A 72,089-nucleotide genomic window follows, 5' to 3' on the forward strand; every position below is an offset into this window, starting at 1 on the left:
AAAATATAAAAAAAATAGAGAAAAATTGGGCATTAGAAATATCTAATATGGGGTTGAGTGGGGCTAAATATAAAAAATAGAGAATAATGAGTAACAATTAAACAATAAAAGAGTACTGAAATAAAGAACCCCAATCTAGGTCCTCATATATACGTTCAATGAAAAATGGCGCATTTCGTCCGGGTATTTGGTTTATATTTTAATGTATTATTGTTTTTTCTTCTGTCTCATATTTGTGTTCAACTTTTTAATTTGTTATTTACTGACGTATAACTGACACGGAAGGGGCCAATATGTCTAACGTTGCTGACATCTATGGTTTTTTGTATCTGGAAAAAACTTTTATTACCAATAATACATGTTCCACATATCCTTATTCTCTGAAGAAGAAAAATGTGTTACATGTACCACAGTTAGATACATGTAGGAACTTTAAACTTCTCGCAAAGAGGGGGGAGGGTGTGTTGATCCTTGATTTTTGAATTGGGATAATAAATGAAGTTTAAGAAAAAAATATATAAACTGGCGAGTTAAGCTAGTCGGGGAAAAAATCCAACTTTATTAAAAAAAATACACTTTCCAATCAAAGAAGACAGCACGCCTGAATCCACCACTATTTACAAAAGATATACATAAGAAAACTCTCAAAGTTTTTCGCCACTTTTTCTTATACATTCAATATATTTATGCCCCTACTTCGCAAATTTCAATTGACTGAATCTCTGAAATACGATAGCTAATTATATGTTTTTTCGATTTTAAGATGAATCTCTAGATGTGTTATACAAACTTTCATAAACATCTCAAAATATCGCCTAAAACGGAAACTTGGACTTAAACTTAAATCGACATTTTTCGATGGCATTCATTTTGTCTTACACAATCTACAGTTGAATTGAATTATTATTTACAATACGAATCATATATCATGTCAGCAATTGATACAGTACATGTAGATGACGTTCAACGAGTTCTAGCTACAAATGTATAGATACCTACAAAAGTTTATCAAAATTCGAAATATCGTCCGAACTCGTATACATGTACCTGGTAATTTCTATTTTGTAGATTGCATTCGTCTTACGTATTGATTGACATGATTAAGAGAGCAGATTTCATTTCAAACAATGTAAAGTCAGTTTTACATTGATGATGATATAATTTACAACGAGAACAAATGCTCTTTTAACATAAACGTAAATTTTCATTGGTATTTGTGAACGTTTTGTATTTTATAAGTTGTGCCATACAAAATATTGAACTCTCCACATGCAACCCTTGGGAATTGTTTCTCTTTTTCCATAAGTACTTTAAATTATGATTATATTAACACATCTGTTAAACATTTTTATGCACGATTTTCTGTTCGTATATATACATACGTTTACAATAAATAATTGAATAAATTGTTTGAATTTATATTTTGTGTCTGTATCTTGTATAACATTTAAAAAACTTCATTTAACAAGCATTGAAAAACATATAAAAAGTAACTTATGATTAAAGATTGGATCAACTAATTGAGCAATCGGGTCTCGTTTTTGCAGGCAGATTGGAAGAGTATCTTATTTGTTTACTTCAGTACGTAATAACTATGTTCTTTGGAACCTTAATTACTAAAATTGCATAAAATAAGAGACATTCAAACAAGCATCGCTGTCGGTATATACAAGACAATTGCAAACATAAGCGCTTGGAAGCTTTAATAACGACAAGACAAAAGCACACCAAGCAACATTGAGAAATTGTTTTAAATACATTATACATACGTTTTAGAAAATCAAGTACCAGTAGAAAAAGTGGCAAAAAGTACAACCAAAGGTTGATATTTTGGAATCGGGTTATGAGTTTATGTTCATCTGTATTTTTAAACGCAGTTTACAATATGTCAACTTTGAATTCATGTATTTGACGACTAACACGGGTTTAAAATATTTTCTGTTTATTTGCTAGATTTAATATAACTATTGCAAGTTTGTTTGAACTCAAACGAATCCCACGTTCATTTATCGTCCGCTTACTTTACTAAATCTTTTGTATGTCCTCACTTTAGACATACAGAGACGTGGTACGACAACCAATGATACATTAGACAATGTACTCACCAGAATCCAAACAATAAGGCACTGCCCGTTATACATAACAACAAATACACGAAACGGTAATGAATACAGCAAGTATCTCAGCATTTTAATATTTAACAATGAATCAGTATTAAATGTAGTTGTATACAGCACTTACATTGGTGCAAGCACACCATGCATTATCGAAACATGACTGTGTTTACTGAAAATGAAAAAGTGTATATCATTCAATCTTATATTGTAATATATGCGGCTGCCGTTCAGAGCTGATTTTATATTTTATATTTTTTAAAAGAGACGTCTTATAGATATCTAGACTATTTCAAATTTGGTATATTTGTTAGCCCTCTGTCAGTTTAAAAACAAACAAATATATAAATATATCTAAACATGTCTTTATCATTTAGACATATTTCACAATTATCTTATTTATCCATTTATCTAACCGTGTAATAATTACAAATCTCAGTCATATTTATCAACAATTTATTTGTTTATCATATGATTTATATGTGTGTCTCACGTGATAACAAGTTGAACGAGAAAAGGATGACAAACACAAAATTACAGAAGTTCTGTTTTATTTGAACATTTTAACTGTACCAACACATGACACATTATCAAACATTTAGTATGGAACTCAAACCATCAGAGGTAAGACAAAAATTAATTAGATATAACAAGATGTGGCATAAGTGTCAACGAGACAACTCTCTACAAAGTCACAATTTGTAAAAGTAAACCATTATAGGTCAAACTACTTTCTTCAATACGGAGCCTGAATGACACCGAACAATAAGCTATAAAGGGCACCGGAAATGACTTGTGTGATACCATTCAAATGGAAAGCCAACGGTCTTAGCTGTATAAAAAACGAGAAACACTTATGAACCACATCAACAAACAACAACTACTGAACATCAGATTCCTGCCTTAGGACAGGTGCAAGCAAATAGAGCGAGTTTCAACGTTTATATACATTGTACATGTACATGTAGGTAATATAAAAAAAGAAGATGTGGTATGATTGCCAATGAGACAACTATCCACAAAAGACCAAAATGACACAAACATTAACAACTATAGGTCACCGTACGGCCTTCAACAATGAGCAAAGCCCATACCGCATAGTCAGCTATAAAAGGCCCCGATAAGACAATGTAAAACAATTCAAACGAGAAAACTAACGGCCTTATTTAGGTAAAAAAAATGAACGAAAAACAAATATATAACACATAAACAAACGACAACCACTGAATAACAGGCTCCCGACTTAGGACAGGCACATACATAAATAGTGTGGCGGGGTTAAACATGTTAGCGGGATCCCAACCCTCCCCTAACCTTGGACAGTGGTATAACAGTACAACATAAGAACGAACTATAAAAATCAGTTAAAAAACAACCTTCACCCTTGTCTGATACAGTAGCTTGTGTAACATTACAACATTAAAAGACTTACTAGTTCATTTCAATTTATAACATTCCGAGAAAGAAAAAAAGACAAAGCATGAAAAGGAAGGATTCAACCTTTTCCTTTCATAGATGAAATATCCTTTGAAATACCGAGTTCAGTGAATGAAGATGTGATATGATTGCCAATGAGACAACTTTCCGTAACAGACCAATGATACAGAAAGTATCAACTATATATTTAACAATGAGTAACACCAGTACCGCATAGTCAGCTATACAAGCCACCGAAAGGACAAATGTAAAACAATTCAAACGAGAAAAAAAGATATAAAAATAAAAAAAAATAAAAATATTTACGGCAACAAAAGGCAACCACTGATTTACAAGTTCCTGACTATGGACTGACACTTGTATAAATAACAAATTTCAAAACAGTTGTTATGGTAACGTAAGATCATTGTCTTAAAATAATAACAAAAACATAATCATGTCCAATTGACACGCGTTCAAATAAATGTTTTGGTAAATTATTATATCAGTCATTTGGAATTCCAGGTTTTTAAGGTGTGATTTTATATTGATAAATTCATAGAATCACGAAGGGTCTTTCGAAGCTTTGCCAGAGCCCCAAAGCGTGTATAGAGGATATTTACGTATAATGTATTAAATCGGATTAACCAAAACAGGAGTCGGGGATAAAACTGTAGTTTTTACATTCCCCCCTCCTTTCACTTTAGGCTAACAAATATATATTGAAAGTACAAACGTGAAAATGAAAGACGATATTGGCTTAATACCCCTAGACCTTTAGATGAATTGTTCTGTGTTGCATTATCATTAGCTTGTCCCCCCTTTCTCCATTTTAAATAAGCCTTTCCTGCGGCGCTCAGATTAATTATGATCCATTTTATTCGGTGTTGTCGAGAAAGAGAAGTATTCTAAATTTTATTGAATAAGAACCATGTTTAAATAGAGAGGACAATTTATTTGATTCCTTTTTCAGAGTTATTGTAAACTTTGAGCATATTAAGTGAGCTACATGTACCATTTGGTGTTAGGGGATAGGTGGTTGAGTTCAAAGGGGGTAGGATGAATATTGAAAAGAAAGGCAGGAACAGAGTTTTGAGTATTTGAAAGGCAAAATGAGACACTTAGCAAAAAAAGACAAGACAAGATGACAAATGATTTTAAAAAAAGTCAGGATAAACCAATAAAAAAACGCAAGACAGATATTGTTTGTAAAATAAATTGCTGGACATAATTCTTCATTCTAGTTCCCCCTCTACAACAATCAAATAGAAGCTCCCTAACGTCATAGGGCAACGATAGATTTATACGATTTGTACTTGTTGCTTTTGTTTTAGAACTCAGAGCAGCAGTATTTTAAGACCCGTATTGGGTTGATATGTTCATGCCTTGGTTGTGTTGTCGGAACAGGAAATATATGGAGATTCCCGAGAATTGTTGCAAATAATAGCGACGAAAAAGGTAATATAGCCTAGCAAACTTAAAGGATAATTTCCTTACATCAACATGAATTAGAAGTTTGATCTTATTTATACATTTTTCTTTGTTGGATTTTAATATCAAATCAAAAGGTATGATAATTGTTTTTTTTTTTTTTTAAAGATGACTTTAAAAGATACTTTTTATTTTGCAAATGTTCAATCTAATTAAAATATTGATCTCTGATTACGTTATGTAGTATAACGTAATCAGAGATCAATATTTTAATTAGATTGGCAAATGTTGTATGTACATGTATAATGCCTGGGTAAGATTTCATGTATTTATATATTTGTATGCAATACAGATAAACCCTGCCTTATTCCGGATCAGATTTTCAAAGAGCACACACATTACTTGGATTCAGGACGAGTTTGCGTCCTACTCGGGAAGCAGCAAATATCAATTTAAAAAAATTGTTTTGACCTGTCAGGAACTTAAACTCTTCAACGACACCCCTTATTAGAAATACATAAATGAAAAACGAGGATGTAAAGGAGTAGGTCCGGTATGGGCCGATTTTGACCTCAAATTTCAGATTAATTTGGCGAAAGATTTTGGATACTTTTTAAGTTTTCATTTCAGTTGATTCAATTAGTTTATGTGGAAGATTTGAACTAAATTAAATTTACTCTTTAAAAACGCTTCAATTCTAGCTTGAATATGAAAAATCTATCAAAAATGCCAAAAAATGTCACTGTTCAAATGGTTTTGTCATAAATGAAAGTGTTTGCCGCAATATAGCTTTTTTGTGCTAATGCGGCATAAAGCAACCAACTATCAATCATAATTTAAAGTGTCCGCATCCATGTTCATCCTGAACCTAAATATCTTTTTGTATTATCATAAAATACAAATAACATTTCAATTTTAAGAATGAACAAAAATGCAACCACTTTCATAAAAGACGAAAACCGTGTAAAATGTAACTAAAATGCTAAAATTATGAAGATATCAGTAATTTAGCATGACTTAATGATGCTAGTACCCGATACATGTCATTGTGCCTTGTATTGTCAAAGACAGCCCATATTTGTGTAGCAGAAGCATTCTACTTTCAATGAATAACTAAAAGTTTACATTTTAGCAATTCTTTAAAACTGCTACATTTTGGGGTAAAAAAAGGGGTCTTACTGGACCTACTCCTTTGTGGTGAAAACTTTAAAGAATGGAGAATGATCGGCCAAAAATATAAGTGATATAGAAAAATGGACCCCAAAAAGTAAAGAATGAAAATAAAACAGGGATACAAAAAAACGAACACAGAAATGAAGAACCCTCATTCACATCCAAACAATTTAATATTATTGCTGTTTGTCATAATTGATTGATCAGAAGACTATATAGTTTTTCATTGATGCATATAACCCTAATAATTTTATCAATTTTGTATAGTAATACATGACTGCTGCATATTACTCAAATGTTTCTATCAATTTCACAGGAGGTCTTGTATTTTTGATTGTATGGTCTTTATTCCTGTTACTATGGTCCATACCAATGTTACTGATAGAATATGGTACAGGCCGCTACACAAAGAAAGCTATCATTGGATCATTCCAACAGTTTATGGGGGAGAAAGGATCCTGGTGTGGAGCATGGATCTCAATGGTGACATTTTTCATTTCGTAAGTTTTGCTATACATATATATAATTTTCACATGTGCAGATATATATATATATATATATATATATATTCATAAAATAATTAGTAAAATAAGTAACAAGTTAACAGTTCCAGTTCAACCGATTTCATCCTTCCATTGTGACTCTTCAGGATAACTGATATATATTTATATATATCTGATTTTTAGAGATTACCGGGAAACTATAAGCTAGTCTAATGGAGAAATTTTCCCTCCCTTTTTTCCAAGTCTTCATTTTTAGTATCTTTAAATTATCAGCCCATATCCTGAATTCTTTAATTATTTGCCAATATATTCTTCCTTTCACAATTTTATTTATTCCTTGAAGTTGAATATCTATTGATGTTTACAAAAATATAGGTTTTAAACTTTAAAAATAATGTATTATAATTAATGGCAAGTCACTTTTAATTTGAACGAAATTAGGGGGCCGTTCTCTGATGTACGTAACTTGTTCTTTGTATCCGACTATTTTCAAAGTTTTGTCTATTATTCATTCTTACTTAAACACTATCCAAACCTCCATACTAATACAAGTATTTTTTTCTCAATAGATGTTATTATTCAGTAGTGTTAGGATGGTGTTTCTACTATGTTGTTTACTGTATAGCTAACGAACTTCCAGACAACGTAGAAGACAGTCGTGCGATATTCAGGGACTATGCTGAGGTACAAATAATAGAAATGCAATAGTTGAAAATATTGATACAGTATATATTTCAATCACAAACATAGTGGACTCTACATTGTTCGTTTATCGGCTATTGTAGACCGTCGTTGTCTTCTTGGGAAAACATAGTCATTGTCTTCAAAAATGTCGGTTAAAAGCTCATTAGAGCTTATGTTTGTCTATGTTTTATATACCATGCCGACTCTAAATAAAGCTTATTTATTATTTATTTATTATTAAAATATTAGAAAAAAGTTTGAATTAGAGCAAAAAAATAAAAATAAATCACATCTAATCGGCAAACATCAGAAAATTCCGCAATCCTGCACAATAGATTTACCAAGGTTTGTCCCCTCGAATGCTGTTTCATCAACACACAGCTAGAGTTGCAGGAGGGTCGGAAAGATCTTGAAACAGATTTAGCTTCACAAGCGACTTCTGTTGTGTATCTTGTGACAAAACGAACATTATAAGTGGTATTCTGTGGTAGTTTATAAAAGGAATGTATTTCACAGTGGTTGAGATTGCAACAAATTTGAGATATCCATGTCAAAAAGTTAATTACAGTTATGAGTAGAAGTAGATTAATTGCAAAGATATACATAATCAAAATAATACACATTTTGAATTGTACAATTTCAAACTGAACATTTTGTTCCAGGAAAGTAAATGGCCCTTATTGACGCATGCTATAGCGCTGATGGTAGCAGGACTGTCTGTTATCAAGGGAGTTAAAACAATTGAAAAGGTTAATTTGTTCCTGGTTCCCATCCTACTGGCAATCTTACTGTTTACGTTCATCTGGTCCCTTACACGAGAATATGCTGATTATGGTATCAAGTATCTCTTCACACCAAACTGGGGTAAGTTGAATCTTTTTTTTTTCTGATGTTTTTAACAAAATTGGCCACTAGCTTCTCAAATGTACGTCCTTTTTTGTAAAATTGTGTTTTCAGTGTAATACTGAAATGTTTAAATCAGCTGAATGACAAGTATGGGTGTCTGTCTTTAGTTATTTAAAAAAATCTACTTTAAGTAAAGTTTCCGCAGTAATGTTATAAAACTATTTAATATTAAGAACACAAATTGCATCTAGGTAATTATGTGCTTGTTTTTAAGTGTTCTGCTTTAATTTCTTCGTGTGTCATTTATATTTTGCTTACGTTGGTATATATACACATTATATAATGTACTGATCAGAAGAATAGTTTGTACAACGTTTCTTATTTTACAGAATCCTTTAAGGAGCCCCGACTTTGGGTCGATGCAATCAGCCAAAATGCATTTGATACTGGAGCAGGTATGGGAATTTTTATTCCCTATTCATCATTTATGACTGTGGACAATGCTATTGTCAAATATGGAATCTTTATTCCTTCGTTAAATAACCTTATCAGGTAAGATATGGTGAGCAACAATTACTACGAAACAACGGCAACATCATCTTTGCTTCAAGACGCTGACTTAGGTAATAAAGCGTCTTCTCCCCTCTTTCTGAGTTTGAGCTCGTAGTTTAATCTTCATCTCGTTTTAATTCTTCCAAACATTTGGCAGAAGATAGCAAAATAATTGAACAAATTAACTTACAAATGTTATGTCTGTCCCATTCTCCTATGCTTTTTTAACAATATAATAAAATTACAAAAAGAAAAGTAGGAGTGTTGTTGGCAACACATGGATTAAACTAGAGGATTTCGCGTATATATCTGACAAAAAGTCAAAAACGAAACTAGTAAAAACCCTAATTTTGAGAATGGTATCGGGTTTTCGATATGTGTTTGTACTTGATTGCAAACATATCTCCTTGTCGTCTTTTATACATATAGGAAGATGTGGTGTGAGTGCTAATGAGACAATTCTCCATTCATATAACAATTTCTAAAAGTAAATCATTATATGTCAATGTAAGGCCTTCAACACGGATGCCTTAGCTCACATCAAACAACAAGCTATAAAAGGCCTCAAACTTACTAGTGTAAAACCATTCAAACGGGAAAACCAACGGTCTAATCTATAGACATTTTATACATGTATCTATGTGTAAGATGATGCGTTGCATACACGTACATGTACAACATGAAATTCGATGCAACGGCAACTCAAAAACATACAGTATCCATCTCGTTTCTTTCAGCTTGATTTGCGGAATGATGATATATGCTGCCGTGTTTTCTATCCTGATAGTAAGCCGTGGTGTTCTTGCTAAGGACGAATACTTGACCATCCTCAAAGACAGTGGTCCTGCTAGTACCGGACTTACTTTTATTTGGTAGGTATGTGTCAGGAGGATGGATAATTTTTGAATATTTTTTTTTAGAGATTAGGTCTTTGAAGTCATAAAACTTTCGAGTCAGTTTTTGGTACTCATACTCAAAAATTATCAACCAATCAAAATGTTGGATTTCATGTTAGGAGCATGATTTTTGTACTCCGAGCAATGAACAAAGTTTTATATTTTAACTATAAGAATTCCTTGTTTATTAACCCCTACAGACAAATAGGTCTTTGATGGATTTGACTTATTTTTGTTGATCCTTTTGTGTCATATACTGACCGACTTTAGAAATGCAACACTAGATTATTTTTGTGTTATTTTTGAATGAATGTGTCAACGTCAAAAGCGATGACTGCCCGTTACAAACGCCAAAATGATTGTCAGAAAGGGCGTCAAATTCTGTCTGACATTTTTGGGGTTCTGTTTTACACCTTCTGATTTTACATTTGTTCAACCCATTTATTAATTTTGGCAATTATGCGGATGGAACTTGAGGGCTTTACAGGTTTTCCTTCAGTCAATTCTTTGGCAGTGTAGTTCATGGGAAACATTTATGGCACGAATCTCTAATCAATGGCACTCGGCAATTTGGTTAGCAGTTGACGTTGCGGCCGTAAAAATGATTGGCAAATGGCATAATCAAGTTCTGTTGATGTTTCATTGTCACTACATGTCAATCTGTTCATTGATGGCCAGCACCAAATCTTGTCTACTTGTATCGTTGTCGGAAGGATAGTAGGACGAGTTTCTGAAGTCATACGGTATGGTTGCAGCACATTTATGTTTTCATGTTTGCAGTATTCTTAAGGGCTAATTCAGTTCTTTGGGTTTTTTTTTAATCTCAGACTTGGTAAAATAGAGGTGCAACATTTAATTTTTTTTTTAGTAAGGCAAAGGATTGAAAGAACTGTTTCACAAAGAAACAAAACCTGAACTGTTTCACAAAGACAAAAAACCTGAAATTACAATCTTGCATGGGACCAAAATTTCGCTTTAAGAAATTCGTGCGACTTAAAAAAATCGGTATGTTCAATAACCACAGGTAAGTCAAATTTTGATTTTTTATAAGGAGAAAGAAGCATCATAAGCATTGAAAAGTAGTTGTAAGAGAATCAAAAAAGATTTGGTAAAAAAAATCAACAAATGAGTGTTGCGTTTCTAAAGTCGTTCAGTATATATACCGATGGTATGAATGTGTTGTATATATATTAATAATTACATTAGATGTAAGTTTCATTATAATACGCTATTCTGATTGGCTAACATGTTATTCCGTAAACAATTGCATCAGACAATAACATTTATCATGCATGATGACACGAGGTCCCACAAAAAAGTGCACAGGTGAATTAAATAAAAATGGATAAAAATCGTGTTTTCACGATTTTAGCTAAAAAAATGTAATTATAAGTATTGAATACTTCTTTTTGAAACTTTATATGGTTGTAAAAGCGTTGACCGTGCGTACATTTTTAGAATGAAGCGCTTCCGCGCTTCATACAAAATGTACTTCGGTCAACGCTTTTACCACCCAATAAATTTACAAAAAGAAGCATTCAATTCTTAAAATAAAGATATACTAGTAAGACACCCAAAAAAACGTAATACCATTGCTAACGAGGCTCATTTTCATGTTGAATCCCCAAAGTTTGTATTCCGTGTACTGAGATTTGTTTTGCCACTAATACAGTATTATATTATTATATATAATAACTGCCTTGTTTTTGTATTTTAATGAACACATGTTGGAAAATTCGTGTCAACGCTTTTTTATTTACACATTTCATTTTCTTTGCCGAATAATATATTTTCGTAGATATAGGAAGATGTGGTGTAAGTGCAAATGAGACAACTCTTTATTCAAATAACAATGTATGAAGTAAACCATTATTAATAGGTCAATGTACGGCCTTCAATACGAAGCATTGGCTCACACCGAACAAAAAGCTATAAAGGGCCCCAAAAATTACTAGTGTAAAACCATTCAAACGTGAAAACCAACAATCTAATCTATATTAAAAAATGTTCATGTTTTTTTTAGGATACCTGTACTATTTTCGACTCTGGGCACTTTTGGTCGCGTTTTGTCCATTCTATTTTTCACCTGTCTGTCATTTGCTGGAATAACATCACTCATATCAAATATGGAGTTAGTGACTCATACATTACAGGATTTCGGAGGTAATATCTTAATTTGAGAAGGTTAACTAATACATAATTTATTGCTAAAAAAAGAACAAATGGATCAGACATAAGTTTTTCAATATAGTAATTTCTTCTGCAATGCATACACATTGCCTGTAAACCTATTCTTTCAACATTCTATATTCTTCTGTTAGATATCCACTGCCACGCACGTTGATCATCGGGGTATTGGTAGCATAAGCAAGATCGTCATGTGTAGTCAAGTTGTCAACCCCTTCTTCGTCGTCGCCTATAAATAGTTATGTCAGTTGTCTTTATTTGTACTTTACTAAGATGCCCAATAATTGCTTTGTCTTTATTCTATTGGAGGAAAAACTAGGAAGCACATTTTGAGATTTTAAAGAAAAAATTCTAACTTTTGAGAGAAAAAAAATCCTAAAAAAATCATTCATATTGATCGATTCATTTATTGTTGGTTGCTTAGCGTTCAGTGGCAAATATCTCATGCATGTTGAGGACCAGAACCTATTGTAGAATTGCGGGTAATTGGACAGAAGTTCATGATAAGAATCAGGGGTGGATCCAGCCATTTTAAAAAGGGGGGTCCTAACCCAGGACAAAGGGGGGGGGGTCCAATTATATGTCCCCGTCCAAAAAATTGGGGGGGGGGGGTCTAACCCCCGGAACCCCCCTCTGAAACCTCGCCTGAGAGTAGTTGATCTTTGTGATATTTATGAATGTTCAATGACCAACTCTAAAGAGTACATTCTTAAATGTCTTTTTCAGTTCCTAGAAAGTTTGGTACACCTGTCACAGTACTGGTAACCTTTTTGGTTGGTATGATGTCAGCATTGGATATAAATATCTTAACCAATCAGGTATATTCTATAAAAATGTAGCATTTTACAAATGCATCTACAGCCATGAAAACTTTATGAATTTTGCTTACCTCCTTTACACTTTTAATAATATAATTAGTTAAAAGCGGGTTTATATTGAATATTTATTTAGTAACTAGGCGTGTCTTATTTTAATACACGGTTATTAGTGGTTTTACGTCAGTTTTAATAACGGTGTTATATGATGTATTTGTTTGGCATTTTAACTGTTTTGATCTGAGCGTCACTGATGAGTCTTATGTAGACGAAACGCGCGTCTGGCGTATTAAATTATAATCCTGGTACCTTTGATAACTATTATATGAAAACTATAAACGCTTCCTTGACCACAGATTAAAAAATTGTCAAGCACACGGACCCTTTATTTATTCCTTTTTTTTTAATTCCTTTATTTATATTCTATCAATATATTACAGTAATTTAAAAAGCTTGTCATTTTGAAAAAGAGGAGCTAGAATTCTATGTTATTTAGTTACTTAGATTTAAATTTAATTCCAGGATTTTGTTTGGGGATTTGCATTAGTAATAAATGGAATGATGTTACAAGCTATGGTCATTTTCTACGGAACTGAAAACTTTAGAAAGAATCTTTTCAACAGATTTAGTTTGGACGATTGGAAACTTCCTAGAATTTGGGGATGGATGATTAAGTAAGACTTAACACATATGACACATTAAATGTATATAGGTTAAGGTACATTACTCTTGAATATGGAACGCCAACACTGTCTTCTTATGGCCATTTTCATTATATGATGTGCATTTACCTTTATATGATGTGCTTAAACCTTTATATGATGTGCACTTGACATTATATGATGTGCACACACCTTCATATGATGTGCAAATATCCTTATATGATGTGCAAATATCTTTATATGATGTGCAAATATCCTTATATGATGTACAAACATCATTATATTATGTGCAAACATACTCATATGATGTGCATACATACTTATATGATGTGCAAACATTCTTATATGATGTGCAAACATTCTTATATGATGTGCAAATGTACTTATATTATGTGCAAAGATCCTTATATGATGTGCAAACATACTTATATGATGTGCAAAGATCCTTTTATGAAATGTACATATCATTATATGATGTGCAGTTTTCTTTATATTACGTGCAAACATCTTTATATGATGTGGTTGTGTCATTATATTACGTGCTTGTGATCTTATATGATGTGGTTAGGTTTACTTCATTATGTGATGTCCAAACGTCATTATATGATGTGCTTTCATCGTCGTTATGGTCAATGAACATGATTACGATTAGAATGATTACTGTCTACGTCATAACTGATTCCGATCTTCTTCTGTAATTAAACTATTAACCCGGCTCAAACATGTGTCTATCGCTAGAGAAAGTTCAATTTAAAAGGAAAATGAGACAAAACAAAATCAACGTTTCAAAAATTTCGGTTGAAGATTAAGATAAGTTAATACAGGAGCTAGTTGAAGGAATTCCCGGCTGTGGAGAAAATGATAAAACAAATTTAAGAGCTTTTTGTAGCTTGCTATTCGGTTTAAGTTTAAGCTCCGTGTTGAAGGTCGTACTATGACCTATAATCGTAATTGTTTCCTTTACAAATTGTGACTTGGGTGGAGAGTTGTCTCAGTGACTCTCATACCACATCTGCTAATTTCTATCCATTGCAAAAGGCATCATTGAAATCACAGTCATTTTGAAAAATATTTCATAACAATAGCTATAAAATTATCTACTGATGCATAATATGGCGAGATGGTTTGTTTTATAAAATGTTATTGAATAATATCAATCTGTAAATGGTAAGATGAATAATGTAGTATTGAATATGTACAATGATATTCAATCTGGTATATCATATAATCTATGTTACTAAAAGAAGAGACCGATTTCATTGAGCCGCAACTCCTCTAAAACCATACAAAGTCGGAAATATTTGTCATATGACGTTTACATGTAGTGTTTTTTACTTTTAATTTGTCTTTGAACCTATCTTTTTTCCACAGAAAACGCCAATTATGTGAGAAAATACCAAATTTCGAAGACTGCAAGCTTAGTCGACGTAGTACCCGCGAAATGCGAAATGTCTATGTGGGTAATTATAAAAAAAGAAAAAGTGGTATCTTTGCTAATGAGATAACTCTCCACACCAGACCAAATGACACAGAAATTAATAACTATAGGTCACCGTACGGTCTTCAACAATGAGCACATATTTGCATATACAGATTGTTTATTTTCAACTTATTTTAATGGAGATTTTTTTAATTGCTAGTAAAATTCATTCTGAAACATAAGTACAAGTATGTCAACAGATTTGGAGTAGCGTCAACGATTTCCGAGATGCAAGGGGTTGATTCTTGATGAAGTGTTTTAGATTTAAATTTTTCGTCCGATTAGATCGGATTTTCCCATCGTGGTACTTCTTTTGATCCCTTTCGGTAATGGCAACGGATTTTACGTAGACGATACAGTTATTGAGTTAAAAGGGGGGAACACTTAAAATCACACTTTGACACACTTTCTCCAATTTAGGCTATTTAATATTTTTATTTTCCAACCGAGATGAATGGGGTGACGCCCGTTGTTTGCATGTTGTTCCTCTTTTTCGTCTCTTTAAAAAAAGATAAAATAAAAAGCATTAACCTTGTCATTACTGTGTCCACCTTATTACTGTGTCATCACTCTTTGTTTCTATACTTGCCCACTCGCTGGCATCTCCGTGTATCATCGGTACAGCGGATATAGGAACTAACCAAGGGGTCGTGATCAATTTTTCTTCTGACACGGTAAGAAAATCTTTGTTTTGTTTACATTATATCAATGTGTACTTCAATCTAAACATATTTGTGGTTTTAAGAAATGATTTGGTCGAAGGTTGGTGATTAGAGAAGTCTCACTATTTGCCCAAAACAAGAACCCTTACTAAAAACATGTGCAAATACTTTTCAAAGAAGTTGGCGCTCGTCTCATCCGATATGATTCAATATTCGTTGCAACTCTTTTTCTGATAGAAGGCCACTGTTTGTGCGTAATAAGTATGGCTGTTTCAATAATTGGCCTTGAAATATTTTATACATATCTTATTTTTCAAAATTTTATTCAGACAAGAAGCGCTGTGAAGAGCTGACCACATAAATCCTTCTGTACGGTGCATAGTAAAATGAATGTACGGTATATAGTTTTTTTCATGCTGCGACGTACCTATAAAGCTATATCCGCTGTACCGATGATACACGGTGGTATAATTATAATTCGGAATACTTTGCTTGCTAGTGACAATGGTGTTCGACAAAGAGAAAACTGATCACCTTTACTATTTCATTTACTTTTGATTGACTAAAATAATTTCTTAGTGACTAAAAATATTACAGGACTTAACAGAACTATACCAGAAGATCTGGAAAGAGAATAAGAAATATATCTTAAGTGTTTTGTTACAGCCCGTAACAGAGAAGTGATCGAATTGATGTTTCTTTACCGTCAAAATAAGCTACGTTATCGACAAACTTAATTGAGTAGTGACCGAACTATTGGTACTTTAATGTTAAAAAGATTGACCATGCTGACAAACTTTCATGTGTCGATAATCAAGTTTAATACCGATAATATTGAAAATAATTCTAATAATATGAAACAAAATATGTCCATGCACCATTTCGATTGGGCGAAAAGTAGTCATTTCTTCAAAGTCAGAACAGAAAATATCTGTACTTTTAAATACATGTACATGTTAATATTTACTTAATATCAAATAGATAAAAACTATTGCTGAAAGCCTATTCATGGTTTCTTTCATGTGTATGATTATATAATTTTTCACATGCCTGAACTCATTGACGATAATGTAAGGTGCTTTATTAGAAAACAATGGATTTCTAGTTCGGGTTTGAAAAAGAAATTTCGCCTTTTCTTGAGCCTGTTTTGTACATTTAGTTTAACAGATATGATCCAATGACAATTTTCACATGGAACCTTCGGTAAATAGGAAAATGAAAAGATATGGGGTAATTTACAGAGAGACCACACTCCATTCGTGAGAAAAACGGAGAGAATTTAAAAATCTGGAGGTCTCCACAAGGCTTTCAACAAGGGTGGAATCTCACTCCTTCTGAAAAGCTCTAAATCGCCCCAACGTGTACATACGTTTGGTCATCAAGAGATTATGGTTACTCTTTTTATGTGGCATAAACATTCAATTCGGATTTGAATTTAATTTACCGAAACATTTCCGTACGTTAAAGCTTGGACGGTCAGAACATTTTAAGGACACAACAGATCGAAGTACAATTTTAAGTAGTACATAGATGTGCAATAATTCAGTTTCTCTAATTCTATGGAAATTTATCCCTTTCCGAACCCATTGTATAAAAAAATTTAATCAACGTGTGGTTGCTGGTGATCTCAAAAGATCATTGGATGATTTTAAGGGTCATGACCTTTTTAGCTAACTGGATGAATCAACATTTGATACCAGGTGTTAATGAAATTGACAACTTCGTGCAATGTGAAAGGCACTTGAAGGGGATTTTCGGTTAACAAAAAAAGGAAAATGTCTTTTAAATCATTAGAGAAACAGATTCTTACATAGTTACTCTTTGATTTTGATTTATCGGATTTATCCAATCTCGATAGTTAAATTATAAATTTTAAAGTCCTTTCCGAGGCGGCTCGGACTTTAAAATTGATAATTTAACTATTTCGATTGGATAAATACGATAATCCACTGGTACCAATGTAAGAATCTATATTTCCTGTACATGTTCATGAAGTTATAAATTTTGAATGTTGATTTCTTTAAAAAAAATCAAAAAAAAAATCTCAAAATGTCCGTTAACAATAAAAAAATTTTACCATGAAAAATCACATATCTAAGAAAAGCAGTCGTTTAATTGATTATAAGAAAGTTTCAGTATAACATTTCAAATTTCTTTAATTTGAGAATTTTCCTTTACTTAGAAATGAAGCTCCATGTCTGATGGTGAAATAAAAATGAATGTCTCAGAAAGTGGTGAATTAGTTTCCATAAATGACAGATGAATCGGGCCAAGCTTAGTAACTTACAGTTAACAGACTACTGTAACATTGACGCACTCGTCGAACTGTTTAAAAGATTTGTGTTTATGACCAAAAATTTATATACAACTTCATTTATAAATTAATCTGAATTTCATAGCGCGTCGTCACAATAATGAAAGTTATAAAAAAAATCTATAACCAGCAGATCTATACTTCTATAAAGAAAGTATTCTTGTACAAAGGGGTATTTCTTATAAAATGGTCCTAACTATAGAATAGATAGTTTACCACAGAAATTTTAAACGGAAGTTTCGACAATTTTAAACAGAAGAGATTTGAAAATAAATTTAACGTTAAATAAACACTGAAATAATTTTAATACCTCGAAGGTGTAAAGAATAAACCAACAATCTCAATCTTTAAAAGTGTCTTCATTGCACTAACCGACGAGTTCATGTTTACAGTAGAAACATTGGATGTGATTTTGTTCTATTGTCAGGTTGTTGTCTCTTTGATACATTCCCCATTTCCATTCTCAATTTTATTATCATTGTAGTCATGAATATTTATCAGCTTATATTAAATTGATATAGATTTTATCGAGGTCGCTTCAACTGTTTCTACAGCTAAGATCAGTTACATGTAACATGATTTCGTCGTTTCGCACGACGAAGCCATTGTTTATGACAGAACACATATACTAGATTGTGTATTTTTGTTTCCGTCAGTTCGAAAGTATGTGATCATTTCAACTCCTTTGTATTTTATAATATGTGTCATGAACAAAGACATATGTTCGATTGAATAATGATTTCCTCGTAACAAAGGATAGAAATTTCGGAGATCCCGTATTTGATCCTTTACCGTTTCAATGAAAATGCCAATGACAGAGATTGATTATAAAAAAATGTCTTACTGTGTTAAAAAAACTTCGACTTAAACAATGAAAACTTATACGTTGGACATGAAATATTTTGTCGATGAAGAAAATTAAATCAAATCACTTCTGAAATAAGTTTGCCGATAACGTAACTTATTCTGACGGTAAAGAAACGCGAATTCGATCACTACTCTGTGTATATTGTTTGCAGATGACACAGTGTTGTTGGCTGAAACAGCATAGGACTTGCAGACTCAACTCAATGCTTTCTAGTGGGTTTTTTTTGGACGGAAGCCAAAAAATCTCCCGACTTTCTTACAATGATACTAACATTGAGATGATAAGACTTCCATGTTGTTACTAAAACGGGAAATTTTAATATGAAAAAAAAACATTTATCCGATAAGGCCTTAAGCCTTGTACGAAAACTTGAAAACAGGAAGGATGTATAAGATTTCTGTAAAATGTCAACTTCAGCTTGTTCGTTTATAAAAAAAAAATATAAACACGTGCGTTTGTCCTCAAGCTGGCCTAGTAATTTTGAAACCTCTCTCTCTTGTTTTGTATATACTGTAAATAGTAATTATTTTTATCTCTGTATACTGATGTCATACATTGACTTTGTGAAACTAAATATATAGAGTGAGAGGCCATACGTATACCGGTATGTATGATTGATTGACTGCTATTAAGCGCCACTTTCAACACTTTTATGCTATTTCGTGGCGGTGAGTTTAAATTGGTGGAGAAAACCGAAGTGCCCGGAGAGACCTCCTGACCTTCGTTTGGAAAACAGACAATTCTGGTCAATTAAGATTAGAGTCGAGCTTACCTGCCACGTGCGGGATTTGAAATCGCACACCTAAGTGTTGACATGCTAGTGATACAGCAGTTCGACTACTTACAAAAAGAAGATGTGGTATGATTGCCAATGAGACAACTATCCACAAAAGACTAAAATGACACAGACATTAACAACTATAGGTCACCATACGACCTTTAACAATGAGCAACGCCCATACCGCATAGTCAGCTATAAAAGGCCCCGATTAGACATTGAAAACAATTCAAACGAGAAAACTAACGGCCTTATTGATGTAAAAAAAATGAACAAAAAACAAATATCTAACACATAAACAAACGACAACCACTGAATTACAGGCTCCTGGCTTGGGACAGGCACATACATACATAATGTGGTGGAGTTAAACATGTTAGCGGGATCCCAACCCTCCCCTAACCTGGAACAGTGGTATACAGTACAACATAAGAACGATCAGAACTATAAAAATCAGTTGAAAAAGGCCTAACTCATCAGATGAACAAAAATACAAGTGGACGTGGCCGGGTACTTATACATCCCGACACAAAAAGACATGCTAAAGAGACAACTCTCCACACGAGGTAAAATTTACACAGAAATTAACAACTATAGGTCACCGTAAGACCTTCAACAATGATCAAAGCCCATACCGCATATGCAGCTATAATAGGCCCCGAAATTACAATGCGCACAATACTTTCACCCGAAATGGATTAAAGGAGATATGGAATGAACCTGAACTCAGTGCATTACATATACGTGCAGCTTCTTATCATGTTTTTGTGCATATATTTCACAGTTTCAACTATGGATTATTATGGGTGGTCGTGGATTCTTGAGGTCAAGCGGCAAATTGATATATGCATATTCGTACAAAAATATGTTAATGAGATATGAATATTAACCCTGTTTTGTACTAGACCGACACTCTGATTTTTTAACATGCTTGTTCAAAAGGTAGCATTCCGAAGGAAGACATTTATGTCACCTTACCCGGACATATTTTTCTGATTCCGAGCCGAACAGCTTTTGCTCTTAATCCTTATTCCCGCGTGCTTCGCCGGGAAGCAGCATGTAAATATGAATTTTAAAGTCTTTGGTTTTGACCCGGCCGGGGTTCGAGTCCACGACCTCCCTCACTCAAGGCGAACATGGTACGACGAAAGCAACACCACAAGACATACAGTAACCTGCACTATAAAAGGTTTCGTGGGAAGCCGCTCATATAGTATACACCTCTAACTCAATTAAACAGGACTAACGTACCGACCATTGATATTTGTATGTGAGTGTGGGGGGAAAGGGGGGGGGGGGCAAGTTATTTTGTAAATGTTTGATTCTAAATTTCTTGAAAGAGATTTTCAATTATCTGCTAGAAGAAATTGTTGAAACTAAATTTTCAGGTTTTAACAATTCAGGTGAGCGAAACGAGGCGTAAAGATTGATGCCTTCGGTTGACAAAGAATTCGCCATAACATTATACCGCGGCAAATTTATAACTATAAAAATTGAATGACACTTTTCCATTCCAAAAATGATAAAATGAAAGGCCCCCTTTATTTCTTCCTATCCCCTCTTTTTTGGGGTTACAAATGACCGGTTCCTAATATGAGCCAATGGCTACTCTATCAAAGTCCGATTTTTTTACAATTGTTTGTGTCTAGCTCGATAATATATAAAGAGAAACTCGAACCACTAAAATGATCAGCAAGGCAATATTAACATAAATGAAAATAATAAAATTCGTGTATTTAAAGAAAAAATGCAAACGTTAGGTATACCGAAATTGACAAATATAATGCTTTCCGTCGTTTAAACGATCATAGAGCATGCCATAAAAGAATTATTTCTTAAATGTAATAACCTCAACCGTATTATAGACTCCGTATGCTTATCATTAAAGACCCGACTGCCGATTTAAACAAAACTTTGCAATTCATATATATTTTTACAATTTTCCAACAATATCAGATGTGATTTTTTGGCATCTTAAAACGAGGTACTTACATGCCAAGGTTTATCTCAAGTCTCAACCATTTTCCAAACAGTAGCTACAGATTTGATCCTAATTAGTAGTAACGGTTACTCCGCAGAAGCAGATCGGAATCAGTTATGACGTAGACAGTAATCATTCTAATCGTAATTATGTTCATTGACCATAACGACGATGAAAGCACATCATATAATGACGTTTCGACATCATATAATGAAGTAAATAGAACCACATAATATAAGAATACAAGCACATAATATAATGACACAAACACATCATATAATGATGTTTGCACATCATATAAGGATGTTTGCACATCATATAAGGATATTTGCACATCATATAAAGGTGTTTGCACATCATATAAAGGTGTTTGCGCATCATATAAAGGTAAATGCACATCATATAAAGGTAAATGCACAATAAATAAGGTAAAATGGACATCATATAAAGGTAAATGCACATCATATGAATGTAAATGCACAATATATAAGGAAAAATTGGCATAATAAGACAGTGTTGGCGTTCCATACTTGAACATCAATGTAATGAAGTTGTGTCAACAATTTTAAAAACATATGGTTAGCCTCAATGTTATACAGTTTAAGTAATTTGTCCTGATGTGCATGCTTTGAAATCGACTATAACACACGCCTTTCTGATTTAAGAGCTGTACAGGTGTCTACTTGAACCCATGTTTTCTTCCTTAAGGGTTTCATTTACGAACTTAAGATAATGATGATAATTTCGCCTTTTATATCAATACTACGTAGTGCATGGGTGCTTGCAACTTTTTTTAAAAACTGGAAAAAGGTAATAAATTAGTAATCAAAAACTTTAGTTAGTTCTATTATTAACCTTTAGTTATTATTTTTTTTAACTTAGTAACATTATTTATATTTCATCGTCCTAATAAAATTTCTTACAGGTTCGTTTTGCCAGTTGAAGCTGTAGCTATCATTGTATGGTGGGCCGTTGATTTGATTGATGGCGAAACCGGCGATGGAGAAAAGTGGTATGAATTTGGACGAGAAACATTTGTTATGACAATTCTTCAGGTAACAGTAAAATATATTCCCGACCTTTTGAAGAAGAAAAACTTCGATTTGTTTTCAATATTACATAGAAAGTCTGCCACATTCCATGATTAAGAGAGGAAGCAAAGTTACATTGAACATTGATGTCCCGTCGAATACTGTATAGCGGGTTATTTTCGCGGGGTGTAAATTTTCGCTTATTTTCGCGGATAGAACACAAACGCCAAATTAAATTCCGCCAACATAAAAGTGTACATGCAAATGTATTGATAAAAGTTATGAATCAGCTAAAATTTAAAACAGCCAAAATATTTCGTATACTTTATTCGATGAAAATCGCGAAATTTTACACCCGCGAAAATAACCCGCTATACGTTACATGTATATGAATTGCAGATGAGGTTAATGACTGGCAATGAGACAAGTCTCAACCAAAGTCACAATGTGTAAAAATTAAACAAATATAAGTCAAAGTGAGACTTTTGATATGGAGAGTTGTCTCACACCGAACAGGTTGTTTCAAGACCCCAAAATGACTTTTTTAAAATAATATTCACAAAAAAAAAACACAACGGTCAAATCTATATGACGAATGAGAAACAAGAAACACATTGAAACTACATCAGCAAGACAATAATAATCAAAACCAATGAGTAAACCAAGACTCATAAAACCAAAAGACATTTACATCACCAGTTATAACTAAGAAACAACACGAACTCCACTAAAACCGGGAGTGAAATCAGTTACTCCAGAAGGGTAAGCATTCCCTGCACCGTATACGGCACCCGTCGTTTTATTTTTTTGTTCAGTTCAGTAATGATGGATTCTAATGCAACAACGTTTGTAACGTTCATTTTGATTGGATAAGGTCACTTTCTAACTTGGCATCAATTGACAATTGATGCTATGGGACGTACGCGCAAGCGCAGACGGCATATGACAGATTTTAAATACATGGTTTAACGCTGTTTTCTGTCAGTTTCATTAGAATGGAGATAACAATATTATATTTTAAGCTCCGACGGCATCAATTTGGGATTTGATGGTCGTAAATACCCGTTTACTGTCTCCGCTAACGCGTCGCCAGTAAACTTAATTTGCGACCATCAAATCCCCAATTGATGCCGTCGGAGCTTAAAATACAATACATTTATCTCCTAAAAGAGGGACGAAAGATACCAAAGGGACAGTCAAACTCGTAAATCTAAAACAAACTGACAACTCCATGGCTAAAAATGAAAAAAAGACAAACAGAAAAACAATAGTACACATGGCACAACATAGAAAACTAAAAAATAAACAACACGAACCCCACCAAAAACTAGGGGTGATCTCAGGTGCTCCGGAAGGGTAAGCAGATCCTGCTCCACATGCGACACCCGTCGTGTTGCTTATGTGATTACAAATCCGGTAAATAGTCTAATTCGGTAGGTCAAATTCATGAAAGGGAAGGGGATTGTAGTTACGACGTAAGGAACATATCCGATATCATTTGTGAAACGGTTATTCCATAACGGTTAACCAACTCGTGATGGCGTCAGTAAAATTTACGAAGGGATGATTTCAACTTCACCATTTGGAACTCTTGGTTTAATAGCTTCCTTGTGAGCAGTAACCCTCTATCAAGAAAATCATGATAGGAAATGCAAGCACGGGAATATCGTATCAATTGGGAGATATATACCCCGTATGCAGGTGCTGCTGGAATGTTGCTACTTAGAAATGGAAAGTTCACAATTGGAAAGCTGAAATCATCTCTTTTGTCGTAAAGTTTTGTTTTCAACCAATCCTCATTGTCAATTTCTAGATGTAAGTCAAGATATGAAGCCGACTTAACTGTATCTGTAGTATCTTTTATCTCCAATTCGATGGGATAGATGCGATCCACATAGTCACCAAATTTTGAATTGTTTAGTGAAAGAACGTCATCTATATAGCGGAAAGTAGAGTTAAAGGATATTGCTAACTTCTTATCTTTCTTCCTAATAAGTTCCTGCATGAAGTCAGCCTCATAATAATAAAGAAACAAGTCAGCAAGTAGAGGGGCACAGTTTGTTCCCATTGGGATGCCGACAGTCTGTTGAAAAACACGTCCTCCGAACGTAACAAATATGTTGTCAATCAAGAAATCAAGCATCTTGATAATATCGGTTTCAGAGAATTTTTTGTTTGAATCAGAATGATTCTTTACAAAGTATGATTTATCCCTCCCTAAGATAAGTTACTTGTATCTACGTTGGCCATTCTTTTTTATGAAGCAAAGTAATACCAACTCTTTTAAATTGTCTTTTGTTTGGAATGTTGAATACTTGTGAAAAGAGTAGAAAAGTCAAATGTTTTAATACTGTTACAAGATGAGAGAGTTAGATAAATGTTACGACAACCACCGAACAAAAGGAGTCGGATTTCTTTTTGGAAATGACATAACTTTTTTTTTTAGAAAAAAACCGCGCGTTTGGGCTGTGGCGTACACAATTACACGCAAAGTATATTTAATAAGTTTTGTTATGTTTTACATATTTGTTTTCAGTGGGGCAGCTTAATGTTATTAGTGATCCTAGTAAACTGTGTAGTCTATTTTTATCGACACAAGGAACCAGCATTAGACAAACGACCGATTCTAGATGACGTAGACACAGTGATGACTGATACGAAAACTCCAGAGAAACAAGGATTATCTGGATTAACCGAGTCATACAAATCAATTCGTTTGTAAACATTCCATAACATCGATACTAGAGGATATTTTTATTTAAATAATATTAGAGAAATTTAAACGAAACACTCTTACCGAAATGGTAAAATTTAAATGTTTTATAGATATAAGTTGACTTGTACAAAAAGGTGTTTGATATTTATTTTACTTTTATGTGTTATAACATATGTTGCACGTCGTATAGATGATATATAAGCACACACTTTGCATAAAATAAATGGTGAATATACAGGTCGAAATACTACATTTTTGCATTTAAGTACCAGTCTTTGTAAAAATCAGGCAATTTAGGTAAAAATCAAAACATGATAAGAAAAAATAAAACCATCGAGCTAATCATGCTATTTGATACTTACCATTATCCTGAGTTGAAAATTGTCAGTCTTTCGTATGTGTGTGTCTGGTAATATCAAATAACTTGGTTAGCAAATTGGTTAGAATGATAGCGAATTACAGAGTTATCTCCCCTTATTCGTTAATTCCTATTGCATTTCAACAAAATTGTATCTTCTTTTACCAGAACAGAAAACGGAAATGAATTTTATTTTTTTGCATACCTACATATTATAATCTGAAATCATTGTCAAATTTGGTGGTTTTTTTGTTCATGTTTTCACCACTGCCTGATTCTTAGGCAGACTGGCACTTAAACATAAAGAGTTTTATCAGATTTATCTTGTTCGGTTTACAGATGACGTATACACTTGTTTGTGACGTTCTACAAGGAATATTTTTGCCATTGGATGTCTGTCTCATTTACGTATACAAATGTACCCGGCCCGCGTATCTCCTATTGTTCAATAACAGTCCAATCTTATGAAATATACATGAATATACATACGGACGAATTTTTCAAAACCTCTATTTACAATTTCTCTTTTTATCTTCAAGTAAGAGTTGTCTCATTTGCACTCACACCACATCTTCCTATATCTATATATAAATAATTCTTATATGATTTGTATAATAACAACGACGTTAAGAAAAATGATTTTCACTTCACGATAAGTGAAATGTTAAATAAAATAATACACAAAAATATTTGTTTGAATGATGATAGGAGTTTTTGCAGTTAACTATTTATCAGATAGCAAATTTCATTGAGTACATATGTTTGCCCTTACCAACAAATATATTCATGCGCCATGCATATTCAATGACATAAACATACAATTGACGTGTGAAAGAGGTAACGAGTGTAGAAACATATTCTCTATTTTCAATTTTAAAGAATTATAAGGATTAAACGCTTTTTTAAAAGAATTTATTGGTATATAAACTGGACCAAGTCACCTCACAAACATATCATATGTTTGTGATTGAATTGGTCGAGTTTATACACCAATACATTCCATTAAAAAGGCATTTAATCCTATAGTATTTAGCTCACCGTTAACGATCACTTCAATCAGTTTACAGCATGTAAAACAAATCTTTGGTTAGCTTGCTTGCTTTGTTTGTATATTGTACAATCATTAGAATAACACCCAATTAAATTCAAATATGATATTATACAGGTAACACTATGCCTATATAAATTGTTTAAAGATGTCAATCTTATTTACAAAGCTTGAATAAACAGTTCTACAAACAAAGCAAGCAAGCCAACCAAAGTTTTGTTCTACATGCATTAGGAAATTAGCTGTAGCTGTTTCAAACGTTACACTACTCGGAACCGACCCCTCAAACTTGACATATTATACATATGCTTGTTGATTGATACATTGTAAATAATATATAATACAAAAAATATAAAAATGCCTTTTGGTTATTTTTGCCATGGTATGTCTGTTTCATTGACGTATACCTAACCTTGCGTTTGTCAACCTGCAGGGATCGTTATACAATAGTGCATGGCTAGGATTTAAATAACCTCCACAACTGATAACCATAAATGAACTATCCTATCCCATTAGCAGTGCATGCATGGCTAACCCCCTTTATAGGGTATAGTTTTCATCATACACGTCTTATCGATTAATATAATGTCTATCAAAACCGAATCTCAGAAGTAACAAAAATCATTCAAACACAACTTGGGGTAACCGTTGACACGTTTACTGAATCAATACGCTTTTGTGAACATTGCTTCTCAATATCTTAACACAACAGCTTTCATGTACATAAGTGATCCGTTTAATTATAAATTGAAATAATTCAATCCGTAGTTCTAGAATCACATGGCATTGATTGTATTTCAATGAGAATGCTTCATTGAAACGGAGATAGGTTTTGCCTTGAATTTTCCTAGTATCATAAATCTAACAATGACTTTATCTGTGTCTTCTAAATCGTCGTGCAACCAGCGTTTGTCAACAGACGTTCACCTGACAGTCACAATATAATTCGTTGTTTTAGACTACTATTGCGTTATTGTCAATGTATGCGTAAATTCCATTATTTACTGATTTACTGATTATCGAGCTGTTATGTTTTCATTTGCGTTTAGTGATCCTTGTGCAATTTTTGAGTTAAAGGCATCGGACCATATACATATTTCATATCTTTATATATGATTACATAAAAATATATGTAAAATATAAAAAATACCCATTGCATACGGATAATACAACTCCCCAGAATTAAGGATTATTAAGCATATTCGAGTTATACAAATATATCCGTTTGTCAAAATTTAATGAACATAACACTCGAATATATTTTGATAGGAATGATAAACGAACTAGCTTTCAAAATAACCTTTCACGAACGCTATTAAGATTCTTAGTTTTACTCATAAGATACATAAAAGAGGGGCAAATATATATCAGACGGACATCCACACTCATAAATCTAAAATAAACTGCCACAAGGGCTAAGAAAGAAAAAAGACAAACACAAAAAATGTTACACATAAAGACATAACTTCACGTATATATGACATGTGGAGCAGGATCTGCTTACCCTTCCGAAGAATCTCAGATCACCCCAGTGGTCGGTGGGGTTCGTGTGGTTTAGTCTTTAGTTTTCTATGTTATGTCGTTGGAACTATTGTTTGTTTCTTTGTATTTTTAATGTTTAGGCCTGTCGTTGCCAGTTTATTTTCGATCTATGAGTTTGACTGTCCCTCTGGTATCTTTAGCACCTCTTGTGTACATGGTACATGTATATCCAAACCCTAAAAAAAGTCCCCAACAAAATTTGTCCAGGATCGTTATAATGTATTACAAGCTAGTGTTCGATTTAAACCAAACGATCTACATATATATATATATATATTTAGAATTGCAATTTATAAAGACAATTTGTATGTCTCTTTAATTTCATATCACTTAACAAAAAAAAAACCACTATTTATGTACATGTATATCGTGTGTTGTTTGCTGTGCATGACCTGATTTTTTGTCATGATTGGATTAGTTAGGGCAACCATACTATATCACTATTATAAAATCATAAATCGATTGAGAGAAAAATACATGGTCTTACACCGTGCATCCCTTACCTTTTGTTCTTCTATTACAGGATGACATGCCGTGGTCAACGAAAAATGTAATATGGGGACGGAGTCCCCAATTACGGTAGAAAAATCAAAAAAAAAAAAAAAATCGGGAAAATTTCCCGAATTTTTCATTGTACTAATGAACTCAAAATCGTTAACTTTTTTTTATGTCATGTTTTGAAATCCCGGACCGGCGCAGAAATCTACAATATACTTCCTTTTTCCGGTCTCGTTATGAATCTTTGAGTAAAATATATATTTATCAGTCTAGTATAAAAAGGAGGGAACGCAATACCAATTTTCATTTTTTTAAATAATTCTTTGATATGAAAAAACGTTACCTGATGAAAGCATTCTTTGTTTACATTGCATATGACGTCATAATTTAAATAACGTCACAACTAAAATCCCTAACAACAGAACCAAAATCGGAAACGTTACGGTATTTCCGTTTTATTTTTTTAACAAATATTAAAAAGTTACAAAAAATAATGCATACAGACTTCGTCCCCATTTACAGGTTATGCCTGCCTCATATTACAAGATTACTGCTTGAATAACTAGTAACAAAATTTACAATTGTGATTTAAGGAGGTAGACCTCGGTTAAAGGAAATAACTCTTAAAATCATCAGTACGTTTGTGTCAACCATTTTCAAAAATATACTAGTATTCTAAGCATCTAGGTTACACAGATTATTTCCAATCTGTTTCAGGTAAATGATTAAAATACATTGATGCGACTTGACTTTTACAAACGTATAACAGACTAAAAGAGTTGTCTCCTTGAACAAAGGTCCACCTTAAGATCTCTTGATATCAGATGCAAATCCCAAACTATTGTCTTTCTTAGCGTTAATAATTCTTCCAAAGAGGTAAAAAAGAATGTAATACCAGCAAGTATATTATATATTTTTTTCATCGATAATGGTTTAGAAATAACGCTCAAGATAAAATTCAATTATTACGGCCCAAGTCATGTGTAAACTACCAACAAATATATGGCTGCAATAAATGATTTTGATTCTAATAGGACTAATACTATTAATACGTTCATATAAAATGAAACGAGAGTGTGTATGCCGTATGTGGGGCTGTTCTTTTTACTCCCTGTTAGATAAAGCTAAAACATTATAATGAATCTGTCGTTTGCATTAATTATTTCGTAAATTACAGCTAGAAAAATTGTTTTTAATTCTTTAAATTTTCAAATCCAACATTTGGCTTCTTTGATTTACATGCTTTTCTCGTAAAGCCCCAGTCCAACTAGAACACGATCGCACCACGATCAAACCACCCTCACCACGATCTGAAATAAATAAAGATCGTGGTGAGGTCGTGGTATGATCCGCTTGAAAATGTAAATTGTCGTTGCTTTCACGATGCTACTACGTCCTCATAACGCTTCTACAACGATCCTGCTACGATTATACCACGTTATCACTGCGCTCATTCTGCGACCTCATTACACTCATCAATATCTGTCTGCGATCATCACGTTCTCCTACGACCGTACCACGAGTTATCCGATTGCAACATGATCTTACCACGATTCTTCTGCGATTATAGTACGTTCTTACCAGGATAACACCTATCTATTCTACGCTCTCAGCAATTACGTCAACATCGTGTTCCATATGAATACAGTTCCATTCCTTCTATTACTGATTTATACGTCTTCTCGAAAACAATAGTCGTGCCACCAAAATCTACTAGAACACGTGGTCGTGGTGGTAGGGGTTGGTGTAGAGGCAGAGGAAACTCTGATAGTAACGAATCTTGATCAAGTAGTTATGTCGGACCGACCAATCCGACGTAAATTAAAACCTGTTGCTGGTCTATAAAGTTGATATGACGATATTTAAGTGAAAGATAGCAGAGATGACACAGATGTGTCAATAGATATAGGAAGATGGGGTATGTGTGACGATGAGACAACTCTACAAAAGCGTGGTGAGGACAGCAAGGGCGTGCTAGAATCGTACTATGGTCGTGAATAGCGTGGTATAGTCGTAGACGAAGCGTAGTTGGGTCGTAGTGAGAACGTGATGGTCGTAATGATGTCCTAATAACGTCACGATGAGATCGTAGCGCAGTTTCTCCGAATAGAATCACGCTTTCGCTGCGCTCTCGCTACGATGGTACAACGACCTTTGCGATCTTCCTACGATCTTAGTGCGCTCTCACTACGCTTCTTCTACGACCTGATTTCGCCATGACCGCACCACGATTGTTTTGAAAATGTTCAAAGTTAGCCACGCTCATCACGATCTTGAAGACTTCACCACGACCGTGATACGATCTTACTGCAATCTACACGAACGTACTACGATCATTAAAATTTGCATTTTGTAGATCGTAGTGCGATCATGGCCTAATGGGACTTGGGGTAAGTTTCCGTCAAATTCAAAGTTGACATTTCGTAACTGAGAAACCGCTATGTTGACTAGCCGAAAGCAGTAAATATGCCAATAATGCAATAGAATAGAAAACAGAACAACACCTACCTCAAAAATTTTGAAAGGAATTAACTGCACCAAAAGCATTGAAAACATTACACGAAATTGTATTTCATTTGTTTTTTGTAGATTCTAACGAGCACCTTTGTGCTAAATTCTTTTTGTTATGCATCCGAATAAAAATAGAAGTTCTGTAGTCTTTGTTTAATGTTTTAAACATAAAATTTACATGACGTTTGCACATAGATTGCGATACACGTGTATTTACGTTGGAGGGATATTGTAACTGCCATTATTATGTATATCTGTGAGTCTGCGCTAAGTATGGATATATCGAGAATTTTATCAGGGTGTTGTTTACAAAAGAAGCATGCCATATTTGAATTGTTTATTGATGAACATATTTTAAATGTTTTCCGTGTATTATGTAACAGGGTGCGCTGTTTCTTCCTCTTTTTTTTTTATGTTAACCGAACGAAATTGGTAAGGTGTAGAATAAATAGAAAATTGAGATCAGAAAAGCAATATGTACGGCGTCATTCTTTATAATGAGGACTGGGGGATTATTCGTAGAGTTATTGCAAATTCGTAATTGTTTTTTTTTATTATTAGTTTTTGCACCTTTAGTGTATATACACCTTTCAAAAATATATCCAACACATTAATCAAAAGCTTGATAATAATTCTAAGTCAGATTTGACACAGAATTCAGCTACTATAGTTTTCTTATCATCATAACTGACATTTTGACTGTGTTGCCCTCCAAGAACAAGATGCTTTTGAATTCCTTGTTTAGAGCACTTAGACAACAGTCATTATACCACCATGGTCCAAAGGAGGCTACACATTTAAAACTATTTTGGTCATTATCCTGGTCAGTAGTTGAAATTCTACCTTTATAAATTAAAAAATATTAACGATTAATCATAACCACGAATATTGGGTTTGTTGCCACTCACACATAGAGAAACACAATTCTTGATAATGGTCTTGTAGTTGCTTATACCACTTTTTGGAAACGTATTGAGTACACGCGATTTTCTCATAACTTCAAATCATGATAAAAATTGTCTGTTTTAGAACGCTTTTTTTAATCTCTATTGTGGCATTTTTAATCGAGTCTAAATTCTTCTTCCATATCAATGACCTATATCTGAATGTACTAAGCAACATGTGATATGTTTATTTTTATCTTCTTAGGGTTATCCCAAGTGGTATTTTAATGTTAAGCATCACAATGCATCAGTCAACAACTTCCACCTCAACCCATGTCCATGTCAATGTAGATTTTCTTCTGTGCGTCGATATCCTAGCCATATTCATTCAAAGTACTGTACGTTGAATAATATTGTACACAAACTCACGCCAAAAAACTGTCCATACTTCATGGTACATAATTTGTATTGTTATAAATTTAGACATAGATGTATTATTATTACCTGCATTTCCACAATAATCCCCGACAGTCAGTTTGTACTTCCACGCTCCATCTCCAACCTCAAACGTTTTATACACGGCATACTTCTTTCTATTGAACTGCTCTGTTAGGTCTATCCTCAGTTCATAGTTACCCCTGGATGTCAGGTTGTGAATGTGTTTGTTTCCTTATAATACACACAATACGACCGTGTTACAAGAACATACAACATGCGACAATCAATAAAAACAAGAGATTAATTGATATATACATTACAACATATTTATTCACACTTATAAATGATATTCTAATTAAGCTTATTTCTTAAGTATAATGCATTTTTCATTAGGCACAATTGCCTCTTTTGTTCCATGCTTTTGAAATTCAGTAAATTTTATATTTAGTCATGAATTCATTTTCCTATTACAATAATTGCTAAAGTTGTGTCGAGAAACTCAAATCAAATTACTTAATTAAATGAATTGTAACCAAGCTGCATTTTAGGTACATTTTGCATATGTCAAACAATTACAGTGGAGATCACTTCTAACCTCTCATTAAACAGGTCGAGAACTGTAGATTTTCTGACGTCAGAATATGTTTGGATAGTAATTTCCAAAACACAAGGCCAATATGGCCTTGAAAAACTGACCAATCGACTCAATGAACTACAATGCATTGTGGGCTACTACGAGTAAACTACTACTTAAAACACGTGGAATTAGTGGGAAAACAGTCAACTAATATATTGTCTGGGACTCTCATTACCAATGTGTTTATTCTGCAAATATATTTAATGTAAAATATATAACGTAATCCTCAATTTGCATGCTCAGATTTAAAAAATATTGCTTACTGGCTTCACGAATCGACTTTCTTTTTCGCCTTGCAAAAGTAGTGGAACCGGTTTTGTGCATTGTTATGAATTGAACCTACATTAATTTCAAGACATGAAACAGTGAAATATCCAGTGAAGTGACCACTGTCCAGTAAGAAAATCATTTGAGATCTTTAAAACCGATATTATGTCATTCCAAAATAATTTCTGCCTAGAAAAACACGAACACTTTTATTGAAACACTTCTTTTTGTACTGAATGTGTATTTTTTTTTTTATCAAGAACTAAAAATAAGAACATCATAATATTCATTATGCTAAAAATAGGTGTTATGAAATCGGCAGGGGCGGATCCAGCCGTTTCAAAAAGGCGGGTCCTAACCCTTGACAAAAGGGGAGGGGGTTCCAACTACATGTCCCCATTCAAATGCACTGATCCTTCAAAAAAGTGGGGTCCATAACCCGGAACCCCCGCCCCCTGGATACGCCACTGAGCGGGTACGGTATATAGCTCAATACATTTTTTTTTATAATTTCAACAATCGATAACATCCGTTTGTTGCTAGTTTTATCACAAAATATCTCCAATATTAAAAGTCTCTGTATCATAGTGGGTGCCATATTACCTTTTTTTTTCCTTCTAAAACGTGCTTTGTATATAGAAATAAGAAGATGAGGTATGAGTGCCAAATGAGACATCTTTCCAACAAAAACATAATCTAGTTAAGTAAGCAGTCATAGGTTCAATGCTGAAAAGTAAGCCATAAATGACCCAAAAATTACTTGTGTAAAACAATTTACAAAAAAAAAACCAAAACGGCCCAATTAAATATATAAAAGGAGAAAACAACTATCCCATAAAAAAATAAATTGTATATGAGCCTGTATTTCAGTGGTTGTCGTTTGTTTATGTGTTACATATTTGTTTTTGTTCATTTTTTATATATAATTAAGGCCGTTAGTTTTCTCGTTTGAATTGATTTACATTGTTATATCGGGGCCTTTTATAGCTGACTATGCGGTATGGGCTTTGCTCATTGTTGAAGGCCGTACGGTGATCTATAAATGTTAGTTTCTGTGTCATGTAGGTCTCCTGTGGAAAGCTGTTTCATTGGCAATCATACCACATCTTCTTTTATTTTATTATTGAGCCAACGCTGCAATTTTCACAAAACATATTAAATTTTCCACCTTGTCGCACATACACATGGATAACATCATTACAGCTTATTTCCTAATGCATGTAGAGCAAAACTTTGGTTAGCTTGCTTGCTTTATTTGTATATTGTACAAAATATAAAATATACAAGTTAAACTATGTCTATACATGTATATTGTTTAAATATGTCGATCTTATTTTCAAAGCTTGTATAAACAACTATACAATCAAAGCAAGCAAGCCAACCAAAGTTTTACTTTGCAGGTATAAGAAATCAGCTGTAATGATTTTATTCAGTTTGGCAAATGTCCGAGCCCGTTGAAAAACGAACAAACTGAAACTACAGTTGCTGACCTTTACTACCTTCAAAACAAAGGGAACAGTTTGGAAGTCCCATATACTGAAATGTGAAAAAAATAAATACTTATAGATTTTGTTAACACTGCGATGTATGTAAATACCTCTTCGCCTTTTTTACGAACACAAAATTCAAGGATCACACATTAGCCTTTAATTATCTATACAAAAATTGCTGTACCCATGAATATCAGCACCGGCTGTTATCGACGGCTTACTTTATTTACACTAGTAAGTTGTCAAATGGGTAATTGTGTTTTCTCGCTGTTGTTTCGTTGTTGTCTGGTGGACAAATACATGAAATATCTGTGCCATCATCAAACATGTTAATGGCTATATATCGGGTAATTCAAACCATTTTTTCTTCGCATAGAAACAACTCTTCGTTAATCTGAGCATGGAAGTAATACTTTATATCATAAACTATAAATAAGGATACACAAAATGAAAAACTAAGCGAAATTGTGAATCCCGCATTGCACGAAAAAATGTGTTGTATTTCAGTAAATAACACGTGTTCTTGGTTGATTGTAAACACGTAGTAGTCCATCATGCATTGTGACTCATTTAGTGGATTGGTCAAAAACCTAGGTAATAATAAATTGCGTCACATGTAAATAAACAATTACATGTGCGAGAACATAAGTATGCTAATTATGCATTTCCATATAAGGTAGTGGTCCTGACCTGTTAAATCTGTTAGAATCTGTGTCAGGAGATTTATAAATTCTACGGCTAGAATTGATTTATAAATTCTACGGTAGAATTGATTTATAAATTTTACGGCTAGAATTTATTTATATAAATAAGTAAATCTTATAGCCGCATAGTAAATCTGTTAAAATATTTTTTATGTAAGGATGGAATGTATAATACAATTGATAGACATACTGGAACACAATGCAATATAAACTGAGCAGGAAAAGTTAAAAAAAAACTCTATTTAGCTTTTAAAAGACCTTTATTTGAGTATGCAAGTGAGGTTTGGAATAATATTGGGGTAGGTTATGTTAATAAACTGGAGCAATTACAGCTCCAAGCTTCTAGGATAGTTACGGGGTCACCTATATTCACAAGCTCACAAACTTGGATGGGAAACATTAGCTGAAAGAAAAGAGAGAAGAAAAATCCAAATGTCTCATAATATTCAAAATAATAATGTTCCAGAATATTTGTCAAATTTAATTCCCCAAAAAGTACAAAGCATGACGGTCTATCCTCTACGTAATGGAAATGACATCATTATTCCATTCTGCAGACTAGCATTTACTAATGATTCTTTTATTCCATCAACCATACGTCTTTGGAATAATCTTGATGATTCAACTCGTGATTTGGAATCAATCAATAAATTTAAAACTGAACTACAAAATCGTTATCCTCAGAGTAATATATTTGTACCGAAGCAATATGAATTTGGAGATCGAAAATTGAATTTAAATCTCACCCTACTTCGATGTTTTGCATCATCCTTAAACTATGATCTATATAGGGTCAATAGTATTTCTTACCCTTCTTGCCGCTGTGGTGTTAATCGTGAGGATTCCTATCATTTCTTTTTTAAATGTGTATTATATTCAGACATACGAAATAAAATGTTTGAAAGTCTGCGCTGTAAAATCAGCATAGAGCTTCTTATCTCGGGTAGTTGTCTTCTTTCTTTAGAGCAAAATCAAACCATTTTCAAAAATGTCTTTGAGTTTATTTAAAGTTCGGAAATATTTCAAATTGTCTAGGTATCAAACCATGATCGCACACACATCATCATCTAAGTAAAATTTTTTCTCCCTTTTTTTCCTTTTTATTTTTTCGTTTGTGTGTTTATTTTTTTTTCATTTTTTTTGTTGTTATTATTTTGTGTTTCTGTTTTCTAAATTTATTTATTTACTTAGTATACATTTTTTTTTTTTTTTTTCTGTTTTATTATTGTTTTCTTTTTATTCAATTTTCCGTCTTTTGATCCATATCTATATATGTTCCGGACCATATGAGTATTTGGACCATACGCGTATGGTCATGACCATATGAGTATATACTCGTTTGGTTATAAACGGGCCGGACCACATGAGTATTTGGACCATATAGGTATATTTGTCTATAATATGCGTGAGAAAACTCGATAAAATAGCAATGATTGATACATGCAATTGTATTATTTACAATTCAAATAACATTAAATGTGTGTGTCAAAGCTATTTTTCTCACATCATCATGCGTAGACACATACGTCAACATGGTACCGTAGCTTTTCTTGGGTCCTGGGTCATTCCGATGTGTCTACGATGAAAACTCTCTCGATATCCAATATCGTAAAATGACTGAAGTACATCATATCACCAGACAACTTTAAATGATAAACTAGTGTCCTTGCTGGTGACGTCATTCATTTAAAAAAAAAATAAAACACGTATACATAAGTATAAAAAATTATGAATATTGCACTGCTAATGCTAATTATATTAGGTTTCAAAAGTAAGCAACTTATTAGATTTTCCATCCTGTCAACTTTTACGTCAGGTTACAGTAAAACAGCTCATTAAAGTATTTTTGGAAGTTAACTTCAAAGGTCGACATTTTCCCATTCACTCGTAATAACATAGCGGTAATGAAAAAAAAAATGTGCTGACTATAATTTTGACTAGTGATGAAATTTACTGTTTGAAACTGCTTATTTTATTTTGTTATTATGAGTATTACTAAATTGAATGAAAAAAATACCTTTGGTAGTGTCTTTTTAATGACGTAACAACTAAAATGGTAATCAAAAGAGGTAAGCATTAATGTACCTGTTAATTACTCCGACCAAACGCGTATGGTCCAAATACTCATATGGTCCGGAACATATATATATATTTACTAAATAGATATACCATTCTGTACATGCATGCTCATACATATAATTTTGTATTATATTGCTATAAATGTTAAATGGAGAAGACTTCATAAGTCTGTTTGACTTGTGTCTTATCCAATTTGTACTTTAACAAATAAAATATGTATAAAATAACACAATGCTATCTAATTTCGTTTGCATCAATTAAGAGTGCCAGCATGTCCTCTTTTTATGCAAAATATTGCTTCATAAACAAATATCATTAGTTGTCATACCTCAGACTGACTGATATAACACTATTATAATTGTCCGCATCAACCAACACTGACCATATTTGCACTTAATTATGTACATAATGTTAATCTTTATAGTCGTAAAGTAAATCACTTATATTTTTATATAAGGATGGATTGGTGAAAATAAATGACAGCAATATTGGAAAACACTACAAAATTATGCTCAACAGCATCAATCAAAACTGACCATATTTGCACTAGGTTTTTATACCTCAGGCATAGATTACCTTAGCTGTATTTGGCAAAACTTTTAGGAATTTTGGTCATCAATGCTCTTCAACTTCGTACTTTATTAGGTAAATAGTTATAGTACTGATCTTGACAGTTTTAGATAGAACTGATTATGTCAGTTCTACTTAGTGAAGTTTTAGGTAGAACTGTTCTAGGACAGGTTAGAACAGTTTTATGACAGATTAGATCTGACAGTTCTAATGAGAGGTTAGAAGTGATCTCCACTGTTCATAATGACATGCTAATTTGAACAGGTCAATGTATGAAATGGTATAGCGTTTGAATAGCTACAATACAGACGAAGCAGATGATACCAATTATATTAAACAACTTAATAATAATTAACTGTATATAAATATAGCTATTCATATATCAAAAATATATATAAACAACAGAATGACACGTCGGTATGATACAACTAAATACCATTAAAATGATATGGAAGAAGGATACTTTTTTGTAACTATTCATACTTTTCTTCATTCGATTTTATATGAATAATACATTAACATTTTGTGATGAATTTTTAATAATTAAATATAATGTGCTACAATACCTTTGAATACAAATCTGTTGAAATGAACATACGGTAGAAGATTAATCACTTTACTTATTGATCATTACAAACCTTTAAACGAAAGTGTTGAACGCTTGTGAAATTAAAATAATTTTAATACTGAAGTTACATTTCATTAATCAATACTCTTTTTATTTATAGGCATGTACTTTAAGAATATCTAGGTCGTTGCTTTTCAAGTAAGTATGTATTCTAAGAATCAGTCTGTTCAGCCCTATTCATCTGATTTTAATTATACTAGAACACACCCGCGAAATCGCGGGCATTCAGAGCGTATTTGAAAGGATGTAAAGTGTTGTAGGAAGAATTTTGTAAAAGATTTAATGACTTGAGAATTTCAGGAAAAGTATCAAAAGTCATAGGTACTTGGGGACAGGAAAATGTTTTTTTAACCCTCCTCCTTTATTTCCAAAATTCCCATTTTTTGTTTTCTATTAATTTCATTATGAACATACATTTAGTGCACATGTATTATGCATATTCCATTCAGGAGCCTGTAATTCAGTGGTTCAGTGATATTTGTTTTTCGTTCTTTTTTTTGTACATAAAAAAGGCTGTTAGTTTTCTCATTTGAATTGTTTTACATTGTCATTTCGGGGCCTTTTATATCAGACTATGCAGTATCAGCTTTTGCTTATTGTTGAAGGCCGTAAGGTGACCTTTACATGTTAATTTCGGTGTCATTTTGGTATCTTGTGGAGAGCTGTCTCATTGGCATTCATACCACATCTTCTTTTTTTTGTAAAACATTTAGTGTCGTGAGAATTTCAGAAAAGGTATCAAAAGTCATAGGTAATTTGGGACAGGATAATTATTTTCTAGCCCGGCTCCTCCTTTTTCCACAAAAAAATCCTTTTTTTTTGTTTGTTCTCTATTAATTTTAATAACAGATGAATAATTTTAGCGCTTATCTGTATATTATGAACATTCATTAAAGGGGGTCGGGGCAGAGGCGGATTTAGGGGGCCCACCCCCCTTTTTCTGGAAAATAATTGGTTGTTTATATAGGGAATCACTGAAGCATGACCGGAGCCAGTCCCTCTTAGGCAGTCAACGGGCACCTGCATATGAAAATTTCTGGATCCGCCATTGCGGAGGGGCCCTGATCCCAATATCCCGGGCTTAAAAACATGAAATCCCTACGTTCTGAATTTATTATACAAATTAGATATCTCGATATCCCGAAAGAGAAATCCCGGATCCCGAAATGGACAATCTGATCTTAAAAAACACCCGTTCCAGACGTTCGTTTTACAGTCAATTCTCAGTTTAATAATTGATCCACAGCGGTCATAGATATATTATTCAGACCCTTTCTATTAAATAAAAGTATACAGAAAAACGGAAACCGGAAGTCTAATCTGACTTAAAATTTCGCCCAATGACGGAAACATATCCGGACGTCTTTTTTCTCGTTTTTCACCCAAAATAACACAATCTGAATAATCATATGAATGGATGACAAATGCGATTATGCACTGTACCCATAGGACACAGAGGCATGATGATTAATTTATTGTGGAAAGAAGAGAAGCGACACCCAAAATGAGGTCTTCTCGTTTAATAGTATAGATAATAGTTCTTGAAATACGGGCAGTCCATGTATCACGATAATGACCAGTTTTTCAAGAACTATTATGTTTATTTCATTGAGAAACCATGTTTTGGAAAATTCTCATAAATTAAAAAGACCTAAAGCGAACTCGAATAGTTGTACGATTTTTATAGCAAAGAGTGACGACCAGTCGTAGTAATACTGCCATTCATTTTAGTGCAACTTATCAGTATTTAAATTCTTAATTAAGTTTTCTTTAATTTTACCGTTTACGAAAAAATGTAATAAACAATTCAACAACTTAAATATAATATTAAAAACAGGAACATGTTTTATAAAAGGTACATCTTTCTAAACAGAGAAACCACGCCCCACCGGTCATTAACAGAGAAACCACGCCCCAACAGTCATTATCAAACGGTAACCACGCCCCAACGGTCAATATCAGACGTAAACCACGCCCCTCCGGTTCATATCATGTAAAAGTTCATTAACAACCGGTTTTCTGGTCCGTATTGTTCTGTTAATGACCGATGGAATTTATTACTGAAGATTAATGAATGTCATGTGACCCCTTTTTATCCAATAAGAGAAACTTATTCTCAACCGATATGAAATAATAGGTTTTATTTTAACAGATAGATTAGGAGGAGGGTTTGTCGTCAGCAAACTATTTTCATCCCACCATATTCTGTATGTGCCTATTTCAATTATAGATCAAGTAAGTCAGTGGTTGTCGTTTGATGTTTGTTTTTTATCATATTTGTGTTTCGTTTATAGTTTTGTACTTACATAAGAATGATAAGAATAACACGCACATAATTGTTTTGTAGTGGATACATTTATCATATTTTCAAAGATATCACATGTTATGTCTCGCAAATGTATCACATGTAATCATGGTTATAGGTTAGACGAATCACCACGAAAAGAGCTCACAATAAAGTCGCATGTTGTCTACGTTTAATGCATGATCCAATAATAGCATTACTATTACTTTTGCTAGTAAACGCATGTTTAGTTGTGTACTTAAATGTTAATAAGGAAAAAAAACAAGTATCAATAAAAATACTGATAAACACGGTTTTTATTGATTTTACGTATATTGGTACATTGACAACCTTTAGGGATATATATAGAGAGCCCAGGTGGTCGTGTGGTCTAGCAGGACGGCTGCAGTGCAGTGCAGGCGATTTGGTGTCACGATATCACAGTAGCATGGGTTCGAATCCCGGCGAGGGAAGAACCAAAAATTTGCGAAAGCAAATTTACAGATCTAACATTGTTGGGTTGATGTTTAGACGAGTTGTATATATATACTATATACATATTATGTTATAGTATGTTCTATGAACTACATCACTGTTAAAACATAATGGATGTAGTATCTGTTGAATCTGATTGACAGTTAAATATTTTCGACTATCTTTATAACACTTCCACATTAAATAACATATTTTCGAATTATATTGCTATTCAATTGAAAAGTTCCAAGATAAATCGTATCGCAATTTAAACCTTAACAATTCATATTAAGTTGCACCAGTCATAGACAGGTAAATATATCATATATGAAAACTATGCTAAGCATACGACCTATTATTATTGTAATTAGAATTATAGTTTTATCTTTTGCAACAACTATACCCTTCAGAGTAAAAGATAAACAATATATCTAAGTTATAGTTATAAATTCCAATTGAAACTAATTAAACCCATCAGTAACAGACTTGTTCTGTAATGTTATAAATCACCGTATATGGTTAAACTCATTTAAATTCCGTCTAAAATCTATTTCACAGCTCTTAAAACTAAACATATAATATCTAAGATTTATAACAATCAATAGTTATCTAATAACAATGCAGAAATTAATACAAGAAACATAACTCAGAACAAGTATAATATAAACACCATTGAATGTAATTATTTTAAAACTCACAGTCCAACCTCCACCATCGGTTGTCATATGCTTTAACCCCATATTTGTCGGGATATGTCTTGTACACACCAGAGGGTAGTATATATTTTTGAAGCTCAGTACAATCCTATGTCTTCATAGCTCATAAACTAGAAGCTTTGATATAAATATAAAATGTTGGTATGTGGATAATCTTTATGTATATATCAATACACATTTGGTTGTTGAATAACACATATCTATGAATTGGTAAATCATTATATTATTTATTGATTTGAAAATAAATCGTACATGTTAATATTATGAAAAATTAGAGAGCATTCGAAATGTGGATACACTTATCTATTAAAATATGTTTAATGAATCGTTCCCTGTATTTACCAAATAAGTATTTTTATGATAAAGACACGAGAAATGCCTCAATTTGATTAGCCTATGCTGCAATGTTTTGTGAAATAAACAAAAAACAGTTAATTAGTTATTGGTATGAAAAGTATTGAACTTCAAATGTCAAAACGGACTGACTACTGTATCCCGGTGAAATATGTGCTTATTTAAATAATATGCAAACCTCTAACAAATTTCATTTGCATATACTTTTGTGGCAACTTTTACCCTATTCTAGTGCTTAAACGCTTAACGTGAATGTTCAACATCGGAGGCGGAATAATGGCGTCAAGTTATTTTGGTTCAGAAAGACAAGAACAATGTTCATACATACATATTGTTTATCAGTAGAAATACACGATATTTTGATATTTGTCGCTTCATCACCTTGTTGTCTTATTTCAATATAATATAAGGCGATATGGATTCTCACTGTTTCAGGACATACATCATGTATATATAAAAGTTTAGTGTAGTACTATTCAACTTTAATCTTTTCTACTCTTGCCTTTTATGTCCCTTGTCAGCATTCGCCACCAGATTCTGAAAATATAATTGTTTACTATTGTTCTTCTGTGCATTAATGAATTCCTAGAGATAACCAAGTCTTTAATTTATAATCATATTGTTTTTTTTCAAATTCGGATCAATTTGAAACCACACTTTTAAAAAATAAAAGATATCGTAAGCGTGTCTTTGTATATACAAAATAAAAGGTCAATTATCCCTTTCCAATATAATGCAAATAATCTCCTGAACACAGCCAATTTAAAGACATTGTATTTTCATAGTCAAGATTTGTAAGTAATATTATGAACGCCTACATTAATTGTGATTTTGTAGACCGAAGAACGAAGAATGTATGCAACACACCTTAAGGAAATCATGATTATTTTGGTTCAATCTAGCAACATGTCCAATACTAAAATAATATTTGATTTAACAGGGAGTAATGTTATGCTTTCACTTGTGACTACTGCCTTTGGACATATAAAAAAATATATGGAAGTTACACACAGTAACAAAAGTTCAAGTTTCGAATACACTAGGACTTTATATTAAAATGCAAAATGTCTCTGACAATAGTTCTCATATGTAGATAAAAGAAATGTTAAGAAATTAAGAAATAGATGACCAAACAGTTTTATAGAATTATTGGATAAAAATAAAACAAAAACATTAAAAACTATTTTTCATGTTATGATAAATATCTAACACAATCCTGATCTTAATAATAATATTAATTTATCTGAAAGTATACTTGACAAGTGTACTATGAGTGGCCGTTCGTGTCATTGGCAGTATAAACATATCGTATGAAATTTCCAACGCGTTGAAATTTATTACCAACTCGTTGGATTTTACTTTAAATGCGTTTGTTTTTACTTTCAACCCGTTGATTTAACTTTTAACGCGTTGGTTTTCGATTTCAACGCGTCGGTTTCAAATTTCAAAGCGTTGGCAACCCGTTGGTTTTCAATTCCATATTGTACGTTTTTCATTCCATACCGAAAGTTTTGTACCTTTGTCAACCAATCAAAATGTTTGTTACAGAGTATTTTTTTAAAATATCTAGTCGTCATATTACCAATCGGAGAGTATGAATATGGCTGAATTGTCCGCAGCCCGTCTGCAAATGTTTACAATTTTCTTTCTTTAAAAAAAAATGCAATTGTAAACCCAAGTGCCTGTTTTGGCATTAAATATTAGATAATTGTTTTAATAAAGATGTATTGGTTTAGTTTTTTTTTGTTTTATAAGAATTAGAATTGACATTGATTGTTTACTTAAAGAAACTGTATATTGTTCAATGTGGGTGAGATCTTCTTGTTGAGGGAATCACTGTTAAAGGAATGTTTTTGGATTTTCTTATCCCAGACATAGATTACCTTAGAGGTATTTGGCACAACTTTTTGGAATTTTGGATCCTCAATGCTCTTCAACTTTGTATTCGTTTGGTTTATAACTATTTCGATATGAGCGTCACTGATGAGTCTTATGTAGACGAAACGCGCGTCTGGCGTACTAAATTATAATCCTGGTACCTTTGATAACTATTTACACCACTGGGTCAATGCTTCTGCTGGTGGACGTTTCGTCACTGAGGGTATCACCAGCCCAGTAGTCAGCACTTCGGTGTTGACATGAATATCAATTATGTGGTCATTTTTATAAATTTCATGTTTGCAAAACTTTGAATTTTTTGAAAAACTAAGGATTTTCTTATCCCAGGCATAGATTACCTTAGCCGTATTTGGCACAACTTTTTGGAATTTCGGATCCTCAATGCTCTTCAACTTTGTATTTGTTTGGTTTATAACTATTTCGATATGAGCGTCACTGATGAGTCTTATGTAGACGAAACGCGCGTCTGGCGTACTAAATTATAATCCTGGTACCTTTGATAACTATTTTGTCTCTCTCCTCTCTCCCGAAAGACAGCATGTTAAGTCACCACTACTGGATGTTCCATTATAAGGTGCTGCTATTTTTTTTTAAATAAGTTAGATTTTACTCTAAAGTTCGAATGCAAAAGTGAAGAAATTTAATCAATTAATGTTGGTTTTTGTTTTGTGTTTAAGAAAAATTCAATACGTGAACCTGTAAAATAGCTGTTTTAATGAAATTTTAGAATTGTTAATGGTTATTTGAACAATGGCTTGGTGTTGGTCATTATTAAGATCCTTACATCTGCTGTGTAAAGTTTTTGTGATGCTTAGGGTATAAAGAATTGGCAATTTTAGGTTGTGTTTTTTGTGCTCTTACAAGTTTTAGATGAAAAACCTCTGTTGTTAAAAAAAAAAAACCTTTCACACGATTTGAAAATATTTTCCGAATGTCACTTTTTATTTTGATGTTTTCTTATATTTTAAATTGTGAATCGTGAAAGAAGGCCTGAAAGTTTGATTGTAAATATACAATTTGAATTGCACTGTATCTTCTTCACCTGGATGACCGAAACCAATTCATTAATGTAGCACAATACAAAGATTTTTTAACTTTCAATCTCTAACCTTTAAAATGCTGTTATTTTCTTAATAATGCATATAAATTGATAAAAGAGGTATATATAGATAGATAAAAGATTAATATTGAAGATGAGTGCAATATTTTTGTTATGCAATTATTATTTAATCCATTATTATGCAATTATTGGAAAAATCTTAGTCAGTTTACTTAAATGAATTTAGCTCTTTCATCCCTATAGCAGTACAGGAAATTTTAACGATATCTTAATCAATACAGCAGGAGCTACAAAAGGTTGTCTCAAATTATTGCTATCATATTCCATTATCTCATCAATCTGTAATGAGTGTAACCACCCTTACCACATACAAGAAGATAATGTTTGATTGAGTGAAAACTTTGATCTATACATTCTATCGAAAATCTGAGACATAATTTTGTAGAGAATGGCTCTAGAAACAACATATAATAAAATCAACCCTCTAGAGATAACCATAAAGAGGCTATATTCAATTAAAAGCCATTATAAAAAAAGTTACAGCATTTTAAAACTAGGGAATTGCAGGTGTAAAATCTTTATAATGTATAATATATATATAGCCTAGACAAAACAGCTTACACCTTGTATTTACAAATAAACAAACAAAATTGAAAAAAAAAACCTAACATGATCAAATCTGAAATTGCCACTGAATACTCGTCTCCAATATATTAGTTAACTACATTAATTTTATGAACTGTTTTAAGGTGTTCCTTTTTTTTTTTTTTTTTTTTTATCTGAACACGATTTTCTCATTAACTTTTAAAGAGTTTCTTTTACATGGTAAAGTTCACTTCTCTTGTAGTATGTATGTATTTTTTTTAAACCAGGTGTATTCATAAACACATGTCCCAAGTCAGAAGCATGTTTTTTAGTGGATATCTTTTTTGGTGCAGTTTAGATTTGTACTTTTCTGTTTGAATTGTTTTATAACAGTGTGTTGGTGCCCTTAGTAGTCTGTAGTCTGATATGAGCCAAGCCTTTGTGTTGAAGGCTGTATAATAACTTATAATTGCTCTTGTTGACCACACTGTGTCTTGAAAGAGAGTTATTGCATTTGTATTCATACAACATCTCTGACATTTGACAAATCCATTTGAATAATCTTTTCTTCATATTTAATATTTACTTATTCACATGTTAATAATGAAAAGGATCCAGATGTACCTATAACAATCTGATTATTTTAACTTGTTTTAACAAAAAGGAAATGATGGAACAATATTGCTTTCCTTGAATAAAAAGGAAAGCAACACGTGAACATGAGACGGCTGACTGCCGGGTCACAAACAGATTGTAAATAATTTTCCCGATGATAACATTTAGCAAATACCGATTTCTACAAACCTGATGACTTTGTTGCAAATTGCACAAACCAATCCCAATATACATTTCTGCACTCAGTTTGCTTTACAATTCTGCATGCATTTACTTCATCTATCATATATTTATGTTTTGTTTCATGCATGGAGCTTCATCTTCTCAACTCGTTATTAAAGTTGTGTGTACTCATACTAGAAAATTTTGAATATATATACATGTAGTATCAATAAACACAACCGTCAAGTATTCAAAGACGGACATTTTATTAATCAAATGATTTTTTAAATTCTACCATTCTACTATGTATATGAATAGATAACTATACAAAATATAAGCAAATACTTATAAATCTATACTGATACAATATGAAATAATAGCAATCGGAGATCAGACGGAGATCAGCCGAATATAAAGACTGACATCATTCGGTTTTGTACTTAATTAAATTTTTGTTATGATTATTATAAATCATTACTGGGACTATTATACTATTGTTACGTGTTTTGTGAGCAACAAGGACTAAGAATTATTGTGAAATGAAAACAAAAAGGTATTTTTATTCAAGACTGTTTGAAATGTTCAAAATTAATCAATTTATCTTACCATCCGTTTTACGGTTATATTACAATACAAAACAAAAATATTAATTATTTATAAAACCTTACTAAAACGATAAGAAATTGTAATTAATGTGGAAATATAATTATTATTGCTTATCAACATTTGTTTTGTATGATGCAAGAATTTATTTAGATTTTATTATTATGTATGGTTCATGTCACAAATGAATATTTATTAGTACTAAAGCAGAGTTCCTTGTCATATGAATACTTATTTCTTCATTGCAGCTCTAAAAATATTCTGGCTTCAATTTAAAATAAGTCTCTACAGAAACATAGATACAGTATATATTGGAAATATTTCTTTGTTTCTAATTAATCTATTAATTAAATTGAATGCTTTTGATAATAATATTATCTTTCTGCTTTCCGATCAAATATTTAAACAAGCGGAATGTTTTCTCCTTAGTATATGATAAAAATACACACGTGGTTGAATCTTGAGATATAAACTATAACTTTTGAAGAGTTTCTTTTTCTTTGTAGTGGGTACTGTTTTAAAGTAAGTTCTGACGAGAACTCAGACAATCATTCCTCGAACATTTTCTGTTTATCATCGTCCATTGCATCTGAGGTGATAACTCGGCTGCAATAATTCAAAGTAAAAACCAACCCGTTGAAAATTTCATACGGTATGTTCATACCACCAATGACACGAACGGCCACTCATAGTGTACTGCAACTGTTAGAAAAACCCTGTTTTGGCTTGTTTTCTGTCATGGATAAATTATTTCAGGATCTTTAACAAACAAAAAAGTATAACAAATACAAAGGGAAAGTTACAAAAAAGTGGCACAATCAAATATTATCAACCAACGTTTCGAGTGAAAGATTTGTCATTTTGTCGTAATCAGAACATGAATTTCCCGAACACTTGTTGCTTCAACCTAGTTTTAGAGCAAGCTAAATCCCTCATTTGCATCACACTTTTTTTTTTAGTATATGAGTATAGAATATTTGACGCGTGTTTGTTTAGTCCTCATCGGATAGAAATAAATGTATTGTGAAAGAGTTGTGATCTTAAAAAAAATTTAACCTGACTCAATTTTTCCACCTTTTTTATGTCAATGTCAGAAATCTGTAACGGTTGTTATCATTTTTTACATTTGGTTCATATGAATATTTTAATGTTAAGCACGGAGTCCATTTTACTGAAGAAGGATCAATCTTCTTTAGTGTTCATTTTAAGCCCGCCTCCAGATGCAGGATATTCTCACTACACTGAGGAACCACTGATTAACCTTTGGCAAATTATCCGAGAATATGTTTTGTTCTATTATTATACTAACCTTCTCAAAGATCCATAATTTTCTATTTCGACCAAAATTGAACCTTTTTTATTTTTTGGTTCAATAGATCGCGTTTTTTTTTGGCATGACAGTTGTTTTTTTAGTATATGATTAGGTGTGCAATCCCAACATATATAATATGTCAATGTGATAATAATTAGGACCCAATAGTCAGATTTGTGTTAGCATACATCACATAATACACCACAACTTATAAAAACATTTAAACAAAAATACAAACAACACAATAAGTTTGTCAAAGAGGGAAAACAAGGGTTTTTATGATATCCAACTGATAGTTTAGACCCAGCCAAAGTATGTCAAGCTTACTCATACAACATGCACACGATTGGTTTTGTTTATGAATGGCCAATCTCATGAATATTACATTCTTGCAAATTGTTCTTTTGCTATTTAATTTGTTATCACATATTTTAACTTATCAACACTGATACAACAAATTACCTTTTATAATCCACATGATTCTATCCTTCACCTGTTTATTCAATTCCACTATTTCCTTGTACAGTGTCACAGCTAGGACAAAACAAGAAATTGTTCTTTAAAAAAACATTGTTTAAAAAAGAAATATCTGGTTTTACTTTTTGTTTGATGTACATAACTTTTCAATTAACGTTGAAAATATTTTAATGTTAATTTTAACTGATTTAACAATTTTCTTCACTTAATAAATTGCTGAATCAAGGTGGTTTTTACAATCCTATACTTACTGTAAAGAATATTTTGTGTGTACTTTTTTTAAATCTTCTCCAGTAAAACTATGATTTTCAGGCAGGCATTTTTCTACAAAGTACAAAATATCTTCATGTATCATGTATATTTTTGAAAGAAATAGTATTTTACACAAGGAATCATAAAAACACACGTATTCAAATTATATCCTCACTTTCTTATTCATGTCTAACCAATTTGATTTGCGATTTAAAAAATGGTTTTAAGTAATATAAGGTAACTTTACAATGCACTTGTATGTAAAAAGATAATTTAACTTTAATGTTTAGACAAAACAGTACAAAATAGGTCATTATAAATAAACAATTATTTTAATTATAACTTTCTTAAAGTACTTATCAGATAAGTATTACATATTTCGTTCTTTTTACCTTATATAGAAATGACTGAATTGAAGCCTTGGTTATGTTAATATATCGTATTTAGAAAAGTTCTGATAAGACATATAATCTTAAAAGTTTATTAAATGTTGTAAGATAAATTCAGCATTTTCTTATATATTTTTTCTGATAAATCAAGACTTCCATGTTATAAAAAAATTACTTTTTGTCTCAGGTTTGCTTGCTTATCAGCAATATTCAGTTTAAATTTTTTTTTACTATCATGATAGAATAAACACGCTCTGCAATGTATATAATCAGTTTAAGCAGCAGTTATACTTATCTCTATTGCTATTTCATTGCATTTTGTTTAATACATATACTTAATGGGATATAAATTATTCTTAAAGACACTGATGCACGCATGATGACTTCATGGACTGCATTTTACGTGTGATGAAGTGGATACTCTTTGATAGATATAAAGCAAACCATTCAAATAAAGAAAAACGAATTATAAAACAATTTAAGTAGGCCAACTGTATGAAAAATGGGCGTTATTGATAGAATACAGTTTTACTGTATTATCTATTAGTTTATTCCTCATAGGATAGAAATAAATATATTGTGAAAGAGTTGGGATCTCAAAATTAATGATCTGCATGTACAGCTGATTGAAATTCTCCCAAAGATCCACTTTCTTAAATAAAAAAAACGACCAACACGACATTAAAAACCACAAGCACAAATACAATCAGAAAATGTATTTTGAAGTTAAATTTTACAAGTTTAATCCCTCTCACCAATTACTCGTTATTAATCATTTATTAAACTGCAGCACATGCTTGGAGACAGCATGAAGCAAAACATAAAAATAAGTACAAAACATGAAATATTTATAATAAAAATGAGAATGAAAATGGGGAATGTGTCAAATAGACAACAACCCGACCAAATAAAAAACAACAGCAGAAGGTCACCAACAGGTCTTCAATGTAGCGAGAAATTTCCGCACCCGGAGGCGTCCTTCAGCTGGCCCGTAAACAAATATATACTAGTTCAGTGATAATGAACGCCATACTTATTTCCAAATTGTACACACGAAACTAAAATTAAAATAATACAAAACTAACAAAGGCCAGAGGCTCGTGACTTGGGACAGGCGCAAAAATGCGGCAGGGTTAAACATGTTTGTGAGATCTCAACCCCCCCCCCCTATACCTCTAATCAATGTAGAAAAGTAAACGCATAACAATACGCACATTAAAATTCAGTTCAAGAGAAGTCCGAGTCTGATGTCAGAAGACGTAACCAAAGAAAATAAACAAAATGACAATAGTACATAAATAACAACAGACTACTAGCAGTTAACTGACATGCCAGCTCCAGACTTCAATTAAACTGACTGAAAGATTATGATGTCATCATATGAACATCAGGCACAATCCTTCCCGTTAGGGATTTAGTACCATACCATCATAACATATATGAGAAGAACATAACCCGTGTCATGCCAACAGCTGTTTTAGAATAAATGTGTTTAGTTCCGATGCAAAGACCTTATCAGTGACTCAATATTAACGCCAAAATATGCAATATTTAATGACTTGACAACAGTATCGTAATTATATCCCTTCTTAATAAGTCTATTCAAAAGTTTTGTTAGTTTCTGAGGTGAATACTGACACCTTTGTGATTTATAAAGAATATTTCCATAAACAATTGGATGTGAAATACCTGAACGTATAAGAAGTCTGAATTTTGAGCTTTATTTACGAATGATTAAAACCAGTTTGAATAAAATATTGTAATGTTACAGCAAATATCTAATGTCATACACCTACTATGTAATTCGTAGATAATATTGTCAACTATAAAATCGTCAGGTGATTTTTTAGCATGAATAACTTCTACAAAGAAAACAATAAGTTCTCGTTAGTGTGTCGTTCAATGTGAAATTATTTATCTTTTTTTCGGTTTTAAAATTTTTAATTAATTTGGTTGCATACAAGTCAGTAGACGGTTTCTGTATTGAAATAAAACGAGTCACCTTAAAATAGCTTGTGCTTGTTGCGCAACACACTTTTAAGACGGTCAACTATGCAATAAAGGGTCTTGCAATATGCTGTTGGTAAATAATCATATGTTTTACAGTATGAAAATCATTTAATTCACGAGAAATTCCTCTATCTTTTAAATGGTAGTTAAATTAAATTAAATTAACGGTACCAATGTTCTTGCACCAGATGCGCATTTCGACAATACATGTCTCTTCAGTGATGCTCGTATAAAAGATGTATTATCAGATTTTGGCTCTTGTGCTAATATAAAACCGTTGGTTGATACTACATCTGATATGAAAAATATTCTAATAATAACATCAATTAACTTTACGTCAAAGTTTTTATAATGCAATGTTAATTGGTAATAGATTGATATTTAAGGCCAAGATACATTAAACATGTTAAATGGTCTATGTCACAGATGTTATTAAATTTTGCATACAACTTTGTCTGGATGAACTGATAGTTACCAAAGGTACCAGGATTATAATTGAGCACGCTAGACGCGCGTTTCGTCTACATAAGACTCATCAGTGAAGTTTATATCAAAACAGTTATCAAGCCAACATGTACAAACACTGTAAATCGAAAATATAACGCATTCATCTCATTTATCATTGAAATATAACTGTTTGACTTTGTTTCAAAATAGGTGAACTTTTGTATTGAAAGAACCTACAATCGGCTACAAACCTTTTAAAATTTGTCTCAAAATCACTAAATCTCGTATTCTTTACCATAAATTTTCTTAAAATAGTATATGTTGTTGATTTTTAAATTTCCATTTTGAAAATGCAAAATAAAGATAGGGTCACATCTTCGTTTTTACGATATACATGAAAGAAATCCGACAAATCGTCGAAATAATCGTAACGTCATTGCCTTAAAAACCGAAGAAGATTTGTTTTCGATTTAATGTGTTGTCTATACAAATATTCACTCATTTTGAAAGCAATCTATCTGTAATATTGTTATATAATACAAAAAAAGAATGCATTATTTTTATTTGATTAGTACAGCGATTCAAGGATGTATACGGCCTCAAAATGACAGCAAAACGTACAATTTATTTTTACCAAATTTTCAAAGGGAGATATCTTCTTAGAAATGGCAATTTGCCCAACAAATGAAAATTACCCCCCCCCCCCCCCCCCCAAAAAAAAAAATATTGCCTAAAGTAACAATTATTTTTGAAAATCAATATAAGGAGTTAATTAATTAATTGTGCTTGGGATGTGAGAAATAAAGGCAACATTAATATACCACTGTTAATAAAACGGGATAACAAACTAAAACTGATGGAAACGCATTAAATATAAGAGGAGAACAACGAGACAACATTAAAATATAACACACAGACACGAATATACACTAGACAACATCAGATTAAAAACAACAAATATAACACCAAAACCAAATACATGAATTTGGGATAGAAAATTACCGTGACACAAAGGGACTTTATATATAATACATGTAGTTCAAGAAATGAACAAAAAAAAAAAAATTTAAAATGATGGTTTTTTTGTTTATAAAAAAATATTCAAAAAACTGAATTCTGGCTTTTTGTCCAGAAACTTTCTGTCTTACATTTAAAAATTATTAGGTTTCTGTCCTTTTAAATTCTATTGATTTGACAACTATGAACTGTTTAAACTTTCAAAATTTAGTATATATAAAGACAACAATCATACCTATTGAACTTGTATACAATTTATTAAAGTAAAAAATGAATATTGCCTCTTTGAAACATGAAACATACATTTGGTATCACAAGTTTAGCCCACAATAACGACATGTATGTTATAGTTATCTAATAACTTATTTAAATTATACCCTGATTTGTTAATCAAATAATTTGCATGATTTAAAGTTATAATTGATAATAAATCATTTAATAACAGAAATAATGCAAACGAACAATTGAAAACGATCATCTACAATTATTAACAAACATAACTATTTAAAGGATTCTCTGTTTTGATTTCAAATGCTACTCTTTAACTTAATTAATTATCTTTGATTTGTTTGTTCATTTCTACTCAAGATTCTTACCAAGAAGACATTAAAAGAACAAGAAACAAAAAATGAAATAAAAAAAAAAAATAACACAAAAAAATAAATAACACATAGGAAAAAAGAAGGAAAATATGAAAATTTAAACAAGACAGAAAACTCAACAAATTGTTAGAGTTAACAAAGACTACAATTAAACAACATTCTATTCTACATTTCAAGAAAGGGACAAATGTCAATTTGAAAATAAACCTGAGTTACCTGTATAGGACAAGTTAAATGAAGAATACAAGCTGCAAACCTCAACCCTGATAACAACAGGCCACATAATAAGATGAAACATCAACCTATGTGTTATGAACCTAATAAATGGCCAACATCTCAAGATTAAAATACCCCCTAAAATGGCCACCATTCTATGTCGACCATACAAGATGGTGGACATAGCTAAGAGAGAGTCACAGGTTACACTGTAAATGTGTTATTTTCCTTGTTTAAACCAAATGTAATTTGTTTTTTAAATGTATGCATTTTTTGATAAATCGTTTTTTTTTTTAAATGGCATTGATGCAGTGATTCTATAAATATTAATGGCTTTCTCAGCTGTTTATAAAGTTAATGGTCTAACAATATTGAGGGTGAAATAAGTAAACAAAAACTTATGAGGAATGTGTGCTGAAACAGTATTTATTGAAAATCAGCAATGCATATTGTGTTTGCGAATTCAAACATATAACAGAGGAATTTACACTAGCTAGATGCTAGCTTTCTCTGTGGTAATACTTCTCTGTTTGATAAATTTACAATTATGTAAACAAAAGATAATAAATCTCTGGTTGATAAATTTACAATTATGTAAACAAAACGATAATAATTCTCTGGTTGATAAATTTAAAATTATGTATACAAAAGCATAGGACAATTTCAGTCGAAATTATTCTGTATTTTTGCAAATAGTTTTAAAACATCTTATTTAGTTAAGCAGTACTTAATGCGTTTTACTGAAAATGATTTAGTTTCAAATGGTCCCTGCTGTCTGTTACAAATCAAAAGTAATTAAAGAATAATAGTTACCTTCATTCCTAACAGGAGGTTATTGTTTCCCCTGTTCCTGATCTTTTAGAACGTCATTTATTCCTTGCATGGTTATATTTCTCATCGATTCTATTGTCAAATATTCTTCCAATGCTGTCTTAAAATATCTTTGATTTGTTCCTCTACTGAATTTTGAATCATATTTCTTATAAGCGTGCTGATGTAACTTTTAATGTTCCTGTTAATGATATTAGTATCAAGCATGGCGAGCAAAGGTGCTCCTTTGTCACTTATCAGAGGTATTGACAATGGATGTTCATTGACTGTATCATTGGTGTCAGATCCTGATGCTGTGACACATATTTTTCCATACCAGGTCAAAGAAAAAGCAATTATCGTGAAGATTGAATTCATATTCCAATGGCACTTAATTTCTCCAAGTTATTTATAATTTCTTTCTATATATTACATTTTTATTTTTAGCTAAGCAAATACAAAACACAAGTATTAACCTCTGTTAAAACTGAAATAAATACAGTCTCGGCAATGAATATATAAATATCTGTATATGATAGATCAAAAATGTGTTATCATTCACTCATTGCCCAACTATGTGGAACTACTTCATCTTGTGACTAACAACATATGGAACTCCATTTGATTTACATGCAGAAGAATGTCTGTTTTGATAAATTATAATTGTTGTATGCTAGTCAACAAAAGAAACGAGTCACGAGTTTGAACTCAAATTTATCATATAACATACCAAATAAGGACAATTGTTATATGATCAAATGCAAAACATTCCGCATGTTCAGTATGCTTTTGATTTAAAGAATCTGATCAAATTGGAAAGTTGAAAAATATCGTGTAATTAAACACAGTGGTCAAAATTATTAAGCGGGAAATGATGATAAGTTAAGATTAAGTCTTCGTAGGCATTCCAATTTTAACCAGATCATGTTTAGGGTTTTAGTTTTAAGTTCTATTGTCGATTTTTTTTATTTTTTGGGTGAAAATACGATTTTTTGAAATATTAATAATTCCCCAAATCAATGTTGCGTAATTGCCTTTATCAAAGTTTTTGGTAAGAAAATAACATTTTGTTTATATTAGAGCAATTGGGCAATTATCAAACTAATTCAGTATATCCAGTTCCATTATATATTTAAAATGCATTGCCTTTTATCGTTTCTTTTGTTGACTAGTATATGTTCATAATGTTACATTGTAAACAGATGGTTAATCGCTATATGAATGTATATTGAAATGAAATTAAATCCTGTAATTTCCTTTGAAGTAGTGCATACTTACATCTTGTAATAATATTGTTTCGCTGTTTATTATGTATACAAAATGGTTATATAATTTTCTGTCATTTTGCCTGGATTAATAATGTTTAAGAAATAATTCATGGGGGCTTGAATATATCGTTATTTTACCACGGGTTGGCCCTTTAAGACAAATATTTTACCCTGAGCGATAGCGAGGGGTAAAATATCGGCATAAAGGGACAACCCGTGGTAAAATCTAGATATATTCAAGCCCCCATGAATTATTTCGATTCTAATAGGACAAATACGGCAATTTTTTTGGATCGAAGCGCTCTAGGTGGAGGCCATTATTTGCCGTTCCCATACATTAACGCACTTTTAGATTGGCGTAAAAGAACGGAGCAAACAGAATAAGTGACATGCTAAAACTATTCACAAAACATATTTAGATAGATTTGGATGAATTCTAATGATAACTCACTTATATGTGATCTTATGTCGTCTATGTATATAAAAAATGGGCTTATACCACATTTTAGCATCGTTTGTTTACGTTTACTTGTTGTGATGATTTTTGGTATCAAAAGCGTGTATTTTCCCGTAAAATGCTTAAATGATCTTAAATCATAACGTCATCATTCTATGACGTCGGGTACTTCATTCATAAAAAACATATGACGTGGGAGTACGATCGGAACAGCCAATGCAATATATTCATATTTTACCTCGGGTGTGTACTCCATGCGTTTGAAGGACGTCATGTTAGAATAACTTAATAATAGATAATAGTGATCGGATTCATCATAACGATAACATCAAAAGCTAAATAAAATTACATACATTACAGAGTATATGATGCCTGTTAGTTGAATTGTCACGGAGTACAGGTTTGTAACATATGATGGATCATTGAAATTGAAAACTAAATATTCAGCTTTATGTGCTTACAAATATAATTTGCATATGTAAGTAGCATCTGCCATGTAGTCCAGTTTATCAATGTTTATTGTTATTGAAATATTGATCCACATCAAATTTCCCAAGCTGTATACCACATCAGACAAAACTACTTAAGGTATACATTGACACGGTTAATGGATAGGATATTATTGTGATTATGTGTCGGGGTTTGATAGCTTCTTGTTCCATAAACACACTTGCTTTAATCATGATAAATGGTATTACAAAATTTAATAATTCATTTCGTAATACAACTATCTCATTGTATTGCTTGTATTTTATTAAGAATATTTCATCTGACAGGGAAGAAGTTTAACCTGTAATATATTTATTCCAAATATTTCTATGGGTCTTCAATTATATAGTGGAGCCTAACTTATCATTAGAAGTTCGCATGAAAGACACGGTAATTTTCCGATGTTAATTGTGACATCCTATTCTAACCCAATAAGTGATCATTGTGGAATATGTTTTTCCGACACGTAACCATATATGTTTATATATATATATATATTCATAAACTGAATAGGTGAACAGTTCCAATTTAATTGATTGCATCCTTAATTTTAGACTATTCAGTAAAAATGATATAGCGTCGTTATGGGCGACGTCATTAAGGAGCCTTGTAACATTCCGGAATGGTTCGTAATAAACAGTTCTGGGGTTTTAATACTGATCTTATCTTTGCATCTCTCTTTGATATGATTCACCCTGTCTAGATTTAAATATAGGCATTACTTGAAATAAGATTTTAAAACAACAATCCAAACAAAATGTTATTTTTCATCCAAACAAAATGTTATTTTTCAAGTTCTATACATTTTCTAATAGGTTGTATTATATTACATTTATATATATATGAACTTATTGTTTGATAACTGTACTGTTGTATATTATATATGTTGGATAAAAAAAATAAAAATAAAAAAAAAAAGATTTTAAAACAAGTGTTACGATGGGAACTAATTGGAGAGTTATTGTATTGTGGGTGAATAATTTGTTGTTAATGAAATATTTTTGTTAGGTATCTTCATATTTATGTCAATAAAGTGAAAACGGAAAATATAAAATACCATGCCGTACAAATCAACTACGTGATTCTTTTTGTTTTGTCATTTGTATTACTTTGAACTGTAAGCATATTGCACGACAAGTACTTAATTGCGTAATCAATCTCCTTCTAACGATAATATTGAAGGCAAATGGATGAAGATTTAAATAAGGTTGATTATGGAATTGGAACCAAAAAAATACATCCTCATTTTATATTTTTTTGAATGCTTACTACTAATAAGCGATGTCTTATTTCAATATTTTTTTTTTCTGAATTGCTGAACCAACATTAATTTTCTTTTCTTTAATTAAACAAAGTAAATGCCCTATCTAACCTGGAAATTGACATTTGAATTTTTGTTCATCTGATGAGTTAAGCCTTTTTCAACTGATTTGTATAGTTCGTTCTTATGTTGTACTGTTATACCACTGTACCAGTTTAAGGGGAGGGTTATGATTCCTCTATTATGTTTAAACCCGCCACATATTGTATGTATGTGCTTGTCCTAAGTCAGGAGCCTGTTTTTCAGTGGTTGTCGTTTGTCGATGTCTTACACATTTGTCTTTCGTTCATTTTTTTAACATAAATGAAGTCGTTAGTTTTCTCGTTTGAATTGTTTTGCCTAGTCATTTTGGGACCTTTTATAGCTGACTATGCGGTATGGGCTTTGCTCATTGTTGAAGGCCGTACGGTGACCTATAATTGTTAATTGCTGTGTCATTTTTTGTCTTTTAAGGAGTGTTGGCTCATTTGCAATCATACATGTACCACATCTTCTTTTTTATGTTATACACTGTAATTATATTTTTTTTAAATTGTACAGATGAGTGCAGTCCTAACCTGTACACGAGTTAACTTGATAACCAGTCATTTGGAATGGTCAACGTTAACATGTGACTGGATTTAGGACTGCTCTAACCAGTCCTAGGACCAAAATCTAGTCAACTTCAAAAGCGGACTTTGTGCTAGGACTGTTTTTATGTCTGCCAAAAAGTAAACTTTGAAACAGCTTCGCAATTGATATAAGTTAACTTCGAACCATTCCTGTCATAAGTTAACATAAGTTAACTTCGAAACCAGTCCTGCCGTAAAGTTAACATAAGTTAATTTCGAAAGCAGCCATGCCACTAAGTTAAGATAAGGTAAATTTTGCTTTGACAAATACTATCCAAACCAGACCTGTTCCCAAGTTAACTTTTGACTGGTTTGCTCAACACTAACTTAATTTGTAATTAGAACCGCTCTACATCGATTTAAAAAAAAAATTAAATCTTCGTTTCGTAGTTTAAACATCGAAAATAAAGTAAAAGTAATACTTCCGTGATCATGGTTATATAAACAGGATGAAATACAAATATTTGAAAATAAAGTACGCATAAAACGTTGCTTGTAATACAAATTTATCTTTGATCTGCCAACCTATAAATAAAAAAACCCGATCTTGGTTACAATGATAACGGGCACTGAATATATATTTCAACCATATTTGCACTTTATGTATATCTATGAAAGGACAAATATATTTAATGTTGGTAATATACGTCGTTGTTAGTTATACGTTCTTGATATGATATATGTAGCAACAATCAACAATCAGCAATATTTTAATTTCAGGATAGTACTTATTATTCAAAATGAAAGCATCACTTAATCACATGATTACAGTTTTTTTCGCATAAATTTAGGGTGCCAGCATGTCCTCTTTGTAATCAAAATAAAGATACGTAACACAATTTCAGTAGTTTTGATACCTCAAGCTGACTTGTACAACAAAATTATTTGACTTCATCGACCAAAACTGACCACATGTTCCACTTTAATTTGTAAATCTATATACACGCATAGTAAATCAGCCATAATTTGTATGTCATAATTCAATGTATAATACAATAGACAGCAATATTGCAATACAATAACAACACATTTTTGTTTGCATACCTTTAAGGTGCCAGCATGTCCTCCTGTTATTCAAAATATTGATACGTAACAAAATTTTAGTAGTTTTGATACCTCATGCTGACTTGTACAGCAAAATTATTTGACAGCATCCACCAAAAACTTACCATATGTGCACAATAATTTGTAAATCTATATACCCGGAAAGTAAATCGGCCATATTCTTATATGTCAGGATTAAATGTATAATACAATGGACAGTAATATTGCATTACAATAAATACAAATTGTTGTTGCTTTTTTTAATTTACATGGCATTGCAAAAACCACTGCTGTTTCCGTATCATTTAAGTACCTCCTTTTTCAGGATGTTTTTTTCAGTAATGTTTGGTTCAAATTCTTTAATGTTGCTTTAAAATTGCATACATTATACATGTTATATTTTATTTTTAAAGTTTCAACTTAAAGAGGGCAACTATTTCATATTTTTCAATATCGTGTTTTATAGTGCGGTGACTGAAGGTAGATTTTTTTGAATTTAATCTCCCCACCGAACACACATCTATATAATATATCATTGGAAAGAGGAAACCGTTTACTATAATACTATGCCTGTCGTCAGAACTTGGTATGGTCACATTTTTTTTAAATTGAGGTCAAAGGTCATATGTGAATATCTGTGAAAATTTGGGAGGGTTTCAATTTTGACATTTTTTTCTATTTCTAAACTCTACATAAATACAAACGATACTGTTTTGGCTTTATTAATGTTTATTATTATACATAAACCTTAATCATTAAGATTTATTTTATCAAAAAAATCCTAAAACGACGTTTTATAAACAAAACTTCAAAAATTAAGTTTTCAACCTATAAAATGTTTAGAGCACCTTAACCTTTTAAAAAATTTCAATTTCAGGTAAAAATCAAGTGTCATGCATGACAATACTTTAAAATTATTTTTTAAACTATCATATTGAGTGAGGTATCAAATCAAAGCAATAAAACAATACAGTCAAATATGACCTCAAATTGAATTGCGGATATTTTAGGTTTTATTATAGACTATTCGTTGCTTTTGGGTTTTTTTTCTCACTTTTATTACTGCTTCCATATAGTTTTATCTGTTGTTGCGTATTTTACTCTGGTTAATATCTATTACATTATAAGTTTTGTACCTATATCCCCCCTTTTTTTCCTTGCAACGTACCACAAACTTCAAAAGTATTCCATATAAAAAAAAGAAGATGTGATATGATTGCAAATGAGGCAACCCTCCAAATGAGACATAAATTGCCAATACATCCAGTACGGGCTTCAACAATGAGTAAAATTTATACCGCATAGTCTTCAATTCACGAAATGAATATTGTAAAACAAACGAAAAATCTCTCGACCTGATTGATGTACAAAATGAATAGGAAACAAAAAAATATAGTATATAGAAACATACGACAAACACTGCATTACCGTCTCGTGACTTGAAACAGACACAAACAGAATGTGTCGGGGTTTGACTTTTTTAAGGGCACGCCAACACTCCCCAAACCCGGGGGCTGGGACCGTGTGTTTCAGTTCAACAAGCTCTGTACCTAATCAACCGTTATTTCCATCATCTTCATTTTCACCAACCGTCACAAGACATGTTTTTAATATTTCTATACATTTCACTCATGGCCACAGGTATGCACATGAAAGGTTCTGCTCAAAGCAAACACGTTATTTTGAGTTTTTCCAAGGTAATGTAGAACGTCCGAAGACATTTGTTCCCAAAGAAATACCAGCTTCAAACCATCCCTTTCAATTCATCCAACTTTGAAGATTTAACAGAGATCTAAAATGGGGTTAAGATGACATCCATATGCTTGTCTGCAAAGGTGATGGGGAAATATTATGCATGAGACATACACACTATCTTGATTTCGATCAATTTCATGGTTGGCAATACATTAGATGTAGCGTCGCACTCTACTTAAAGAAGCTTAAAATCCATTGGCATTCAATATTTCAACAAGGTGTTTCGAACCAAAATCATGGTACATTTGTAAAGCCAATCCTAAATGAAAAGGAGTAAAAAAAGATGGTCACACAAACGGTTGACCCAACAATTGCTTAAGCAATTACGCAATTTCTGTGATGCCATTTCCTGAGAATAGCCTTGGCTATGCAGTTTCATCGAGTTACCATAAAATGAATTGCAATAAAGACGAAGGCATTGACTGAATTGAAGAAGAAAGAGACAATTCATCCGAAGTTGGGTATACTTCTGTAGAGTTTGTAGAGCTGTCTTTTCTATTGTATACTTGCAGTGGAATGACATATCTGTCCGTTATTTGTGTCTATTACATTTGACATAAAAATTTTGAGTTCAGTTTTCAATCGACTAACAGCTGATATGGCATCTCAAATAGTTATTTTGCTACAAAATATTGTTATATTTGCCTTGAACTTGTTGAAGTTGTTTGACAACTGAATTTCTATAGAAATCATTGAGTTAAGACTGCATTTTAAGTAGAATATTTTAAATAAAAATCAGCTGGAAGAAAAGATCTTCTACTAAGTAGTATATTTATCTAGTAACGGTGTCATGAGGAATGACCATTACATCGTTGTCAATTGCCAAAATAAAATTAGTAAAAGCTGTATTGTAATCTGAGACATCTGCTTTTTTTTCGTTTTTAGCAAATAATTTGTAATGCAACCAAAATGACAAAGTGCTCAAGAAGTTTAAAAGATGGACGGGAAACTATTTCAACTTTAACTTTATCTGACACGGTTAAAACATTCTTAATACGCTCATCTGATTCAAACTTGAGTAGTTTTTTTATCTTTCGAAAATGTTTTGTTGCAACAAAATATACAAGCGCTCCAGTTGAACGACTGCATTCTAGAACGCGTACACATACCCGAAACTGAGGGACAACAGTCCGATAATTGTATGTCGTCATTAAATATCAGATTAGAAGCTTCCTCGCTCTAAAAGGGGGGACAAATATGTTTACTTCTGTAACCTTTGAAGCATGAACAATGATACACAGCCTGCACGGAGTTCAGTAAATTAACAGCTTTCGCATTAAACAGTTTGATGTTCACCTCATCTAATCTTTTATTCAATACAGATACAAAAATCGACTTTCCTATACTGGGAAATTGACTCAAAATTTCAGTCCATTTTTTCTTTTCTTTGCAAATTAAGCACTGCATAACATTTAACAACTTTTGTCTTTTCTGTGGACTTAATGGAGCAAGTTGAAACATACTTGACTTATCACGGAATATTTACTAAAACTATCCGTCAATTATTTTGATTTTACAATTAGACTTTTCTGACAAAGTATATTTAATGATTTATAACAAAAAAAACAGAGAATATAAACACATACAAACAAAGAATGTAGCATATATCAGTGCAAATATGTGTATATACTAGCGAAGAGGTAGTAATATCATATATCAGTTGAGAGCAAATTATTGACTAATAAACAAAATGTGACGGAAGGCAAGTGATTAAGTTCCGTGTTGAAATTGAAGTTTTTTATTCCATTCTTTTTCCATTGATTTCTTAAGTTTTTTCTTATATTTTGGTTCCGAAATTTTTATCACTGATTAGTTTTATGACATACTATATGCTAAAAATATTATGGAATAATTTTTATTGCTACTATGAAGAAGAAACTAAAGTTTGTGTCTGAATTTGCAATTAAAAATACCTCAATTTTTAACAGTCTTAACTTCGCAAATTTTATAGAGTATAAGAAAATGAAATACTAAATAGAATATTTCGATATATGAAAATAGCTTTAGGAAAAACTAATTCAGTTAAATGTAAGTGAACATACACAATTTTTCATTTTGAAAAAGGGGGGTTGAAACTCTCCAATATACTACTAGTCATTAAAACGACTTTTTAGAAAAATGTGACCGTACGAAATTCTGACGACAGGGCAAAAACTTAAGAAGACGTATTTGTCTTTAAGTTAAGACCATTTTTAGCCGTGTGTTATTTGGGGAGATTAAACTCGCGATCTAGACGACTTTTTACACTTCTGTCACCGCACTATTAATATTTTAATATTTAGCTTGTCATCTTTAATGAAACTTTGCCGTTGGGATGATACCACGACAAGCTTTATGCTAAACATTTTTCATCAGGTACGAAGTTACAGTAAGCATGTCGGGAGTTAGCAAAAGAATTGATGAAAGATGTTCGGCATAATATCGAATTTGCATTCTGAAGTTTTTTTGGATTTCGCAAACACATTCTAGGTATTTCAAAATTTTCAAATGTTTAAACGGACCATACAAAAAAGATTCAAATAACGAAGTTCTGCATTTTAAAATATATAACTACTATCAACAAATGTTATTCCTTTCCAAAAAGGCATGATCCAAACTGCCAGCAAGTTTAGTATTTATTATTGGTAACGGTGTACATATTTTTTGACAAGATATTTATATTTACATATTGGTAATTTTTTTCCGTGTACTATGATACAATGTGTGTTATCTCTAAGCTAAATGAGCTTAGTAAGGTGTATGATCAATGTAGAGCTGGGATTACAAAATCAATATGTATTCCGCCACTTGTTCATCAGTGCAGTGAGGACTGTTTTTTTTAAATTTGGGATTACTAGTAGCGTCATGGCATATTTGAAGTTTTTTTTATCAATTTGTTTACACATTATTTGAATAAACACCTGGCAAATCAACGTATGTTGACCTTTATATATGTTTTTTATTGTATTTTTTTGTGAGACTATCTGACTTACACCACGGTGGGTATGGTTGTCCTGCGAGAGAACGTACTGTGCTGGTGATTTGGTCCTGACGGGTGCTGGTGGGTCCTGATTCTGTGCTGGTGGGTTTGTTTACATTGTATCAGAACGGCAATAAAACGACTGTTTTGTTGCTTAATTTTTCTCTGATGCGTCATAAGTACCATGCAAAGTATATTACAACAATATTATATTGCAAAAGTCGTGCAAATTCGTTAAACGGAATTGTCCTGACGCGGTGCTGGTGATAAGAAAAACGGTCCTGGTTCTGTGCTCCTATGTCCTGGTTCTGTGCCTTTATGTTTTAGTTAAAAGTGGCATATATTCAAGATCATTGATGATGTACTGTTATTTACTTATTAACTGTTGCCTGGTTTCTTGAAATTGACATTGTTGTGAATCCGTGTACTGTTATTATGCAAGAAAAAATACCCCTATCTTTTCTTTTTTTTTTAAATTAACTCTAATCTTATTTATTGGCCTGTTAATGGAACCCTTCTTGCCCCCTTTTAAGATAAGAAAATGTGTTTACGATTTTCGGGATTACGATCATTTTGCAAGATCACCAAAATACGTTGTAATTTATACAATACTTATATAAAGTAGATGATGTGGTATGTTTGTTGTCAATGAACAAATTTCCATAAGACACCAAAGGAAGTATGTGTTAATAACCATACGTCATCGTAATACCTTCAACAATAACCCATTAAATAAAAATGTAAAAGTTTCTGCATAAAAATGGAGAGCAAAAATATAGAACAAAGGACTTTCTGATCGTTTGAATCATATGTCTTTAGCAGCTTAAAACACATTTTTTGTGAACAATTGAGTGCTGACTATAAGAAAAATAGTATTGCGGGTTTGTTTGTTTGGGTTTTATTTGGGGGATGGGGATAAGTAAGAGCGAGGTTACAGTGAAAGTTTTAAGCTTGGAATAGTTTCCCATAAGATGAAAAAGTTTGTATTTTAAAAGAAAAATGTATCTTATAGCTGTTAAGAATCACTTGCTGTATCTGTAAGATTTTTTCAACATAACTTTTTTGTCTGAATGGTTATCAGTTTTTTTTCTTCAAAAGTTCGATAGAACACTAAAAAAAAATCACTATTTTATGAAAGGGCAGTATTCAGGACAGTAACAATCAACGTAAACACGCCTGGAAAGTAAAATGCGTACTTGGCTGTCTGTAATCGACCATTTTTAGACACTCTCCTAAAAACAAACCGGGGTGGGGGTTCAGAGATGCAAATAAAGTACTTAGATCAATATTTTATCTTTTCGGGTATGGTTTATGACCCCTTCTGTGGCATGTCAATTACGAAATGTGCAAACTGCAAAAGTATCAAAACAGCTGCAGACAATGAATAATAGAGACATAATTTTGTATATATGTCAAGGGGAAACTTCTTGCAAAGCATTATTATTTATATAGATATAGGAAGATGTGGTGTGAGTGCCAATGAGACAACTCTCCATCCAAATAACAATTTAAAAAGTAAACCATTATAGGTTAAAGTACGGCCTTCAACACGGAGCCTTGGCTCACACCGAACAACAAGCTATAAAGGGCCCCAAAAATTACTAGTGTAACTAGTAGAAAAAGAGAATTTGGTGAAAATAAAATCACTATTTTTGTAGAAAATTCACAGACCTTTGTACAGAGATTTTTGTTATGTTCAGCATGGGATCAACGCAAGGGTACATTATCCTTAAAAGTCTATTTAAAAGTATTTGAAACTAACGTTTGCTTTGTTAATTGTGCATTTCAAAATTCCCCAAGGGTTACTGGGAAATAGAAATATAGTCACTTAGTCTTCTCCCGACCGGCAGTAAAACTCTTGCCGAAGTGGGGCGTCCGTTTGGCTGTGCGGGATCTATCAAGTTCGCAGTCGCGTCCGGTCAGAATGGGGACGTTAAATCCGATGTCTCGTGTAAAGAGAGTGCCACACTCTTTGCACGTTAAGAACCCTTGCACCAACTCTTTGAGAGAGCCGTGGTGTAGTGGTAGTGCATCGGACTACTAACACAAAGGTTCCTGGTTCGATTCCCGTGCGAGATGAAAATTTCAGGAACTCGATTTTCGGCTCTCCCTTGACACCATTTGCGAGTATGGTCTTAAAGAAACGATGATAGTCCGTCGGAAGTGGACGATAAATGGCTGACCTGTGTTAAGAGAGAGGACCATATCTCTTGCACGTTAAAGACACCCTTGTAGATTTCAAAAAAAGAGTAGGCTAATACCGCTACAAGGCAGTACTCGCACTCGCAAAGTGGAAAGGGATTAATATAAGTTGCAAAACTTGTTTCCCAATCCACTATAAATAAATATGTTTAAACTAAAATAAAACTCTTTGAGGTGTCCGTAGGTGGCCTGCTGCAAGGCAAACTTTCTGTTCCTATCCAATACATAAAATTGAGAATGGAAATAGGGAATGTGTCAAAGAGACAACAACCCGACCAAATAAAAAAACAACAGCAGAAGGTCACCAACAGGTCTTCAATGTAGCGAGAAATTTCCGCACCCGGAGGCGTCCTTCAGCTGGCCCCTAAACAAATATATACTAGTCCAGTGATAATGAACGCCATACTAATTTCCAAATTGTACACGAGAAACTAAAATTAAAATAATACAAGACTAACAAAGGCCAGAGGCTCCTGACTTGGGACAGGCGCAAAAATGCGGCGGGGTTAAATATGTTTGTGAGATCTCAACCCTCCCCCCATACCTCTAACCAATGTAGAAAAGTAAACGCATAACAATACGCACATTAAAATTCAGTTCAAGAGAAGTCCGAGTCTGATGTCAGAAGATGTAACCAAAGAAAATAAACAAAATGACAATAATACATAAATAACAACAGACTACTAGCAGTTAAATGACATGCCAGCTCCAGACTTCAATTAAACTGACTGAAAACATCCTCATTTTCCAGTGGAAGTCCAAAATTCCACGACCATTGGCCTCTTGTATGACAAGACCTACCTATTGTATTTATTGTGAACTTGTTCTTGTCCTGAATATGCATGAAATATTTGCCACTGGACGTTAAGCAACCAACAATCAATCAATCAATAGCTTCATACTACCAATTGAGTTTAAAACAAGTATATAAGTTTAAAAAAGAAATTCTCAGATTTAACACCTACATTTAACTTTAAAAGGTCATAACAGTTTAAAACAATACAAATCTACACACACACACAAACTAGCTTAATTTCAAATGGTTATCAACCTGAAACGTTATCAGATCATATATAAGCTCACCTTTGTCGAGGGGTCGTGTGAGGTTCATGTATTGTTTTGGCGTCCGCAATTACAAAAAGATCTTTTCTGAAATTACTTGACCAAATGTTACCAAATGATTTTTCCCTTTGAAATCGGCTTTAATACAAAAAGTTCAAGCAATTAGGGCAAAACTTTCCGAGTAAAAAAAATCAAAATGTCTATCTACCATGCACATTTCAGAACATTCAGATCAGATAACGAAACTGGGTCCAGCAACATTTATAAGCAATTTAAGATTTTGACCCTCACAGTGACCATTCACTTTCCATTCATGATCATTAAATTGAACTGTAAAACATTTCTTGGTACCTTCTTAATTCCTTTATAAGTCTTATGTAAACATAATTATGACAATAACTGTTGTGAGCACAAGATTCACTGCACACTTTTAAAGTTCTGGTTCATCAAACATTAAAATGTGAACTTAAGTTTTGAGACTTTTTTAATCGACACGATTGAGATTTTTGTATATGAGAACAGGGGTTTATCTATTAGTTGAAAATGCGGCTTTGAACTAGCTTTCAGTACCTGCGAGCATTCGTCGTTCAATAATGTGTGTCTTTGTGTTATTATTTAATGTGATACATTTTTGTGTTGGTACACCACTGTAACCGGCAATGAAGGAGGAAATGAGGAGGCTTGGTTAGGTGGAAGTGGGACGGGGTATGCGGAGCGCTGACAAACATGTCTATGCGGCATGGGTTTTGATCATTGTTGAAGCATCAATGTAAGGGGCATTTAATATCTTAATAAAACTATTCTTATTTTAGATACTATATATTGTTCTCTGATATTGGACGAAAGATGTTGCCCTTTTATGTAATTATGTTATACAAGTTACGATCATTTGAAAACACATATTAAACAGCCAAATGGGTGCACAAGAGCTAAAATAGGAGTCATAGATCCTATTGACAACACTTATCTGCCCAATTTTATCCAAAATCACCAGCACCGTATCAGGACCCACCAGCACAATGACAGGACCCACCAGCACAGTATCAGGACATGAGTAAATTGAGAAAATGCTAAATTTTAATAAATTGCAATGTTTTTTAACTAAATACTTTTGTCGTGTGGATTGCGGTATAGAAAGCGGACTCTATGAGCATTTTTGTTTTATTTTTTCAGTTCGAGATTTTCTGAAAATGAGCATTTTTGTGTTACGCTTACTGAAACAGTTTAGAGCGTCAACTTTTCAATGGTTTATATATGAACCCATAAGAAACAAAATTGAAAAATCTCAACTGTTTTCTTCCATTTTTTATGAGTGAAAACCTCAAAAATCATCATTTTCGTCTTTGTTTACATTTTTCATTGATCACCAGCACCCGTCAGGACCGAATCACCAGCACAGTACGTTCTCTCGCAGGACAACCATACCCACCGTGTACACATCTTATTCATGTTATTGTTTACTCTTGTATTTGTATCGACTTAAATTATACTTTTCTTTGAATAAAGTATGAACAGAGATAGTTTTGAATTTTTACCCAAAGATCTGTACATAATTTATAATATCAAAAAGGTATGTTTTAAGCAAACAAAAAATGAAATATCTTTCTCTGAAATGTAGTTAATATTTTGGGTATTTGTTAATCATTTTAACACATAAATCAATAAATCGATAATATTTCAAAGTCGGATTTAAAACTGAATTAAACTTTTATAGTTTTCTGATCATCATAACTGACGTTGTGGCGTCGACAGACCCCCAGCGCAGGTTCTTTTTGAATTCCTGATTAAGGCCACTGTGGCAACAGTTTTTATGCCACCATGGCCCCCAAGATTCTACACATTTACCACCTTCATCATTATCCTGGTCAGTCGTTGAGAACTTCATTCCATTATGATAAGCCATTTGATCACCTATAGATATAGGAAGATGTGGTATGAGTGCCAATGAGATAACTCTCCATCCAAATATACAAATATAAAAAAATATGCTATTGATTTAACATCAATACTTATATTGGGTTGGTTGCCACTCACATACAGAGACACAAATCTTGCAAATGGTCGTTTATTTACTTATGTCATCTTTTGTAAATGAAACGCAAAATATAGAGAGTACACATAAGTTTTACTTATCCTCAAATCATAACAACATGTCTATTTTAAAACACCTTTTGTTTCTCTCTACAGTGGCATTTTGAAACGAGTTTAAATTCGTCTTCCTATTGAAGACCAAATAAATCGTTTGCTATCTGTATTTAATTCACAACATCACATTATGTTTCTTTTTCTTTTTTCTTTTTATGGAATTTTGAGTTTTAAATATCGGTCAACAATTGATACCTCATTTTTAGATCTTATCGTTTTCGTCGATATTCTAGCCATATGTATTCAAAGTATTTGACGTTAAATACTAACTCGCACCAACATCACACCAAAATATTAAACGACATAAAAGTGTGTATTGCTCATGTTGTTGTAAATTTCAAAATAAACATAATAGACATATTATTATTACCTGCATTTCCACTATAATTCCCAATAGTCAGTTTGTACTTGGACGCTGCATCTCCAACAACAAACGTTTTATACACAGCATACTTCCCTGTATTGGACGTGCCTGTCAGGTCTATTCTAAGTTCATATTTACCACTAGATGTCAGACTGTGGATATGTTTGTTTCCTTTTATGTAAATAATAAAGTTGCATAATAACAGAACCCAAATTCGCAAATCACAATGGCGGAACTGAGCCTCAAACATATCATTTCTTTAATACATATTATAGCAAACTATAGAAAATCCTTCGTTTCAATGATTTATAAGATAAATAATCATGTTAACGAAGTGTCCTTTTATACTTATATGCAGTTACATGTAGTTACAACTTTAACTTGGCATCAGCTACAATTTATACAAAAAAATATAATGGGACTATTAATTATAAATTGTAATATTGACATAATTATGATACTAATCTTTTAAGTAATATTCAATTGAATCCTTAGCTAATTCAATAACTTAACATCACTGAATCTTTATAAATTTGATTCAAAGTAAAATTCCTCAACTGACTTACGCAAGTAGAGTTCAGCTTTTAAAACAAAGTATTTTAAAATTTAAAGTGAATACGATGATCGAAACGTCGTTGGTAGTAACAATTCTTGCTGTTTAAAACTAAAACAATCTATGAACCTGACATTATCGAGATTTTTGTTTTCGTAGTTTGCATCTCTTTATTAAATAATATGTGAGAAGTTGCCTTCATAAAGAATTTCTTTTGAAAAGAAAAGGAAGTTAGCAGTATCATTCTTTTAATTGCACATTCATAATAAAACCTTCTGAACCAGTACCGTAAGGTCCAAAAACTACTATTGGATTATTTATTTTTTGTTGTAATGACCTTATGTTTTACATTTCACTTGACATACCTAACCAGTATTCTCCATCAATATTCCCAAATTCATTTTCGTAATCTGTCCATGTTCTTTGAAAATTAACAGATCCATCAAGTCTTCTCTGAATAATCTTAAATCAAAAATCAAGTTTGAGTTCTTGAATGCTGGGAAAGTTCTAGATTATCCAGGGAAATCTAAAACGCTTGTTATATTACTAAACTGCTAACTGATATTTCGAATACCTCTCAATGCACGTATGAGCTATGTAACAGTCAAATGTTACCGAGAAAGTACTCGAGTATCGCTCTGTGAATCCAACGAGTAGTTGATTAGTACATCTTCAACGAGTTGACATCCCTTTTAATCACATAACTATTGTGCTTGTATATATTTTTATATTATAGAGTTTGTTATCATGTTTTGCAAACATTTGTAATTTAATCTGCTTACATATAGTTGTTTATAAAATCTCTTAAGAGA

The 72,089-nt window shown here is 32.3% G+C and overlaps 2 protein-coding genes across 2 annotated transcripts in view; one reads left to right on the forward strand and one right to left on the reverse strand.

Moving 5' to 3' along the window:
* Window positions 1-2,603: 2,603 nt before the first annotated feature.
* LOC134689639 (uncharacterized sodium-dependent transporter HI_0736-like) lies at window positions 2,604-25,331 on the forward strand. Its single transcript, XM_063549606.1, has 12 exons — window positions 2,604-2,738; window positions 4,865-4,988; window positions 6,451-6,634; window positions 7,207-7,321; window positions 7,984-8,185; window positions 8,557-8,719; window positions 9,457-9,591; window positions 11,639-11,778; window positions 12,529-12,620; window positions 13,140-13,291; window positions 22,288-22,417; window positions 24,930-25,331. Exons 1-12 carry the CDS (start codon window positions 2,694-2,696, stop codon window positions 25,113-25,115), a joined length of 1,668 nt encoding a protein of 555 aa, XP_063405676.1. The 5' UTR covers window positions 2,604-2,693; the 3' UTR covers window positions 25,116-25,331.
* Window positions 25,332-69,923: 44,592 nt separating this feature from the next.
* The window catches only part of LOC134689916 (fibrinogen-like protein A), a 9,985-nt gene continuing 7,819 nt past the window's right edge, over window positions 69,924-72,089 (reverse strand). Inside the window, exons 7-9 of the mRNA XM_063549882.1 lie at window positions 71,643-71,739; window positions 70,731-70,895; window positions 69,924-70,126 (exon numbers count right to left, since the gene is read on the reverse strand). Coding sequence (XP_063405952.1) covers window positions 69,924-70,126; window positions 70,731-70,895; window positions 71,643-71,739 — 465 coding nt within the window. The remainder of the gene's footprint in view (window positions 70,127-70,730; window positions 70,896-71,642; window positions 71,740-72,089) is intronic.

Source organism: Mytilus trossulus, chromosome 11, assembly GCF_036588685.1.
Source record: "Mytilus trossulus isolate FHL-02 chromosome 11, PNRI_Mtr1.1.1.hap1, whole genome shotgun sequence".
NCBI lineage: Eukaryota > Metazoa > Mollusca > Bivalvia > Mytilida > Mytilidae > Mytilus > Mytilus trossulus.

Bases quoted from the DNA above. Each gene is read 5' to 3' on its own strand.
- LOC134689639 (XM_063549606.1), top strand. From the start codon at position 2,694: ATGACACATTATCAAACATTTAGTATGGAACTCAAACCATCAGAG. The intron at 6,635-7,206 runs GTAAGTTTTGCT...TTTTCTCAATAG, and splicing joins ATGGTGACATTTTTCATTTC to ATGTTATTATTCAGTAGTGT. The intron at 11,779-12,528 runs GTAATATCTTAA...TGTCTTTTTCAG, and splicing joins TACATTACAGGATTTCGGAG to TTCCTAGAAAGTTTGGTACA.